Raw genomic sequence first — 72,089 nt, forward strand, 5'->3', positions numbered from 1 at the left:
GGTGCAGCTAACAGCGTACAAGCCAGAGTAAAACTTATCTATCCTCAGGCATATTATATCCATTGTTACGCACATCAGTTTAATCTAGTCTTGCAGAAAGCTTCATCCATTAATAGTTCTGTCAGGATTTTCTTTTCAAATCTTTCCGGCTTTCCTGCATTTTTTTCCAGATACTCTTTGAGAATGAAAGTGCTTGACGATATTGTTCAACAGCGACTTCCGAGGCTTGCTCAAACGCACTGGATGTTCAATATCAGAACAGTAAATGCAATATATGAAAATAAGGAGGCTCTAATAGAATGTTTGGATGAAATTTCACACATACAAAATACTGACCGCACTTTTAGAAGATGGAAATTTTTTATTTTGGTTAGAATTTTTTTATCGCATTATGCCTCATGCGGATATTTTGTTTACGATGTTGCAACAACGAAACATCGATGCCATTAAGGCCAAACATTGTTTAACATCATTCCAAACGATGGTGGAAACTATTAGAAATGTTAGTGTTGATTCCATGGAAGAAAGAATTCTAGAATCATCCCATGTTCCACTACGAAAAAGAAGAAGAGAGGAGCATCGAACTTTGGAGGCAAAGGAGGTTTGCGATGCCATCATCTCTCACATAAATGACCGCTTTGCCTTCACTAACCACTTGGTTTCATCTAGGTTAGTGGATGTCAACTTGTTTCTTTCATTTTTAAAATCATTTCCTGATAAAGAACTGGAAGACGCCGTCAGAACGTACCCGCCTCTAGTAAAGTCTCAACTTAGGACTGAGCTGGAAGTCCTTTATGGGAGAAGTGACTTTCACAATGCTGATGGAGCAGTAGCCATGCTACAAATTTTAATAGAAAATAATTTACATGAAGATACTTTCCATCAGCTGAGTGAATTGCTTATGATAATTGTCACAACACCGATGACCTCATCTGAACCAGAGAGGTGTTTTTCGACCCTGAAGAGGATTAAAACATTCCTCCGTAACACCATGACAGAAGACCGATTAAGTGCATTGGCTATGTTGGCAGTGGAAAAAAAACTTGTTAACAACATTAGAGACTTCAATAATAAAGTTATTGATAAGTTTGCATCCCTCAAAACTAGGCACATGGAGTTTCTCTACAAATAAATCCAGATCTTCAACACTATCTACAACAGCAGTGACGGTGAGTCCTATGAATTAATTTCACTCTACTATTGATCTATAAACTTGTACTTGCAATTTAGGGAAAGGAAATTGTACCAGAACATTGGAAGGAGTCCATAATCGTACCTATTTTTAAGAAGGGGGACAAGACTAACTGTAGTAACTTTCGAGGAATATCACTTTTGTTGACGTCATACAAAATTTTGTCGAATATCCTTATGAGAAGATTAACTCCATATGTAGATGAAATTATTGGGGATCATCAGTGTGGTTTTAGGCGTAATAGATCGAATATTGATCAGATTTTTTGTATTCGACAGATATTGGAGAAAAAATGGGAGTATAAGGGTACAGTACATCAGTTATTCATAGATTTCAAAAAGGCGTATGACTCGGTTAAGAGAGATTTTATATAATATTCTCATTGAATTTGGTATTCCCAAGAAACTAGTTCGATTAATTAAAATGTGTCTTAGTGAAACTTACAGCAGAGTCCGTATAGGCCAGTTTCTATCTGATGGTTTTCCAATTCACTACGGGCTAAAGCAGGGAGATGCATTATCACTTTTACTTTTTAACTTCGCTCTAGAATATGCCATTAGGAAAGTTCAGGATAATAGACAGGGTTTGGAGTTGAATGGGTTACATCAGCTTCTTGTCTATGCAGATGACGTGAATATGCTAGGGGAAAATCCACAAACGATTAGGGAAAACGCGGAAATTCTAGTTGAAGCAAGTAAAGCGATAGGGTTGGAAGTAAATCCCGAAAAGACTAAGTATATGATTATGTCTCGTGACCAGAATATTGTACGAAATGGAACTATAAAAATTGGATATTTATCTTTCGAAGAGTTGGAAAAAATTCAAATATCTTGGAGCAACAGTAACAAATATAAATGACATTCGGGAGGAAATTAAACGCAGAATAAATATGGGAAATGCATGTTATTATTCGGTTGAGAAGCTTTTGTCATCTAGTCTTCTGTCAAAAAATCTGAAAGTTAGAATTTATAAAACAGTTATATTACCGGTTCTTCTGTATGGTTGTGAAACTTGAACTCTCACTTTGAGAGACGAACAGAGATTAAGGGTGTTTGAGAATAAGGTTGTTAGGAAAATATTTGGGGCTAAGAGGGATGAAGTTACAGGAGAATGGAGAAAGTTACACAACGCAGAGCTGCACGCATTGTATTCTTCACCTGACATAATTAGGAACATAAAATCCAGACGTTTGAGATGGGCAGGACATGTAGCACGTATGGGCGAATCCAAAAATGCATATAGAGTGTTAGTTGGGAGGCCAGAGGGAAAAAGACCTTTGGGGAGGCCGAGACGTAGATGGGAGGATAATATTAAAATGGATTTGAGGAAGGTGGGATATGATGGTAGAGACTAGATTAATCTTGCTCAGGATAGGGACCAATGGTGGGCTTATGTGAGGGCGGCAATGAACCTCCGGATTCCTTAAAAGCCAGTAAGTAAGTAAGTATTGTTTAATGGTTTTAATTTTTGGTTTGATATGCGTAGATTTGGTGCATGCATATTAGAAAACGTTTATCTCTGACGCGTGACTCAGCTATACGACAATATATCAGTGTGTTTATTAGTCATATTTTTTGTGAACATCCATCCAAGAAAGGCACGGGCCGCCACTGGTCTTTGATATGATGTAACTATCCCCAAGCCTTGCATCAACTTCATCACAAAATTTGAATTTCATAAATAACTACATGAAAGAAATAAAGAGGAGGTTTGCATCAAACAGATCACAGTAGTAAAAAATAAATTGTGTACATTAAAACTCTGGGGAAAGGAGAAACAGAAAACTGTACTGACATCCATAATGTGGCTTTCAGAAATAAACGATCTTAATCATAAAGGAAGTACTAAAATTAATGTTCAGTCAAAATCTTCAAGCATGAAGTGTTATAAACACTCTCACATTTATTTAAATATTTGTGTATAATCAGAAATAACGACATATTTGCATTGTTTTAACATCTTTACAAACACACAAAGTACAAAATGAGATTCTGTAAAATAAAATATGACAAAGAATAAAGAATATAAACAGACGTTCTGTCCTGAGTATACAAACATTATTTCAAAAGACAAATTAATTACAAAAATGAAAGTTATAAAAGTACAAATATAATTAGAAAATGAAATACACCATACAGGCAGTTTTAGACATTTACATGGAAAAATGAATTGCACAAAAAAGATGCTCGCTCGCCATGGATATCTCATGTGTACATAATAAGCAAGAGAGACTAGTTCCTGAATTGCAAAATTTTACTTTCAAATATTGATCAGTAGCAATAAACTAACTACAAGTCACTTGAAAACTGGTTATTGAGTCTTTTACTACCTGAATTCTATTAATAAATTTCTCAAAACAAAAATTAACATGTAACTACTTCCATAGAGACAATATAAAATTATAAATTTAATTTTACTTTCTGAAACTTCTCATACACTATGATAAATTTTCATATCTACTATTCATTACGCCATAATGAAAATAAAATAGGCATCAATGTGATGAATTTAAAAAATATTGAATGAAGACAAGGAAAAATGGGACACAGAATTGAGTAATACCGAGGTGTTCAAGAGTCATCTTGCTTAATATTTGTCAATGGGTGGCCTGAAACTAGAAAGTAATTATTATATGCTACTGAAAGTTCCTTACGGAGAATGAAAAGCAGCAAAGCGACAAGAATCTCAGTAGCTAATAAGAACACATACACGAAAAATTAAAAAGTAATATATGGCATTTTAGTAATTCAATCTTCAGTCAAGTACCATATCTACAAACTCAAGTATGTCACTGAATAGTAGATAGTAGAAAATATTCATGCATGTGAGGACAGTTTGAGCGAAAATTATACAGTTTTGTCTGTTAATAATATTGAAACAGGTAATGTAACTAGAATGACTTTAAAATAAAAGTGTATCAATGTAACCTACAATCTCACATTCTTATGCAACAAATAAATTATTCACCAAACAAGTTACAAACTTGAATAAAAAACTCTGCATCACATTCGCATTCCTCTCCCACACATTTTAAAAAAGAACTAGAAATTATTTGCGTAAATATGCATCATACATTTTTTTTTTCACTCTTCCTACTCTCCCCAACCCTCAACCACGAGATCTAGAACGAAATTAATATTCGACTTTTAAAAACTCTATCAATCACAAATATGTCAGCTTGAAAATTCTGGTACCACAAACGTATACATAAATTTATATGAACACTAAGAAATCCCTATTTGGATATCATTTTAACAAAATACTGATTTTAAGATCAACTAAATTCAGCTACATTTATAATTTCCTTCTAATCTAATTCTAAATTATCATAATTGTTTTATTCATATTATTACAAGCTCACATTACTTTCTCCTCGTTTCCTCAATTTCTACTTCAATTTTCAATCCAAAAATTAATTTTTATTCACCCATAGTTCCTTAGTTAATTTTATTCAGTTTTAAGTTTGATTAAATTCAAATTTGGAGACAGGAACAAGACTAACAAACAGATGCTGGTGCCTGGCAATCTTCAATTTGAGGAAATATACTTCTTTATTCACAAATTTCATTGTATGGCTGACAGCTAACTCAGAATGCCTACAAATTAATTTTTCCGCGTCTAAGCATTGTACTGTTGTGAAGAGAGTCATTTAGTGAGTAAAGTGCTCGTATGTATGTATGTATGTATGTATGTATAATGAGCTGTAATTGTTTGGGAACAATTTCTTTTCCAATTCAATGAATTACTTTAAATTGTCACAATATTCATTCTGAAAAAGTAAACACCAAAGTGATCAACAGCTGTTTATTCGATTGTTTGGAAAACGAACTTATTTCTTAATGCTTGCCTGACAGTTTTAATACAAATGTGCTAAATTCAACCCCAGATAAAATGTACTGTCGTTTTCCATGAGCATCCTTGTTGCTTCAATGAGATGAGCAATACATAGTTTCAGAAATTAACTATGCACTGAAAACATAGTTTTACAGAAAGATGTGTTTTATGTTAAATTTTGAATGGTGAAACTGTCATTTTCTGGCAATAATTCAGATATAAATTCTTAAGATAGCTGTAATTATTTAAACAAAGTAGAGTATGAAAAAACTGCCTGTACCTTCCATCCTGTGGGCTCTTAATTATCCTGTCCATCGTGTACATTAATTAAAAGTATTTGCTTTGTCTTATCACACAGTGCTTAATATAAATGATTCAATTCTAATGTGAAATATAATGAACTGTAAGACAAAGCAGTACATGTCCAAATGTTGGGACAAGATATACAATAAAAATATGCGAACCCAATAGTAGAAAGAATTAAAATTGTATACAAGCCAATATGAAATATTAAAACAATCAACTTCCAGGATGTGCTATAATTGACAATGCAGATACTCCTAGTTATACGAGCTCCTGGTACAATTAACTTTGTTAATTTGAATACCTAACTTTAGGATTAATGATCTACATTCGTAATAATCCAGTCTTTACGAATGATTTTACCTTGTGTAAAAACTAAAGAAATTACCTCCTATCTATATTCATCTCTCATTTTTAGAGGTAATGTTACAAATCAAGAGTTTTTCTTCTTTTAAACTCTAAGCAAAGATCTGGAAGCACGATACCCAATACAGTTTCATGGCACTCTACACACATTACTCTGTGTAGATTCAGAAATTTGTATCATGAAAGAAAAATATCTAAACATGTATTCACATTCTAGTTATCCTCTAAGTCTTATCCAAATTTTAAGTGTCTTTGCACTGTGACAATAAATTATACAACCTACAAATTCTGTTCATACAGAACTGTTAGAAATGTATATATATATACATTTTAAAATTATAACACAATTATAAAAATCTCAATACTCTGAGGAGGAAAGACAGAGAGGGAGGGAAAGAGAGACAGAGAGTGGGGAAGAGAAGGGTGGAGAGAAAAAGGGGTTGGGATATTTTGAAGTTGACAAAGCATAATATTTAAAAGATAATCGTGAATGCATGTAAATATGCAATTAACAAAGCAAGTCTCATTAAAATATATGAAAGAATGACTTAATAGACAACTTGTGGGAACTGATGGAAATTTAGAATGCAACAGATTTGTGTTAGTTGTGTTCGAAATATTTTTTGGTTTTAAATTAAAATAGAATAATTGCACGTGTGTGAACTTTCTATTCTAGACAAATTCTTATTTACAAACACTTTATATAGAGCTGCAGAAAAATTCGACTGACAAACCTCGTGAGGTAACAAATGGGCTTAAAAAAATATGTTTTTAGCAATAAACTCGTGTCCGGAATTGTCACTCTTTGTTGGTGTGCAGCCTACTCTATACTTTCAAAGGAAATTTTAGCTTAACACTTAAGTGCAAAAGGAGAATTTCACGTAGGCTGAGAGATATGTATATTGCTTGTATATGCTGGAAGTAGTTGCAATGGCAGAGAGACATATTCTGTAAGCAGCACAATACCAGGAAGTTATATCCCATTATATTAACTTCGCAGGATTCAACACGTAAATATGACAAATTCTCCCTTTTCCAGTAAGGTAATAAACACACTATAGTTGCTTGTGTTTTTCTGAAACTGAACCAAAATCAATTTTCAGGCTAACTAGAGCAGTGCTAGTGAATTCAAAGTGTGCAAACACTGAGGTTCGAATTTGCTGTGGAATCATTCACATTTGAGCATTTGTCAAAGCAGCAGCTGCATCTGTTCTACCAGGAGAAAGTTCAGCATGTACCTGAAATACTTTATATAACAGAACCTACAATTACTTCCCCGTGGTCATTCTTTGAGTAACATAGCCTTTTTTAGTTGGGAGTGGCTTTTAAACAGTCGCAACTCAGACTTCTGAGCAGAACAGCATCTCCATGAGACTTTCACTCAAGAATTCTAGCAGCAATTTGAGATAAATATGTGGGAAGATAGTGTTGGTGATAGTCTGACAAGACCCTACATATAGCCATCATGTCTGAATGCACGAACAAATTTTATTTTTTACGTTCTCATTATATGAAATGTAAGACGTATTGTAATGCTATAAATAATCAATTTCGAGATTTTCGCAAAAATTCATGTTGTTGGCATCAATGACACCAAAAAAGTGTTTTTGGGTATGCTGTTTGTGTACAGAAATTTCTCCTATCTAGTGGACGGATTCTGTTCATATTCAGTAATTTCAAGCCAATTCATCCAAAAATGATGCATATGTAATATAACAGATTTTAGTAAAAAAAGAAATCCAAAACAAAATGGTGATGAACTCAAAACCTATCTTAAATATGCAAATCTAGTCTTTCAGGTGAAGCTCCCTGTAAAGCAGATTTGAATAATTTCAAGGGAAAAATTGTTCCGGGGCCGGGTATCGATCCTGGGACCTCTGGTTGAACGTACCAGTGCTCTTACCAACTGAGCTACCCGGGAACTCCACCCGACACCGTCTCAACTTTTCCCTTTATATCCACACAACTCACGTGGGCTGACGAAATGCCAGAGACCCACATCGAGTGCACACAATCTCTGTGTGACTTGGAATTGTGGTTTTCTGTTAACGTACACAGTGACGTATATATTATGCAAATCTAGTCTTTCAGGTGAAGCTCCCTGTAAAGCAGATTTGAATAATTTCAAGGGAAAAATTGTTCCAGGGCCAGGTATCGATCCCAGGACCTCTGGTTGAACGTACCAGCACTCTTACCAACTGAGCTACCCAGGAACTCCACCCGACACTGTCTCAACTTTTCCCTTTATATCCACACAACTCGAGTGGGCTGACGAAACACCAGAGACCCACATCGAGTGCACACAATCTCTGTGTGACTTGAAATTGTGGTTTTCTGTTAACGTACATAGTGACGTATAGACAGAGTGTAACAAAAGTTTCTGATACAGTAAAAATTTTAGTTTTTTTTTTTTTTTTTCAAATATTTGACGGTAAATATCACATTTTCAGCCAAAATTTTAATAAAGGATTTCATCACACTACAATCAAGTAGTTCCAACTCCTACACCATAAAATTTGGTCATGGTTCCTGAGAAAATGGAAACTAAACAAGAGAATAATTTTAACATGCTGTTACAGAAACTTTTGTTACACTCTGTATTACGCAAATCTAGTCTTTCAGCTGAAGCTCCCTGTAAAGCAGATTTGAATAATTTCAAGGGAAAAATTGTTCCAGGGCCGGGTTCCACGTGAGTTGTGTGGATATAAAGGGAAAAGTTGAGACGGTGTAGGGTGGAGTTCTCGGGTAGCTCAGTTGGTAAGAGTGCTGGTATGTTCAACCAGAGGTCCCGGGATCGATACCCGGCCCTGGAACAATTTTTCCCTTGAAATTATTCAAATCTGCTTTATAGGGAGCTTCACCTGAAAGACTAGATTTGCATAATATATACATCACTGTGTACGTTAACAGAAAACCACAATTCCAAGTCACACAGAGATTGTGTGCACTCGATGTGGGTCTCTGGCGTTTCGTCAGCCCACGCGAGTTGTGTGGATATAAAGGGAAAAGTTGAGATGGTGTCGGGTGGAGTTCCTGGGTAGCTCAGTTGGTAAGAGCGCTGGTACGTTCAACCAGAGGTCCCGGGATCGATACCCAGCCCCGGAACAATCTGTCTTAAATAATTTCTTTTTGCATAAGATGAAGAGATAATAAAATGAGCTGGGCAGTATCTTCAAAACCCCAAAGTTTTGAAGATATAAAATATTATATGAAGGACTATTTCAATGTCCCATGGAATATTTTTCTTTTTTTTACGTTTAGTTTTATAAAGTATGTGACATTTCTTTTTCTTTTGTTATCGAAGTTTATTTAAAGCACCTTAAGTTAGCTTTCACATTTGATTCATTACAATGTCTATAGCACGCATGTTACCTTCAGACCTAAATCACAAGTCTACTTAAGAAGGTATTGTGTCATCAATCTGAACACAGGTTTATTGTTGAAGATAATTTATTTTTAACCCATTTATTAGCCCACAAAATGTTTGTTTTCCTCTCTCTCTGTGCGTGTGGAGGGGGCCTCACACCTCACACGTGTTTCTATATGTATGTAGTCTTATATAAGGCGAAATTTGAATATCAGTTTGAAATAAAATATTCTCACTTTTCCATTTTATCTGGTTATGTTAGTCAATTATATATATACTAGTATGTTAAATTTTATAAGAATATCATCAAACAATACTTCAGTACATACCATTGATGGAAATGTAATATCATGGCAACAAGCATAGAATATAACACCTTATTTGAAATCCCTTTTGTATATAAAGTACTCTTTACTGTTGAAAGGTGCTAAAGTCTTAAAAGTTCTAATTCCATTGTTTTACAATGGATAGTAGCATAACTTAATGAGTAAAAGATGATTAATGAAAGAGAGAAATATTTACTAAAATCAAGTACTCACATATTCCTATTAAACTGTCATCATGCCTGATAATACAGTTAATAGTGTACAATTAAATTGTAATAATATCTTCAAAAAGAAAGAATTATAAAAATTAACGATACAAAACTGAAGTACTTCACTGATGTAAGACATGTTGTTTCAAGACTGAGTCTGCTCCAATTCTGCAATGTATTGCTCATAATGGAAGCCAGCATACATTTCGAAGTTCAAGTGAATCTGTAAGAAGAGAAGCATAAGCAAAAATTACAGAACTGCAATCTCTGACAAAGATAATTTTGAATATAATTGATTTATTCTATGTTCATCTCATGTAGTATAATGTATGTCTGAAGAGAAACTACTAGGATTACTTTAAAAGTAATGCACCATATTTTTCAAATCACAATTAATTATACAACACTATTATTCTAACAGTGTGTTGCTACATACCGTAGAAGTGGGTAAAGTCAATCAGTGGGTGTAAAATCGATCATTTGCGATTTTTATTGAAAATTATATATTTTCTCAGTTACTTGTTAAAATTTTGTTATGATGACTTCATTGCCTTACATTGTAAATGTAAGCGAGAGGGACAACAAAAAGCCTGCGTATGCCAACAATGGGAACACTGTGTAATTACCTTTGAAGTGAAAATGGTTATTTTCAACTTTTTCTCTTAAATGAAAACAAAGTCTTACAAACTCTAAACTATAGTTAGCAGTGAAAGGAGACAGGAAGTATACGTAAGTACTTTTCGCTGAGATTGTATCCTGAAATAATAGTTTTGCAGTTCGTGAATGTTACTATTGAAACTTATTATTTTAAGAAAACTTGTACCTTTGTAGGGTTAAGTCGATCATGCCATCAACCTATTCGAAACAGCTAGGACCAGCAGGAAGAATAAGTTGTTCACCGAAATACCTCCAACTAACACTTATAAACAGAAAAGTGTCATAGTATAGCTTATATTGATGGGATAGTGGGGAAAGAGGAAGACGAAATTATGGTGAATTTCTTGCGTAAGAGAAGCACTGCCAAAGGAACATATTTTGTAAACCCCTCTGTACCTGACTATGGGAACAATGTAGTTTCTAAAGTGACATGAGGAGGGGAAGATTTCAAATAACATCTGATATAAACCAAAGCAATGTTGAATTGCATTTTAGATTATAATTGAAGGGTGGTATTTCTATGTAAATTTTGAATTCTTAAATCTTTGTTTGTAGGTATGTGAAGCATTAAAATGTGTTTTTAAGTTTTATAAGTTGACAATCATAGTCACGATAGTACAGTGGAGACCTATAGGACTAATTGTATCAAATAGTATGATCACAGTAACAAAAGATACACTAACTTATATAGTGCTATAGGCATATATTGAAGATTATTATTGTTTTTACACCCCTTATAACAAATAAAATATATGTAATACACTTAATTTGTTTTTTAAAAACATAAACAGTGATCGACTTTACTCCGCAATATTTTAAAATCGATCGTAAACTAAAAATTCAATGGTGGTCGACTTTACCCTATTTAAGCAGGTAACTTCCATCACAAGTAAAATAAAAAAAAAACAGTTTTTTTTTATAGATTGTAATTCAATTCATGTTATGTCTCTTCACAAGTGAAGGATATGACGGCAAAATGCTATTTTCTGAGGAACTTCACTCCATTGCATAACCCCAATATCATTAAAAAATTGCAAAATTTTGATCGACTTTACCTTCTTCTACGGTACTTTGAGAATAAAATGTTTGTTTGTTTTCCTTTTTTCCCCATAACCCCCATTGTTTTCAAAAGCCTTAGACCGTCTTGTAATCAGGGAATGTATGCCAGCAAAGTAAAACTCTGGAGGCATGCTCCTGAACCATGGTTCAACAGCCATCTCAAAGGAGTTCCACGAAGGAAGTCTCTCAGTTTACCATACAGGTGATAATCTTCCACATTCTAGACTGGTTCTGTAAGGTGTTTGTGGCAACACGTTTCACACAAGTTTTGTGATTGACTACTTGTGTGCTGACAGACAGGGTTTGTACACTGTCATGCACCAACAGGCTTCCTTCTACCAATGTCGTCGAACATAATGCATCTGAGAAACAAGTTGTTTCATGGTTCTCACGTATGTGTCACATTTAATGGCAGTCCCTTTCGACAAGATGTCCATGACTAACAATCATGAGTCACAGAAAATAATTTGTATAACTTTCCCCGCAGAGTCCGCAGACTTAGCTCTATGGTAGTGTGTCTGCCTTCAGAATAGCCAGACCGGGTTCGATTCCCAGCAGGGTAAAAAATTTTCATGTAAAATTTCTACCTTGGAACTAGGAGAGATAGCAGTGCACAATTTCACTAGGCTGTGTAAACAAAATTTTTAACACATACAATGAAAATGTCAGTGTTTCTCCCCAATGTAAAGATAAATGTGGTAGAAAAAGAAAAACGAAGAAAAATGTCTCTTTTGCTAAGAAAATCGAAAGATAATTGAAGGCTAACTACAGTGGGTCTCAAAGAACGTTCCCGGTGTTTCTGTCAGCTGACTAGCACCATGTCCCTCCTGCTACTGCCACTGCTTGCATTTACAAACTCACAGTGTCTTGCCAGATTAAGGCCCGATTGTATAAACCATTTAATCTTAGATCAGAGGTTAAATTGATCCTTGTTTCAGCTGAACTTGGAATTTTGTGTTGTATAAAGTCTAATCTGAGATTAATTTGTCTCAAACTAAAGTCAACTTTGACTGAAGAAATTTCTCCGATTAAGTTAGATGATCCAAGTTCAGTTATTTCTTTTCTGTTTGAAATATACGAGTGACAGATTGTGCAAATAAAATATCCATTATTATTAATATTAATAGATATGATAGGTACATTTATATATATTTCTTTCAATTTCTTGCCTCAATATACAAACAATCTTATATATAAGGCTCTATCGTGTTCAGCAGTATCAAATAACATAACCTATAATTATATTATGTTTATAACAACCATTAATTATTAATGGATATGATAGGTAAATTCATAAATTTTCAATTTACTGTATTACTAAACGAAAATTGTCGTTTTATAAAGCTTTATTATGTTTAGCTGTATCAAACACCATAACATGTTAACAACTTGGAGAACAGTCAACCTTCTTCTTATTGTCCGCCATTATTTACATTGCACAAAAAACCAGTGTCTCCAACAGAGTATACGGAAAGTCGCCAAAAAGTAGTTGTAAAGTCGCTAGATTTCTCATTATCAACAAAGAAAGATTAAATGTTGTCACTATGGGGTGCTAAAAGGTCACTAAATCCCTATTTAAGCAATATAAAAGTTAAAAGAAATTGTTGTTGAAAAAGAGTTAAAGTCGCTAGATTGGCAACACTGAACAAACCTGTATAACATGGTCCGCCCATCACGTATTTCACCTGTTTATGCGATGTTGCCAGATCCTTTTCACGTGAACTTAGATTGCATTTGAACCAAGGTAATTTGATCGCAGAAAAGTTTTATACAATAGAAGAAGTGTCTGAACTCGGTTCACTTTTCGATCTACGATCAAAGTTGATCTTTAGTCAGGGAGTTTTATACAATTGGGCCTAAAACTTATGTACTATGTTATATTAATACCATTCAGTATTCACTCTCCTCAGAGTAGCTGCTGGAAGTGTTGCCCATCTTGTGTAATACATAATTCACGTGACATCAATCACAGAACCTTTTTCATTCAGTCTATTTACTAAATTTAGTATTACTTTTCTATGCAGAACTGGGGGCTAGGAAATATATGCCTGAAGTTTTCCAATGTTCTGCCACATTTCTCTTTCCATGTGAGATTCTGTGTCTACTTTCGTAACAAAGCATTTTTGATACCAACACACAACGTGTAAAGTATGAAATAAAAAAAAAAATATAATAATTTCTTTTCTCAAATATTTTACTTTAACATTTCCAAGTGCAGTAAGAAATTAAAATGTTGTTAGAAAATCACAGGCATAGGCAACACAATATGAATTAATAAAACTTCAATTTTTCTGCTAATATTTCAATGAATAAAATATTATTAATGACAAATCATTACAATGAAAAACTATTTTATATATATTTTATACACTCTATATTTCAAACTAGCAGTACCCGTGCGCTCCGCTGCACACGTTAGAAATAAATATAAAGTAATTACATAATTAAAATAGGACATTTGATCCAGGGAATATTCGTGTTTGATAGAAGGATAAATCGTTTAATATGTTACTTAATTAAAATTATATTTAAATAGTTAAAATGGAATCATTTTGGTCCAGAGAGCACTCATTTGGTGCAATGACAATTCATTTAACATGTTTCTTAATTTTTATTACATGCATCCATAGTTCAATGAACATTGACATCATTTACATTTAATGTGTATACTTTATTTTACTTGTTACATGTTTCCATTGAATTATGGTAATAACTTAATTTTAACTCTTGTTTTTTGCATTGCATTTAATGCATATGTATTTTATGTATTTTAACTCGATTCAATTGAGCATAGTTAAAATTTGGATTATAAAATAATGAAATGCTAAGCTAACATATTATTACTGCATACTAAATCAATACACTCTCGTTGTTCGTTAATTCTCTGAGATAAACATTACTTTAAGAAATACAGGAAACGAATATACAGAATAGCCTATCAAGTTTTCTGTGCATAAGAAGCTATTTTAATCTTACCTGTCCTCAATTCACTCAGAAGTTACTGTAATAACATTATAGCATTATGTCCATACAGAGAAACTACACTTTCCAATGGTGAAATAATAATTAATTATACAAATCGATTAATTTAGTTTCCGATATTGCTTCATACAAACACAGAAACATTTTCTGTAGGCTATGATTCATAGCTTTCGATTGTTGTTGACCAAGGCCCCTTATAGACGAAGTCGTTTGTTTATTTCATTACACGGCCTTGGATGGCAGTTATTTTAATTTTAAAACTCATTTATCTCATTAAATATCAGTCCTATCAAAATTTTTCAAAGAATAAAACTTATTGGAAATGATTTTTAAAGAAATTTTTGTTATATAACATTTTTCATAAAAATCAATAATAAGCGAGATATTTCGATTTATTTAATTCAGGCCCCCTTATAACCCCCTTTTAAATAATGTATTTTGAATGCCATATAGCCTATAATCTAAGTTACAACGAACTTAATTTATATACCAATTTTCATCGAAATCCGTTCAGCCATTATCGCGTGAAAAGGTAACAAACATACAGACAGACATATAAACAAAAATTTCAAAAAAGCCAGTTTCGGTTTCAGGGTGGTTAATTATATATGTTAGGACCAATTATTTTTGGAAAATCGAAAATTACTAGAAAAATTTCGGCTACAGATGAAAACGCATCTTACCGCACTGTCTTCCAGCATGTTCTCGAGTATGTGTGTGATTTCTTGGAATGTAGGTCTTTCATCTAGATCCAACTGCCAACATTGGAGCATCAGTTGGTATAGATCATCATCAACAAATTGCAGTTGAGGAAGACGTTGCCCTCGCATCACCCGACTAGCCACCTCAGATGTAACTATGTCTGCATATGGTGTCCCACCTAACAGAATACACAACATATATTCCATCAGTATCTTTATAAAGTTGAAACCAAACAGAAATTACATATTTTAATGTGATAATGTGCAGATATAATGAGTCAAATTTGAGGTATTCCAATACACAAGCATTTTAGTTTACAGGACTATTTCGTTTATATGACGTCATTCCATTTTCCACCAATGAAGTGTAATGAAATTTTGAATTCCAACCAATCACAGTCAGACTTTGCAATAATTTTTGCAGCTAGATTTATCGCTCTCAATTTATCGCATGGTCTTATCTTTTGTTTAGTCGTTGTCGCCAACTGTTTCCCCATGAATTGATGATCATTAATACATTAAGATGCAACTACACGCTTAAACTTTTCTTTCAACTTTAAAGCAATGAATGCAAGATTGATATTTAATATTAATTAATATATTTATGCAGTGAAGACGACGTTCAAAACGGCGCACCATGCAGACACAAAATCTTCATGTATCTTAATTGAACGTACCTTTTAAACTTCAATCTTTCAATATTCTTCCCAGATTGCATGCATACGCGATTGGAATATTGAACTGTGTAGATGCAGCTTTAGTTCCATTACATACTACAGCGAGAATGCGTTTGTCGAGCTATAAAAAAATGCTTTCATGTAGCACTGATTGTAATGGTCGAAATAAGACACAGCTGACATTGGTCCTGCTCCCACAGGTAACATAACCTATAAGTAGCCTATAAAATTTGTATTTTGTGAATGAAATGGAACAATTAATAGAAAGTCAGATGTTCAAATTTATGTAACATCATCGCATAACAAACCCAATGACCTTGCATAGTAATAATAAGGTCTTTTCATGAAACTGCCTTTCGTATGACGAAATAAAATTCGTGTTTTAATTAGGCCTATCTATACAGAGATAGCTTCACTGTGTAGTAACATGTCTCGCTGTGAATACACAAGCATTGGTATATAGCTGTCCCCACTGTCACTGTTAAATTAAATTATGATTTCAGCAGATAATGAAAATATATTTATGTTATAATAATAGGAGAAAAGTGCAGTACATGTAATTAACATTGTTAAACCTGTATTTCGCAATTGGCATTACTGAATAATAACATCGAATTTCTTTATTGCAGTAATCGATATTCATCTACGAGTATTTCAACTTCACAATGTCTGAATAGGTTAAGTATTCGTTAATAAACAATTATTAACATTTTGTGATCGAATTTTAGGGATATATTATTTACATTTTTATTTTATTCACGAAATAGTCCTAATAGATGCCACTCGAGGTCTGAATTTCCCAGATAAATCTCAGACCTCTCATGACATTACTACAGATAAAATATTCTGATTAAAAAAGTCTATAGTGAAAACTAAAAATCTTCAAATCTTCAACATTGAACATTAAGATGTAAGATGTAATTTTTTTTTGTTTTGGAGAAGGAAAATCTAACGTCAATTTCATTTAGTATATAAATGAAGATAATATCATTTCGGCAATCTTTCTGCCTCAACTGATTGATTCCTGAAATGATTACATTAGATGCGTTTACAACCTGACAAATCTGTTTCATTTTCTAAACAAATCATTATATTATTTCTACAAAGACGTTCACAGTCAGTCTCATCTTGTTATTTCTCAGGAAAAACTTATCGAGTGTTGGCCAACAGCGGTACTTTCATGTTCGTAAACACGAAAATAATATTTGAAATGCTATATTACTTATTATCTACATGCTTTTCTCCACGAAATCTCCTAGTCCCACACACTTCTGCACACAATGGAAAAGATTCTAGAATATGTTTGCACTTCAATCGTATTAGCCATGCCCCGAATGCCCTTCAGTCCCAACTTTGTATCATGTAAGGATATCTATGTGAAGATTTGTGCGACAGAAATGAAGAGCTGGGAATTACTATCTCGACTTGGTTGAAATACTCATTTGGGAATTGTTGAGGTTATGCAGTAAAATAAAATTATTAAAATTTCTGAGTTCAAACAAAACCTGTACACTTGGAAGCACTATTTTTTTCAAACAATGCTAGTGTTACGTAATCTTGCTAGATAATTTGATAGTACTGATGTGGAAATCAATTCTTTCCAATGAATTATATTAAACTGATTTAGCAGAGTAAGTCAATTCCCTCTGTGATGTTCCTGAGGCAAATGGATATGACCTGGGGCCTGTTTCTCAAAAATACTAGTTTAGTAGTTCACTAGTTACTAGTTACCAGAGTATATTTCACCAGCTCTAGTAGATTCTGTTTCTCAAACTATTTCACCAGTCTAGTAACTTGTGACAATTTTTCACTAGTCACATGATCTCTTTCACTAGTCAGCTGATTGAGTTCATTTGTTTATAGTCATTGGTAGGTATTGTTATTTGAGTTTAGAAGGCTACGTTGTTTGTGCTTTGGTTCTTACTTCTCTCTTTTCTTGAAATTCCATCAATTGAAAGCAAATTAACTATACTCAATATGATTAATGAATCAAAGGATATATCATTCGGTGCTTTTTCAAGCATAATAACAAAAAATGATAAAGTAAACGAATGGACAAAAAAAATTGTAATATGTGAGGCTATGGAACTGATACCTCAGAACAAAGATTATGCATACGTTAGGGACATTTACTGGCCCAACATTAAGAAAGCAACTTTGACGAGTACCAATTCAAGTTCACAGTACCATAATATGAACACATTATGCAGCTAGTGGGTCTACTGGTGACATGAATGCCACTTATGACTTGAAAAATTCGCTGATTTCTTTTTTTTCAGTTTTACGTTTGATCTATTCATAAATTAGTGTCGTTTTGTATTTAATTTGTAGGCTAAAGTTGACAATGTCAGAAGAACTGGCAGTGGAGGAGGAAAGCCAACAAAAATTACTGCAGTTGATGAATTGGTATCAGATTATTAGGAAAAAAATTCTGCATGTGTTGCTGATCTAGGGCAGAAAAACCAGATGGCATTGGAAAATAATCAACATCCCGATTTGTAGAGCAATTTGTATTTGAAGCTTTGCTGATAATGCATGACTTCTATTTGTTTGTCTTGTTATGGCAGGTCCCACTATATTTAACAACTCTCAAAGCTTTTCAGCACTTTATTTAAACCATTGATTATATTTAAACAATGCTCCCGTAAAGGAATAATAATTGTTCCTTCTCGATATAGTTTTAGCTCTTCTCACAACAACTCCTTTACTACTTCAATCGGAATCACTAAACCACATATTAAAAAAATAACTACAATATTTTGTTTTGATTATCTGACAAAGATTGCCACTGGTAACTGATAATATAGAAATCACCAGTCTTTAGAGTCTTGTAGGAATATTCCTGTTGAATACTAGTATAATCAACTAGATTAGCATTTTGAGAAACAGAATCTCTTAGGAACTGGTGAAATCGACCAATATTACTAGTCTGTGAACTGGTAACTACTACTTCACCCTTGTAGTTTCTAGAAACACAGACTTGTAAAACAAACTATTATTACTACTGTACAGACTAGTATTACTAGTCCATGAGTTTTGAGAAACAGGCCCCTGGAGTGAATCATTTATAATTGCCAATAACAGGAGAATATATCCTTTATTATCTGATGAAACAAAATTCAACGCACTGTACTAGGTGACCATTTTGTATGTGGAACTTAAACAGCAGCGCTTCAGTTGTGTGTTGTGACTCTGCGAGAAAGAGAAAGGCATAGTCTAGTGGATAGCCCAGTGATTTTATTACAAGTAATAATGTTTCCGAGAAACAATTTCTTTGCTATTTATATTTCGTTACGTAAACTCATTACAAATACAGAGATTATTATAGCCCTTACAGAGAAAAAGTACACTGAAATTGAACTCTTATCACTCACTATTTTAACCTGATGGAAATCTGTGCAGAATTCCTTGCAGGTATAATAGAGATTTTATGGAGCACTTGATAGTAAACCTTTTTGATCCAAAGTGATATGAGCGTTACAATACACCAGTAGTATAATAAAACTCCTTCCTTTTATTTCCGATTCTCTAAAATTTTAATTAAAATGTTCACCTACATGTAAAAAATGGGTTTATCCTTGACAATTCCATTTTATCCTGTTAAGCTGGATTTGGGTGTAGATGTTGTAGCTTCTGGTGTCAAGACTGAAATATTTTGCAATGGGAAATGTTCGAGTAATTTCCCCCTTTTCATGAAAATTCGGAGACGAAAAATCGAAGAGGGGAAATTACATGAAGACTATAACATAGCAAGAAAAATCTGCTCATAAATAACATCAAACAATTCATGCACTAATCAAATCAAGCTATAGATAAATATGAGGGCTAATCAAGAAACACCGAGTCTGATATTTTTTCGCACTTCACTTCGTTTGGGTATACAGTAGCGTGCAAATTAATCCGAACACGATATATTTTTACATTTTCTGTCATTGTTGGCCTCACAGCTGCTCATACCGCTTTAATTGACATCTGTAGTACGTGTAATTCCATTGTTGAAGGTCTGTCATTATTTTTTTTATAATATGTGACATTTTGCCTGTCGTTTTGTACTTATAAGCATTTCAGTTGTGTTGAAGACTTAATACTGCAATCCTGTGTACATTCTGTTGTATTCACAAATAGATACAACTCCACGAAAACGGTCTAAAATTATAACATTTGCAGAGCATTCTTCTATGACAGAGGCAAATTGCTGCAGAATGTCACATCGGTTTGGCTACTGTTAATTCGATCATAAAACGATACAAGGAGACTGGATCCATCACACCCCAGAGAAAAGGAAACTGTGGCCGGAAAAGGAAGACTTCACCTGCAGATGATCATTTAATTATCAGGAAAAGTAAATTAAATCCTAGACTAACTGCTGTCGACTTAACCCACGAGTTAATGGCTACCACTGGGGCGAATATTCACGTCACAACAGTGCGGTGTAGGCTTTTGAAAGCTGGACGAAGGGCTCGTAAACCTATTAAGAAGCAACTGCTAACCACTGTTATGTGCAAAAAACGCTTAATGTGGGCAAAATTGCATCAACACTGGACAGTGAATGACTGGAACAATGTACTTTTTTCCGATGAGTCTCATTTCGAGGTCCACGGCCACCGTGTTTCTTACGTACGGAAAGGATCCGAAAAAGTAACAGCAGCTCATCTCCAACAAGCACCCAAATACCCCCCCCCCTAAAGTAATGTTTTGGGGTTGTTTTACACATGAAGGGCCTGGAGCATTAATACCTATCAAGGGAATGATGAATTCTGACAAATATATTCACTTATTGGAAACCAGAATCGTACCCCAGCTGCAAAAATCATTTCCGGATGGCAGAGGTGTGTTCCAACAAGACCTGGCACCATGCCATACGTCTCGAAAAACTACAGAATTCTTCAACAAGAAGAATATTCAGGTACTCCCCTGGCCAGGCAACTCACCCGACATCAACCCCATTGAGAACTTGTGGTCAATTTGCAAAAGAAGAATGCAAAAAATGGATTGTTCTACAAAGGAAAAGATGATTTCTGCCCTCATTGGTGTATGGTTTCGCGATGAATATTTGTGGGAAATTAGTGGAATCCATGCCAAATCGTCTCAGAACTGTTATTAGGAACAAGGGAGGCCACACAGATTACTGAGGTATGTCTTAGACCCTTTTTTATCCCGTTTGAGTGTTTTTGCATAAGTAATTACGTTGTTCGGATTAATTTGCATGCTACTGTATATCGAGTTCATGGCCATTTTATATTCTTGATTTCAAATAAAGACCTATTAGTTTTTACTACAATTTAATGTGCATCATTCCTGGATAAAATGACTTCCAGAAATTAAATATGAACAAAATTCATTCAATAGTTTACAGAAACTACTAAAGAGACAGACAGAATGCTCAAAACCACCTTTTCCGTTTCAATTATAATGAAATCATGTATCTTAGCAAAATGCTAGAAATTAAGTTTCTGCAGCATCAATACTTTCTATTTAAACTCCATACAATAAGAAAATAAAAAAAATCTCGAAATAAATTTTTTTACAATATCACAATTTTTTCTCTTTTTAAGTCCGTAAAATGAGGAAATGAAAAAATCTGAGAACAGTAGTAGGTATAGCTCACCAAGGGCACTTATCTCCCACAAAACACAGCCGAAAGACCACACATCACTCTTGCTCACAGGAGGTCGACCTCGGAAAATCTCCTGTGCTGTCCACCTGGTGTAGTCAGGATTCTAAAACAGAAGTGTGTCCACATACAACTTACAGCCAACATGATCGTAAAATGAAGTACTAAAGGCAAAATAATTTACCTCTCTGTGGTTAACATAGCGTGAGATTCCACAGCCTGTAACTTTGGGTACCACCCCATCTGCCATTAAAACATTTCTAGCTGCCAGTTGTGTATGAATAATTTTCTTGGTGGTTAAATAGTCCATTGCCCTGGCAATACCAACTGCAACTTCTAAAACATGACTCTCAGCAAGCGAGCATACGCGTCGTCTCGAATGGACAGATGTCTGGACGGAAAAAGGAGTAACAGAATGTTCCAAGGAACGACTTTCTAAGAGTACATCTTTCAAACTAGCAGGGTGATGTTCAACAACAACAAACAGTGTGTCAGGATTTTCACATGTTCCCACTAGACTTATTATGTTCGTATGCATGCCAACTCGTATCAAAGTCCCCAGATCTTGCAACATAGATCTCTTCTCTTCTGGTGGTAATTCCCCATCTGCAATTGTATGAATGGCAACTGGAACTGGAAAACCCTTTTGCTGAACTGTTCCTCTCATCACATTTCCATATTGTCCACGACCTAACACTTCTGACTTCACATCCAAAAAGTTACGAGGTATATTCCACACTTGTCGCTTCAAGTTTTCATAATGGTTCACTCTTTCATCTTCCTCTTCTGGTATGAAGCCATTATGAATATAACCATTTGGTTCCTGCAAGAGAAATGAAATTAATACGAAATATAACCAACAAGCAAGATATAAATGTCACATATTCCAGTTAGAACTCACGACTTCTATCATTGGTCCTTGCAAAGAAAGCTCCTGATGATCTGGATTGCGTCTCCTCCTACCCAAGTGTCTGCGAAGCATGCAGTAAGCAACCACAGATAAAAGCAAAAGGGATCCAAATACAAAAATAGCTACAGACAGTCCGATCACTAATCCAGATACTCCCACAGTTGCCACTGGAAGTAAATAAAAAATAAACATTACTCCCAATGTTACATCAACAGAAAAATTATTTTCAACACTACAACAAATTGTATAGATCTTTACATAGGAAATTCTAAATGAAGAAACAATCTTTTCTTTCAATGCTGTATGTAATGACGTATATTAACGATTATGATGAGGTTGAAGCACCCATTAGGTCGAATTCTGTTTACTCCATATGGTAGGATCACATGAGTACGGAAGTGTAGGCAAGGTGGATGAAGATGAAAGTGGTAATGACGACATGAGTTGAGGGAAAATGCTGGAAAAAACTCTTAACCAAGATTATTTGATCCCAGGTCTTTTAGTTTCACAGTCAGGCATGCTGGCCACTACTCCAAAGCAATAGATGAAAGTATTTTAACCCAAAAAAAAAAAAAAAAAAAAAAAAAAGAAAAGAAAAGCTGGAGCACATAGAATATCATATGTGGAATGTATGCAAAACAATAGTGGAACAATGTTTAGCAACATCTTTGTGTGCACAATTGTCACGTGTCAGTTGATAAATGACATAGAAAGAATAAGCTTTTAGGATGTGGAGAAGAAATGTTCGGTTACCCAGAAGAGAAAATTCTGTAAAGTTTTAGCCTACGTATTTTTGTAATCAGCCATTTAACGACGTTAAATCAACTTTGATGTTATGTAATATTGGTGAAATTAGTGTTAGCAAAATGGTATTTTGGCAAACTGAGACCGAGGCTTTTCTATGGATTACATGACATTTATTTGCATTACAACTGAGGGAACCCTCGGGGGGGGGGGGGGAGGACTTGGACAATTAGTCCAAGCAGAATTCGATCCCATGCCTTAGATCAAAAGACCAGCTACTCACTAGAGAGTCCTAGTAGTCATTTATGTGATATTACATCGTGTTCAGTTCTTGTTTGGTCAACTGTCTACAGACAGGTATGAACCTCACAAGTGATACCAACACGGCACCACTTATGAGGCAACTAGGCCAGGAGGTAATGGGGTAGGGTGGCCAGTTTCTTTCCCCCTTCATTGCATACATCACCAATTAGCTACATAGTACACTGATCAGAATTCAGATGCATACAAACAATTTGTTCTTCCTCTAACACATATTGTCAAGTGAGATATACTGCCTGATAATAGATGTACATATCAGCCAGAACCTCAATCAGAGTAATGTTCAGTTGAGATAACGAATTTGACATGAAGTAAATTAAGAATATAAAATATGTGACACTTTCAACCGCCATCACTGTGACAAGGCCACTTATTCCAAAAAGTAGAGTAGTCAAGAGTGCATATACAGTTTGTTTCCATGCTGAGATGAGAAAGCAATACCGATGAAGATGAGAATGAAGCAGACAATGACGTAAGTCATATAACTTACTGGTTTTGAGTAAATGTCTATTGTTGACATTTGTTTAGAGTTAGCAATAACTATTTTACAAATATCGACTCTCACAAGTATTAACATTGTAACTCACTCTCTTCCATTTTTCAGGAGAAGCAAATGAAGTTTTAAAATTATCATGTAAATCAGTGTATACAGATAGTAACAATAAGATTTTACATTCGATTGGGAAGGTTTAGAGCTACAATGATAGTACTGGAAGAAAAAGAAACATTTTAAGACTATATTAACTAGCATAACTCAAAACCATAAAAAATTGAGTTACAATGTTAGTATTTGGGAGGGTCGATATGTGCATGTTTGCTAGTTTAAAGTTTTTCCTAGCATAGAGAGCAAATAATTTGGAAACAGATTATGAAATTTTCGTAAAATTTTCATAGCTATATTTTTATTGCATATAATATTGGTGTATAATGTTAATTTGTGGGGTGGGATGTCAGTAAACTAAATATCATTCACACAATATCGAACACACTTGCACATTAAGAGCTGTTTTAATTCACATACAATAATATTAAAGACACCTTCACGTGAAGAGCTGTTGTTAACGCACTATAAGCTAAACATACACTGATTAACAAAGCTGACGTCGTGTGTACCATGACTTTGAGTGAGGAGATAACAGACCAAGAATTCCGGGAGTTGGGTCAATCGGGGAGTTGGGGCAATTGGCAACAGTTGCTCCTTGCGTGTGTGGGGCTCTCCAATACCTGACTGGGATTCTCTATATAAATGAACAATAATTAAAGTAATTAATAATTTCTTTGGAAGTGTCCTGAAACAAGTTTTACCTGCACTTTTAATATTTTTCTGACGTGAGGAAGAGGGGTACAGGTGGACAACAGTTAACATTGTATGGGCAATAAATCACCGGAAGTGGGGTGATTCTTGAATGGGTTGCCACAATGTTCAAATTTTTTCATATAACAATTTGAAGATTCTAAAAATTGCGAATTTGTTAGTAATTCATTTCCATCATTTAATTTCTTTGAAGAACTGCTTGCTTTCGGTCACCTGATACTCAGTAAAGATAAAAGCCAATTAAAAATTTGGACTGATCAGTTACCTATCATAAGAAGACAGTAATGACAGAATGCTCAGAGATAAACTAGAAAGGAGAAGTAAATAGAACATTTAAGTTCTATGCCCGTGTGCACCATTCTCGATTAAAATTTGACAATGGTTAAGTTGGCACTTAACCATCTTCAACACCAATTTGCGGAGTATCAATCTCGATCAAAGTTAAACAAGCGAGTTAATGACGGTCAAATTTGATCACGGCTGTGGGACCGATTATCTTGAATTGAACATGGTCAAGTCGAGAAAACCAAAATGGCAGCACGATTTGACGTACTTGATGGAATTGAAGATGAAATGATGTATCTTGAACACGCAAATCACTGCGGAAATAACAGAATTGGTGTTATTGTAGAAAGAGTAAGTTTGTAGATGAATAATAAAAATGTTTTTTTTTTTTTCCTCAAAATAGACTAATGTTTTATATATGTTTCTACTTTGGAAGATCGGGACTTTACTTGAGGACAAAATATTATTTAGGCCTAACTGTCCAAATTTTGTTAACATAATAATAAAGTAGTTATTCTATCCCGGTAATAATATAGTAAAACTAAATAACCATTTTGTAGAATGCAAGATTATCACTTATTAGCTATAGATTTGCCGTTTGAAACTATTAGGACCTACATGACATTTTGGACAATTAGGCTATTTACGCTTGAATTAAAAGAAATTGCACAGATATCTTCCTTTCCCTCTTATTCCAAAATTCCAACCTTATGAACACAAAATAAATGGATACATTTCAGAACAAGGATACTTTCCTTTCCCTCTTACTCCAAAATTCCAACCTTGTGCATACAAAATAAATTGGCACTAAAAACTTCCTTTTCGTATGCATGATAATGTGTATTCGACATACACAGACGAATTGCAGTTTTTTTTTTTTTTAATTATTGTTAGCGAGGTATCCGTATACTGAAATTTTCCCAAATAAATTATTGGCATTGAAATGTGTCTCTTCGTAAGCAAGATGATGAGCATTGGACAAACACATATAAATCTGGTCTTTTTAGTAGCCTATTTCAAGATAATTGTCAGTGAGGAATCCGTATACTGAAATTTTCCCAATTATTATCAATAATATGAAATAACCATTGTATAAATTACATTACAAATTATGTGGACTTATGTAAACACGTATAACTCATGTTGAATTGTGAGGTTAAATCCAACCAGGTAGCCTGCTTTTTCTTAGAGAACATCCGTCAGTACTTTTATTCTCCAATGTGGATGCAGAATTGCTGACGAGTTCTAAAAGAATTCCCACTTCGAACTGTGAGAAGTTCGGTGCTCTTTTCTTTTTTTTTTTCCATGATTATTGAAACTTGTTATTTGAAAACTACGAGGATGTTTGAAACAGTCCGACAAACAAAAACGAAGCGATTATTGACAGAGTGCGTTCGTTCGCTGTTTTATACGCGGTAACCTAGCGCTCAGATGATTATTCTCAAGCGAGCGTACCATCAGCTGACATTACTGAGTTGATCGAGGGAAAATGTTGGTGCACCGCACCTGTAACTTGATCATTGTCAAGAATTAACCATGTTTCCGTGATTGCTGATAAATGGGCTATATGATCGAGAATGGTGCACACGGGCACTAGTTGGTTATGGCCTGACAAAGCAGATTCATTCTAATTCAAATTCGGACTTCATGCTCATTGAATCATTGGAGTAGCACTCACTTTCAACACTAACAATAGTAGAGGTCCAGTGTAAAAAGTTTAAAGAAATTAATTTTCCACTTAGTAGCCTTACCTGAAATATTGTCCACAACACTCAAAATCACACTCAACTTAGCGTATGTTGCTTTGGTAACATTTCTCCAACTGCTCACTACTCCTACAGTAACATGAACTGTAGAATCCGGATGCAATGGAGGATTGTTGTACTTTCTGTAAGTGCGTCCATCGCCAACAACAAATACATCTTTGAGAGTCTAAAAAACAAAAAGTAGAAAAGAAAGGTCAACAAATCAAATTTAAAGGAATAATATCAGCATGTCCCTCTGTTTGAATGCAGCTTACCTCAGGTGGCAGTTCAGCAGCAATATAATACTGAAGTCCTTCTTTGTTTGCTTCTTCATATGATTTTAGCATATCCGGGCTGAATGCAACAAGACCTCCTCCATATATTACAACTATATGGTATGCTGAAATTGGACCATTTTCATTACTTGCTTCCTGCAGTTCAATAACCATCTGAGTTTTCTTTCGTTCTTTAATCCTAGGTAAAGCCGGCTCTTCTGGTTCTGGAACATTTATAGAAACAAAAATATGAAATACATAATTCTAACCTTAAAATACGCATATGTTTATGACTTAGCCTTAGTTCCACCGAATCAAGTCCATAAGTGTTTCCCAATTATTGTTCACTTCAGTGCATCTATTGATCATATTTTGTTAGCACATGTGGCAGTACAACTTGGCAAATTTAATTCATTTTATGAATAATAGTGAATGGAGAAATGGTGGCGTAATGTCATGGAAATCGCATAACCCAAAGTACATAATTTTTCTCTATCTTCAGCTTTAAAATTTCAAGTTGAGTCACTGGTGTGAAAAACCAATATTCTTAGTGATTCAGCTAATAGTGTGCTTTCTTAACATGTACAGGTAATGGGTGGGTTTAAGGAAAAAAACAGATTCAGAAACAAGCACTGTGAGAAAAATAAATATTTGGTGTTGAATTTGAATGAATAAATTATTAAATCAGCATATGAATATCTTCTTGTAAATTAACTGCTGGCTCAGGGACTAGATAGCTCAACTGTCTCCCCGATGTCGCACCTGAACATGTGTTCGAATTCCAACTGATCTGATTATTTGGTTGATTTTTTTTTTTTCAACAATTTTTACTGTAAGTCAAATTGTTCCCAACCAAATTCCCGAATCCATATTTCCGAACAAAAAATCCCGAAGGCCTCTTTTATGGAATGGACTTTTCCCGAATTGGTTATCCCGAACCAATATTCTCGAATCTAGTTTCCTGAATGGACATTTTCCAGAATCAGTTAATATCCTGAATCTACTTTGTATTATTTATTAAGACATGGGTACTGGTATGTAGGCCTAAGCTTCTATAGCAGTATACTATACAGTCTTCTCAAATACATCAATTCAATACAGGAGATTTAGGCCACCATGGTGGTCTAGTGACTACAGTGCTGGACTTACAATCTTGTGGACCTTAGTTCGATTCCTGGCATAACTCCAATATATAACTTGTGTCGGGCAAGCCCGTGTTCCAAAGAACACATGGAGGGTTTTCTCCAGGAGCTCTGGTCCCCTGTAGCATCCCAACTAATCTCCATCACCATCTCTTTGCTGGTGTAGCAAAGACCAGCCTCCTACAATGCATTCTTGGCAACGACTCTGTCAATAAATTAGTCTACACAACTGGCTTCATATGAGTGAAGGATGAACAGTCAAGTACCCACCATTGATATAAAAAAGCAGGAGATTTTGTAAGGTTGGAAGAATAGCTTAAATTTCACCATCAAATTAGTAGTACAATGAAACCTGTTCAAGAAGGAAGTGACATGGTCCTAATTTTTTTTTTCCATTGTGGGCAGGTTTCCGTATTATTCAAGTGTGAAGTTCAAATTGAATATTTTATCATTTGTATAAATGAAAAACAAAATGGCATGCCACAAACTGCAAGAAGTACAAGATGTTCTGTTTGACACTGCTCACATTAAATCAGCTTTCTGTCGCTTATTTCGTTGGTGAATCATCTTGATGAAAATCTCACTTTCTGTATAAATGTTAAAACTCACTCACTAAACACTATTACCTAATCACACTAAATTTAATATGTAATATTATAGACAAAAATGTAAGAATGAACAGAGAAAGAGAGAGAGAGTGAGAGAAAGTGTATATATGTGTAAGACCTAGGCCCAATTGTATAAAACTCCCTGACTAAAGATCAACTTTGATCGAAGATCGAAAAGTGAACCGAGTTCAGACACTTCTTCAATTGTATAAAACTTTTCTGCGATCATATTACCTTGGTTCAAATGCAATCTAAGTTCACGTGAAAAGGATATGGCAACATCGCATACGTGATGCGCGGACCATGTTATACAGGTTTGTTCAGTGTTGCCAATCTAGCGACTTTAACTCTTTTTCAACAACAATTTCTTTTAACTTTTATACTGCTTAAATAGGGATTTAGTGACCTTTTTAGCACCCCATAGTGACAAAATTTAATCTTTCTTTGTTGATAATGAGAAATCTAGCGACTTTACAACTACTTTTTGGCGACTTTCCGTATTACACTCTGTTGGAGACACTGGTTTGTTTGTGCAATGTAAATAATGGCGGACAATAAGAAGAAGGTTGACTGTTCTCCAAGTTGTTATCATGTTATGGTGTTTGATACAGCTAAACATAATAAAGCTTTATAAAACGACAATTTTCGTTTAGTAATACAGTTAATTGAACATTTATGAATGTACCTATCATATCCATTAATAATTAACGGTTGTTATAAACGTAATATAATTATAGGTTATGTTATTTGATACTGCTGAACATGATAGAGCCTTATAAAATATAAGAATGTTTGTGTATTAAGGCAAGAAATTGAAAGAAATATATATAAATGTACCTAACATATCTATTAATATTAATAATAATGGATATTTTATTTGCACAATCTGTCACTCGTATATTTCAAACAGAAAAGAAATAACTGAACTTGGATCATCTAACTTAATCGGAGAAATTTCTTCAGTCAAAGTTGACTTTAGTTTGAGACAAATTAATCTCAGATTAGACTTTATACAACACAAAATTCCAAGTTCAGCTGAAACAGGGATCAATTTAACCTCTGATCTAAGATTAAATGGTTTATACAATCGGGCCTTAGTATATGAAAATTAAATTGTAGTTTAAATTGTATGAGGATTAATTTTCTTTTACCTCCTATCTCTGTCCATATTGTATCTGATATGTTCACTCCAATTCCATGGTCAGATTTCGTAGCCACTGATATATTGTACTCTGTTCCAGGATGAAGGAATGGCAATTCAGTTTTTAAAGTAGCATTGGGATATGTCCACGAACGCATAGACTCCAAATGGTAGGATTTGGAAGATGTAGATATAGCAGTGGCCACGACAATATAGTCGGTGAACACATCATTGAGAGCTATTGGTGGACTCCATACTGCCTGTACACTGGTGTTGGTTGCATTGAAGAGCTCCAATGACGCTGGTGGACCAGGAACTATGCAAATGAACAAAACATTATCATTAATGTTATTCAGCATCTTTCTTGTCAAACTCATTATATCAATAATGAAAATGTTTAATATAACTTATTAAATATGTGATTGCATAAAAAGAATAAAGATTCTGTGATGCGTCTCAAATTTCTTCAAAAGAAGACAATCTATTTGTCACAGTATTTAATATAAATAAACCAAATCTACATGTTCACTTTGCTTAAAATTTTTACACTAGTTTATGTTAAGAGATACTTAATCGCAAACAATGACTGACGTTGGAGCTACTTATAGTAAGGTGGATGCAGATTTTATTAGTCCACTTTCAACGACCATATCACGAAATATCAAGGATGGAGCAAACAAAATTCGTACTGAAGTTATTTCTAAATTAAAAGAATCAAGAGAAAAATCGTAATTTTCTTTTAAAATTAATAATTTTTCCATTTTGAATCTTGCGTACACTACTTCTAACACTTGAATATAAGTAATTGATTAACTAGCGGACTTACTCGTGTTAATTATGTAAGTTCGTGCGACTTACAGCTGTTTCGGTGCTTTATCACCATCCTCAGAGCACACATAAGATCGCAGCTTCATTCAGAAAGCAGAAATACAACATAGCATACAGAACAGAAAACACACTACACAGACATCTCAACACACAAAAAACACAAACAAATAAATACGACCACACAGGTGTATACAAACTCACATGTAATAATTGCGACAAGTTCTACATTGGACAGACAGGCAGATCATTACGAAAGCTCTACAAAGAACACATTAAAGCAATAACCAGAGGACACAATACATCTACATACGCCGATCACATAACCAATGCTAACCATACATACAATAACATAAATGCGGACATGGAAATCCTACACATATAACCCAAGAACCAAAAACTCAACACACTAGAACAATACGAAATATACAAACACACTAAAACACATCCCGATCAAATTCTCAACACACACACACACACGCACGCACGCACGCACGCGCGCACACACACACACACACACACTCTCTGTCTCTCTCTCTATTTGACTCCACCTTTCAACAATCAAACGCACCCACATAACAAGCAGAGAAGTTCGAGATGACGCAGAGATCTAGTAGGCTCTGAGGATGGTGATGAAGCACCGAAACAGCTGTAAGCCGCACAAACTTACATAATTAACACGAGTAAGTCCGCTAGTTAATCAATTACTAATAATTTTTGTTCAATCTTATCTATAATTTTCTCCTTGGTTTCTTTAATGTATTTATTTTTGTCCTGTAACATTACGAATAAAACTGTTACAAAATATTTTAACTGTTTTGTTCAACTAGATGATAGACACGAACATATTTTTTTATCTTTTTAGTGTTGCTTACACGTTATATTTATATTCTTATAGACAACATAGTTCGTTAATTTTTTTTATTTTACCGATTTATTAATTTATTATTATTATTATTTAAATACTTTATTGTAATTTTTATTGAATCTGATAGCTTGTATATCTTGTAGGTTCACTAAACAGCTAATAGAGCATCAACATTTTCATAGCACACACTCCAAACACATCAAGTGAGGACAGTTTTCAGTCTATGATACCCTTCAAATGACCGAGATGATTGGTTAACAGTGATGCTTCATTGAGAGTTTTACTTTCTGTGGGGTCAGAATATGCAGCAGCCAACCTGCTGGGTATGGTGCAGACCAACTGACCGCACATATATCATGACTTTTGGTCGGTTGTTTGGATTAGAATGCAGATCTCTACTCTACATTGAAGTCTTCCAAGAAGCAAATCGTATTTTGTTTATAAGGCATACTTATCTCTAACCAGTAAAAAATAAAGTATTCCACCACTTCCAGATCTACACTTACAAGGAGAGGACACGCTCTGTATACCACCGAATTAAATAAGATTTTGTGACATGAAAGTACAAGACGTACTGTTTAAAGTCATACCTGGTATAGGTGGCCAATGACCCCTCGTTTTGGAAATATAGGCTATTGTTTGTGACATACTTCTGTTAGGTGCCTAATAGGGAAGCATTAGACTCTGTAACGGCGTAGCTCATATGGTTGGATGCTGAGTTGTCATCCAGGCAACCTGAGATCGAATCCTAATGTCTTCTTATTTTTTAAAGCTTGATATTATTATTATTATTATTATTATTATTATTATTATTATTATTATTATTATTATTAAATTCACTTTCAGTTGTCAGCTCCTATATTCAAAGCCATGTTGAAATATGCGTGGTATGCATCAAAATTAATAAACGAAGGAGAAGTATTTGTGAATGTGAATGTGAATGATATGTTTCGCAGTAGAAGTGCGGAAAAATGTGTGTGACTGTGGACAACCTTCTTTCATTTGCTGTGCATGGTGCAGGAAATATGTATGTTTTGTGTGTTGAAATATTTCATTGTTTATCCTTTACAATACAATGTTAGTTAATTAGTAATTTGTTTAAAACATGAAGTGTTCAATACATTGAGAAATATGGTATATGTAAATAGATAACTGTGATCACAATATTCATCATTATTAAAAGAAAAAAATATAGGACCAGTTAAGATTCGAACTTAGGTTGCCTGGATAACAACTCAGCATCCAACCAGATGGGCTACGCTGTTACACAGGCTAATGCTTCCCTATTGAGCACCTAACGGAAGTATGTCACAAACAATAGCCAATATATCCAAAACGAGAGGTCATTGGCCACCCATACCAGGTATGACTTTAAACAGTACACCTTGTACTTTCATCTCAAACAATCTTATTTCATTTGGTGATATACAGAGCGTGTCCTCTCCTTGTTAGTTGACAATGTTACACCACTGCTAGTCAGAAAGTTAAATGAACTCATGGTACAGTTAGTTGATTTGAAAGGTAAGGTCCATTACATTAAGCCAAAATCTTTATTCTCAATATGTTCTCACAGATCCGAACATAATAATATAAAATTATAAACTTAGTAACTCAAAGGCTTTAAGTTTATGTCTGCATAAAAGTAAACAATTCAACAAGTAAGAAGTCAGAAGTGATGTGGTAATGGGAAACCGAAGGTAAAGTTGAAAAACAGGACAAACTTATTATCAAATCACATAATTCACTAAAGCAATAGAATTAGTTTAGTTGGGACTTCAATAATTCAAGATACTTGATAGATATTATGGAATAAAATGAGCGGGTTTTCTAAATCAGGGTGTCTACCGAAAATATGAAACAAAAATAGTTACTTCTCATTTACCACAAATTAATAATTACTCATAACCACAATGAAAGAACATTATCACATTTTCGTCAACGGACTAGTTTCTTGAGTTCTATGATCTTCAATTCAATGGACTTCACTTCCTCAGCTTTTTCTTGCAGTAACATATTTTTGCAACTGCAGCTGTTTCAGTCTCATCTTAGCCATCTTTGCTATGATTAAATAAGGATTTAAAATGTGAAGCAGAAAAAATGCATAATTCGACATCTACGATCATTCGAGTTTTTTAATTTGTTACTTTTCGTTATGTTCATTACCAATTGCTTAAGTTAGTTATAAGCCTATTTTGTTCACTTTCGTTACCAGTAGATATACTGTAAATCTACTCCACATTGCCATCTACATGTCCCTTTATTCAATTACAGTAAAACTTCTTTTATACCTTTCTCACACACATTTTTCCCAATTATACGTCTTTTCTGAAGTCTCAACAAAATTCTTATACTTTATATGTTAATTTCATTTGGTTATACGTTTTTCGTCTATGCTTTTTTATACGTATACGAACGTATTTTAACCTCTAGAAGATACGAAACGCCATTTATATGTTCTAAATCAATTTCGTTCAAAATTAACCGTGAAACTATAATAACGCGAAAATACAGCATGTGTTCGTTGCTAAGATGAAGCCTACTTTAAAACTCATGGAAATTCCAAGCTGCCTACGCTTGTCTCCAATAATCTTCTGTCCTTTAATAACACTGTTACAGCTTTAGAAACAGTGCAATATTTTGTAACACACCATGATATAACTGAAAAAATTACGGAAGAGTTATCAGAATTTTGAAACATGGTTTATGCCTTCGGAACAAGCAGTACAAAATAACAGACTATTTTTTTTATTTATTTATTTTTTTTTTTTATGAAATGATCATGTGTTATCAAATGGAGATTACATAGGAAGACCAAGGTAAGTCAATGTTATAAATGATATAATATAATATAATATAATATTCTTTTATTAATTCAGTCTAATTGACATATTACAAATATAAAAGTCAATGACACTTACCCATGTGAGTGATCATTGTGTACTATACAAATATAAATTTTCTTTTTAAGTAGGTTATTTTACGACGCTGTATCAACAACTCAGGTTATTTAGCGTCTGAATGAAATGAAGGTGATAATGCCAGTGAAATGAGTCCAGGGTCCAGCATCGATAGTTACCCAGCATTTGCTCACATTGGGTTGAGGGAAAACCCCGGAAAAAACCTCAACCAGGTAACTTGCCCCAACTGGGAATCGAACCCGGACCACCTGATTTCGCGGCCAGATGTGCTAGCCGTTACTCCACAGGTGTGGACACAAATATAAAAACTAAAATTAAAATTAAAAATTAAGCTACAAATACAAAAATTAAAAATTAAGCAAACGTTTTCGCCCTTCAGGCATCACCAGACATTTTTACATACAATGTCTTGCACATTTTCTCTCATACTGTGGAACACAATGATCACTCACATGGGTAAGTGTCATTGACTTTTATATTTGTAATATGTCAATTAGACTGAATTAATAAAACAATATTATATTATATTATATCATATTATATTTACTATCTGAACATTTCAACATGCTTTCTAAGACAATGTTATAAAGTTTTGTGGATTGGAGTTTGACAAGTAATATATCATCTTCACCTTACTCAGATGCTAAATAACCACAGCAATTGATAAACCATCATAAAATAAACCAATAATAATAATAATAATAATAATAATAATAATAATAATAATAATAATAATCATGACGCACGATTTCTTGTTATAGATTTCATTAATTTCATAACAATTCATGTTCCTTTATTTTTCCACGAATGATATTACAGTTTATAGTATATCTTCTAGAACTATAATAATATACAGAGTGAGCAATAAGTATGTTTGGAAAATGCGTGAGCGCGCTCCTGGACAAAACACAAGAACAATTTTACTGAAAATGCTTAGTTTCTGGAAAAATGAACAATTCCAAGAGCGATGGATTGGACGCAGTGGCCCAGTGTAATATATTACCAGCAGGTAGGATTTTCTACAAATAGTCTTACATTCTTCAAGAATGTGTTATAAATTTGAGTACTGTATTACAGACTCAAAGACGGCTTAACTGTGAAGTTATAAATTTCTCTTATGAAAATTTTACTAAAGTGACGTAACTCTTCCTCTCCATATAGTCCTCAAAAGCTATTTTAATAACATTTCCGTTATACATTTTTCTTACTTATGCGCATTTTTTCCTTCAGACACCCATAAAAAAGTATAAACGTAGTTTCACATTTACCTGTCTATACACTTGTGAAACTATTGCACCTATGTACTCACAAACATATTCTCAGTCTCATTTTTGTTTCATATACTTACCAATTTGTCCAGTGTCCAGAACAGCATTAGGGCAGAATTTGGATTCATTTCCTTTACATGATTCTGGGCATTCTGCAATACTGTATCCACTGTAAGAACTTCCACAATAGCATGTCTGCACATCCTTTATAAAAGCGTACCTGTAATTAGAAAAATGGTGCAGTCGTCATTCCTGTCTGACAAAAATGGCGGGAAAAGAAATGTATCCACCCAATAATACCGATAATAATAATAATAATAATAATAATAATAATAATAACAACAACAACAACGAATATATGTCATTATCTAGTGTAATATGTAGCTAGTAGATGTATGCAACGGAGGAGGAAAGGAACTGGCCACCCTACACCGTATTTTAATTTATTTATAGATGATGTTGAAAATGCTTACCATTTTCTTGAATACACAAATTCACTCGCTTTAATTTATTTTCGAGAACTTTAATTAAGGTTTCTCTCGTCACAGAGTTTATGTAATTACTGATTGCTGTTTTCAATTCACCAATTGTTTTGGGATTGTCCCTACAGATCGATGATTTAGCAGCTTCTCAAAGAAAATAATTGGAAGGGGTTAGATCAGGGGATCACAGTCACCATAGTTCTTGAGAAATTATTCTCTCCCCAAAAATTGAATTTAATAGTCGCATTGATTGATGCGACATATGAGCCGTGGCATTGTCTTGTTGAAAAAATGCAGTGTTCAACTCAATTTCGTTTAATAGCTGCCCAATGAAAGGAAATAAAATATCTCAACACTAAACATTAGAATTAACTGTAGTGTTGAAAAAAATTGGCCCAATAATTCGTAAACAAAAGATCGTGCACCATACACCAATTTTCTCCATATGTAACAGAGATTCATAAATTGCACTGGGATTTTCAGAGGACCATATTCGGGTATTTTGTGTATTGACACGACCTGCTAGATGGAACCAGGTTTCATCAGTAAAAAATGTCCTATCTAACACATCAGTTCCATGGCGCATAATAAACCTCTGGAACCATTCAGAATAATGTAGCTTTTTCTCGTAGTCTGTAGGTTGTAATTTGTTGGGCCAATTCGCTTATTGATTTCGTGGGGCTTTTTAGTATTGTATCTGAAATATATACTGTTAAGATGGTTGGTCTACCACTCCTCGCAACATCATGCACTGACCCTGTCTCTCGAAATTTCTTTATTAAACCAAGCAGAGTATCAAGATGCGGCAGTCTTGAATTGGGAAAGTTCTCGGCGAACTTTTGTTGCACTCTTACTGTGTAATTGCCATATTCTGCAAAAATATTTTTCACTAAAAACACACGTTCCTCAATAGAAAACATTTTGATTCACTGAACAATCACCAACTGCAAGAATACGAGCACAACTACACACTCCAAATTTTAACAGGGCTAGCTGCTGCCTTCTGCCAATGTGGAAGGAAGGATGGAAGAAATACCAATCTTCTCGTGGGTGGTGAGCAGCATCAGGGCAGCAAAATGACTTCTGGATGGCACTGTATAATTATAACGAGATTTCATTTGTTCTTAACGCTATGACAATATCAAGGCTAGAAAGGAGATTCTTAAAAAGGTTTGAGGGAGGAAAAAATATTTCTTTCTAAAAAAAAAAAAAAATTATGATTGTGATTCAAATCTATAATAATAATAAATCTGTAGCCAAAATTTTTCTGGTAATTTTCGATTTTCCAAAAAGAATTGGTGTTAACATGTATAATTAACCATCCTGAAACAGAAAATCGCTTTTTTGAAATTTTTGTTTGTATGTCTGTCTGTCTGGATATTTGTTACCTTTTCACGCGATAATGGCTGAACCGATTTATATGAAAATTGGAATATAAATTAAGTTCGTTGTAACTTAGATTTTAGGCTATATGGCATTCAAAATACTTTATTTAAAAGGGGGGTTATAAGGGGGCCTGAATTAAATAAATCGAAATATCTCGCTTGTTATTGATTTTCATGAAAAATATTACATAACAAAAGTTTCTTTAAAAATATTTTCCGATATTCTACGTATACAAAATTTTGATAGGACTGATATTTAATGAGATAAATGAGTTTTAAAATTACAATAACAAAGCCATTTAAGGTGCTGTACTGAAATAAAAACAAATGACTTCGTTTATAAGGGGCCTTGGACAACAAAAATCGAAAGCTTTTAAAGATAGCCTAAGAGAATGTTTCTGTGTTTGTATGAAGTAATATCGGAAGCTAATTAATTGTTTAATTATTATTTCACCATTGGAAAGTGTACTTTCTCTAGATGGACATAATTCTACAATGTTATTACAGTAACTTCTGAAACATATTGCAAGTAATATGAAGTATACACATTAAAACTAAATGATATGTCAATCTTCATTAAACTATGGTTGCATGTAATAACAATTAAGAAACATGTTAAAGGAATTGTCATTGCACCAAATGATTGCTCTCTGGACCAAAATGACCGCATTTTAATTATTTAAATATAATTTAAATTAAGTAACATATTAAACGATTTATCCTTCTATCAAACACGAATGTTCCCTGGATCAAATGTCCTATTTTAATTATGTAATTACTTTATATTTATTTCTGACAGGTGCAGTGGAGCGCACGGGTACGGCTAGTAATAAATACTTAAAATATCTCCGTGATTATATTTTGAAATTTAGCAACCGTACTTATGAAGTAATATTAACTTTTACTTTTAATACAGTCAAATACAGGGTTTTCATTTAAGAGAGCTACTACTCTATTCACCATTTGCACAGTTCTACTAATGGCTTATTTTGGCATCCCATGTTGCCCTCGTCTTCGTCCATATTTTGTTTTATTTAATAAACATAAGAATAACAATCAAATTTACTTCAATAAAAACTGTATTCTCGTATAGCCTACTTCATCTTGTTATGCAGAAACTCACCTGAAATAATGTTGCAAACAAATCTCTTTACATTCTTCAGATGTCAGTGATCCACGTTCACTTGTGAAAACATAGGGAAGACTACTGTAATTGTAATGATCTTTGAAACAACCAAGACCGGCAGGCTCCACGCCATTTTCACGTCTTGTTCGCACTCTTCCAAAGGCTGGGTATAAAGCGGTCCAAGTCAAAAGTAGAATGCTTAAAATATGGAAGGATGACAGAAATGCCATCATGTAATCTGAAACAAACAACCAATCTCAATCAATCAAGAGGCATACAAAAACAAATGTAATAGTAGGCCTATTTAAATGCATATTACCAACAAAATAATTGCTTGATTCCAGGAACAAACATTAAAGACGAAGTTTATAAGGATAATCTCACACAAATTGCATATAAATCACTAGTTCGTCCAGTAATGGAATATGGTGCTGCATGTTGGGATCCTTACAGATTAGAACATATTAAGACACTGGAAAAGATTCAAAAACGGGCTCTCAAGTGTTGTCGTAATAATACACCATTAAAATGGGACACACTCACAGACCGGAGAACGCGAATTCGATTATGCGCAATGTTCAAAACATACAGAGGTGAGCCTGCCTGGAGAGAAATAAAAAGGAACGACCACTCATATAAATTGAGGGAAAGAAGACAAGAGGATGGACACTGGAAAGTTTTCTTTTCTCAATCGTACTATCAGGGACTGGAATGCTTTACCTGCACACTTACTAAAGGCTTTACCAATAACCAAAAATGTATTTAAAAATAGGCTTAAGGACTTAATAGACGGTAGTATATTATACACACTACTTAAAGGGTGTAATTGATATCTTGTTATTTGAAGTGTTCTATCAGTGAGGAAGTGTGTTGTGTCAATGAAGTCTATTGTGTAAGTGTTGGTGTCAGTGAAGTGGCTGTGCAAAGTATTTGAACAGTGAAATGGTTAGAAGTGTTAGTAAAATCAGGTAGAATCAGTGCAGTGAGTGAGTTGACAGCGAAATAAGTGTAGTGCTGAAAGGTATTTGTGCAGGTATGAACCTGTCACACTCATGGGTCTTAGTTCGAACTTAGGGTTAAGATACAAATTAGATTTACTTTAAATGTTATTTTAAGTGACCATGCTTTATTTAATTTAGGATGCTCCTTGTTATTATTATTATTATTATTATTATTATTATTATTATTATTAATTGTTTTTTATTAGTTGTGTTTATTATTGTCATTATTGAGTGTAATTAGTTACCACTGCCACCGGGTATACACCCATTTGCAGTGTGAATAAATACATACATACATACAATACAGGAGCTAAAAGAAAATACCAGTCAAGAAATTGCTTTAATCACATATGGTGAATTTATGCATATTAATGGGAATTTTATATGCTGATGTCATGAATGTGTCACTTCTGAGGGCTATCATTTTCAACAATTCTTGTAACACAGGTTAGTGCTCTTTATTATGCTTTCAGTAAAACAGACTGACTGCTACTACAGTAAGATTAGATGGGGATGCTCGAGTTTTGTCCAGAGCCAGCCTGGCTATGGCCAACTTTGGACTAAAACTCGAGCATCCCCAACTATCCTCACTGTATTAGCAGCGATATTGGCTTCCTTTTCCCACTTACAACGTGAGGTATAGCTCTGGCACAGAATGAAGTCTGATGACCCCAAATGCTACTGACTACTCTGTAGCTTTATTATTTATGGAGATAGAACACTGTCTCATATTTACTCAGACTGGCTCTTTTATCCCATTTTAAGGATAAAAAGGAAATAGTTCTGACTTTATTTTAGTTAAGATGTTTTGTAAGAGCAAAATTATTCAGAAATCATATTCAGCATGAGTTCTATAAAACCATTTTCCCCCCGTTTACCGTAATTTTTAATAATTCTTCTTAGTGTAAGGAAAAAAGATTATGTTTTGTTTCACTTTTATCTATCCTGACTAAACAAACAGGCCTACAAACAACTGTCTGAGATATATTGCAGAATAGTAGATAAGCATGTGGATGGATGGCATGAAGGATTGCTTTTACCATTTTATCACATTAGATAGCCTATTGTGGAAATGTTAATTATGGTTATTTTTGTTCCATCACTATTGTTTTCAGTCTATTATCTAATTCAGCATTTATTTACTGAATTTTTCATCAATAAAGTTTAGTGACATCACGGATAATTGTAAGGTTTTTGTAATGGCTGTTGCAGAGTTGTTCAGAAGAGTCTTGGAAACACTATCGGATAAGACCAAAATAGGCCTAATTAGTCATAATGATGGCACCAAGAAGATGATGATGATGATGATGATGATGATGATGATGATGATGATGGCAATGAGGCCAGAAAGAATTTCCCTAATTCTATTTTATGAGAAATGCGTAAAGTTTTTCACATACATTTGTTTATCAACGAAAACTAAGAAATGTTCACTAAATATATTTCCATTCTTAATCAAATGTTTCAATAATTACAGTATTAGGCTATAATAAGCAAGGTAAATGTATTTTAAAAGTAACTGGTTCTCCAAGGCCTTCTGAATATCACTGCAGCAGACGTATTATCTGGAGATTACGTGAAGAGCCGTATAGGCCAAAAGGATACGAAACTTAGGGAAACAGTAGCTGAAACAACGTTCAACTTATATCAGTGCATCTTCATCTCTTTAATCTAAAATGAAGGCAATGTAATGATATAGGTAAAAATATTATGTAGCCTAGTCCTAGTCACTTTTTGCTTTTATCACGATTATTACTAATAACATAAAAACTCAATATCTGTTGCTGCTACCAGTTCCTTTACAATCACTGGTAATGTGCATTCGACACTACGTAAAATAACACAGAAGAAGCAGATATTAAGTTCATATCAAGACCAGAAAAAATGTTACAGATATGTTATATTTTTGATATGACGATTAATTAAATAAATAGCTAATGTAGGCCTAGTTCAAATATGTCATTTGTATACTGTAAATACTATCAAACAAATATTGCTCCTCATTTTTAAAAACTTACGATTTATTTTACTCCCTCGTAAAATAAGGAAAAGCATGATTACTAAATTGATGCATAATGATTTAGTTTTTAGACTCCGGTCACATCCGATTTTACTCTACAACAAAGTAAAGAGTGACACGTAGAAAAACATCCGACTTTTCTATAGCACGCGACACTTAAACTTTCAACTTGCATTGCATTTTTCTAAGATCTACTGTGCGGGAATCTGACAGGTTAAGTTAGGCATTTCGTATGCCTTACATGTATAAATCTGTAATAAGTTTGGTTAGATTAGTTCAGGCTTTTATTATGCCTTGCATATAGGAACCTGTGACAGTTTAGATTAGGTTAGGTTATGTAGTTTAGGCTTTTGATATGCTGTGCATGTATTAAGCGACGATAAATGTGCGTTTCGCATTCATTTTGAAGTGTTCTACCTCTTCATTTCACGTGTTAAATAATGACTTTTAGGTTATCTACACCAATAATTCTTTTAAATTTTTAGCTATTTTTAATATATGTTTTCAAGTCAACTGGCGTTCTATATGAATTTTTCACATTCCAAACTGCCTTCACCCTGAAGAATAGACCATTTTTCCACTTTTTTTTTTTGGTAAAAAGGAACCTCCAGTGGCGCGTGCTATAGAAAATCCGGGACCAAACATTCTACTAGCACTAAATAATACCAAATCATAACATTAAAAAAATTGTAACGCAAGTTTAGTGTGATATAGGCCCCTACGTATATGCCTTCGTATTTAATATCTTAAGAATTAAAACTACAATTATAAGTCGTATATTCAATTTCGGTACTTCACAACAGTAGCACTACCAAATGTAGACCTAAATGTTAAACCAAGCTTTTTTTTTTTTTACAGGTTATAGCATCTCTCATCCTCAATATTACTGTATTCGTGACAACTTTACAATACAAACCTCTTAAGCATATGGATGTTACTGTGCGTTAACAGAGAATAAGTAATCAATGTTTAATTGCTGTCTTTCTATTCTTTAAGAATTGTAAAATATACCACACAACGGATTCTTAGATCATGACTCATGGACATGATGAATACATACCTGAGACACGCCTTTAAAAACTCAAATCTTAATAACACTCAGAGATCATGAAACAAAACTAATAAATAATCTTATGTCGTGAAACCTCCGCGAGTGTAATATATTTGGTACAACAGTACACAACAAATGTTATATTTTCTTGGTTCCGCATACCAATCAAACTTTGTAAACAAATACCGCAACCGCCATTTGTACAAGCATCAAACCTCATTTCCGCTTCTTGTATCAGATTGGCCAACTATAATAATTAATTCCCCGTTGTGCGTTTTTTGTAATTTTAGTTTTATGAGCAAAATGTACAAAATAGTCTGACACTAATATTTATAAATAAAAATACGAAATTCAATTAGGCCTATATCCCTTTATTATTTATGCAGTAAATTAAAATATACTCTAAACAGTCCTGCCATGGTAATTTTTCTCTTAGCCATACGCCCCGCCGCTTGTTTTCTCCCATGAAATATATTTTACTCTCCTCTATCTCTCCAACTATCATTTAATGATTTTGTTAATATTAAAGAAGAAGTAAAGAAATTGTTTTACTTTACATTTTAATTGTACAACAAGCTTGATTTAAAGAATACACCATGTAGCCCCACCATAGATGCATACTTGTCTCAATGAATCTTTGAGTGTGTATTTGCAGCACTTCTTGTTTTTCAACCACTATTTTATATAATTCTGGATTTCAGTGCTGCAGAGGTGGACAATTTTTGTTTATGAACATCAAACAAAATACATTAAGTAGGTACAGCAAGAGATGATCTAAAATCTGTACAGATCTCCGAGTACAAAATTAGGCACTCTGTACAGACAATTTTTTTTTCTTTTCCCCATACGATGTATGGCCCCGTATGGCCTCCATGACAGCACTAGCTCTAAATCATTATAATCACAAAAAACATTTCTGCGATTTATGTCATTGTTGCCAATACTTAGGAGTACAGTTTTGTCATAATATGTGATCCAACGAGCACTCTTCTGTGCTCGTTGATGTAATCAGCAACGATTACTTCTATTGGTGATCAGGGGTCTCTGTACTGTTTGCAGATGATGTTGCTATAATAATTTCTCAACATGAACATGCTTTCATCCTTGGTCAACAAATTCAAACTGCCTTTAATGTAATATAAAAATGGTGACAACAGTGGAAACTAGCCTTTAATCCTTTAAACTCTTTAAAGTGTCAAGTCAAAATGTTTGCATTACGAAAATTTTCCGAGGATCCACAGCTTTCGTTAAACAATACTGTTATATACCTTACCTCTCTCATAATCAGTAAAATATCTAGGTATACACTTAGATACTAAAGTGAAACACCATATTGAACAAACATTAAAGAAAGCCAAACAACATTCTGGTCAAGTACGATCCTTCATTAACAGAAGATAACTGTACAGACAGGCAGAAATTCTACTGCTCAAGACATTAATCAGACCTATGATCACATATGAAGGGTACAAAGAAAAAATGATCAAAGTTACAATTCTCATAAGAGTGATACCATCTAACTCAGTATAGGCCTATTACTACAAAATTTATGTGTTTTTGTTATAAAAACTGGTAAAGGAGAATTGGCAACACAGATACAGTCATCCTTTCTTACTTTTTCATTAAAAATTAATCATAGTGCTTCCATTCTTGGTGTGCGCATGATATCATACTTTCATACCCAATAACTGATAACGCAGGGCATATGTGTTATAATATGTGACTGGTGTCTGTATGAACAATATTTTAACAAGTAAATTACCTTGCCATCATTAGCCAACCCTGTTCGTAACAGTAGGTCTATGCCTCATTTGGTCATTATTCCTCGTACTGGATCCTCTTGTTGACTCTTGTTAATATTGGAAGGAGAATGTTTCTATAAAAAAAAAATACAAGGAAAAAGCTATGTGTTAAATGGCTAGATCTATACATAGCTAGATGTGGTAAAGATATACATTAATAAGTTGATTGATCCTGTTTTAGCCAAAGAAGGATGCATGCACTAAGTGACATTTAAAATGTTGATTTCTTTCCATTCGAAACAAATTTAAAGTATTTAAATATGTGCAGCCAATATTAATAGGTGCTCACAACGAACTTTCCAAGCATATGGAGTGAAGTGCAGTATTCTGCTTTAGGTAGCCTACATCAATTCAAGGAAGCTGATAGTGAAGAAAAGAGTCCGGGCGAGAAAATCTGTGCTGCCAGAGTGATAAACATTTCTCGTACTGTACTGTATGAAACAACTGAAGTTTAATGCACGTGAAATCCAAATCTCGCAGCTAAATTTCAACAGAACTATTATGAAGCACGTTGTAGCTTTGCTTGTCTTAAAGATAGCATAATAACAGCTGGGGGGGGGGGGACTGCTTCTGAAATGTGTAACAAGCTTTGCACATATTCAAATATCGAATGGACACGAAGGAAACACATATTGAAATTCGTTAATGTGGAGTACATTCTATTAAGTTCTTTTATGTTCGGAATAAGTATGATAAGACTTTCTTGTGTTAATCAAGATGTATTCTTTTATGTACCGGTATTGACATTACATTATTGTAGGATATCTATGCCCATGTCTACAAAAACAAACTTTGAATTGTGTTGGATCATTCTCTAACCGTCTGTACGATATTCAATTTTCTATTTCTCTAGCCTACTAGAAATACTTATACTTTATTCTTTGCTTATGTAATTTTTAGTTTATGTAAGGGTAGATTTTAGGATTAAATAAACACTACCATAGGCAGATGAGTAGGTTAACATCCTATCCAATAATTAGCCTATATAATGGAGCGAGATGGATCGTGTCGAATGACGTAATGAAGGCAGGGGAAATGGGATGAGAAATAATAATTAAAACGTACGCAATCACACGCCCTTGCAAGTGGATTTGAGGCTTAGAGGAAGTATCTAAGCCTATTGACCACTTGTCTCAGTCCGCTTTTCACCCTTCCATTGAAGAAACTTTTTAGAGTTTTGTAGGGGAAATGCCGAAAACTGAAGTAACCTAATAGCTACCACAAGGCAGAAAGAACCGTGTCGAAACCCCCAAGGCACATTAAACAGAGAATGGAGCGAGACAGACATTGTGGAAAACCGTGATGCACGAAGTTCATCTTACACTTCTGTTTCCATAGTACTAGTGACATCGGTGTAAATCTTTTAAGTCAAAACGTTATAATTTTTCTCTCCTTGTAGATTGAATATAGATATTTCACGGCAAAAATTATAATTAACAAGTGGACGTTCTTCATTTTACACTTTTAAAAATATTTATTCTTCAGTTTTCACAGTAATCTTGTGTCATTTTGTGGTGATTTTATATTTTGCGTAGCTACTTCGTAATTTGTTCTATAATTTTATTTAACAATGTTGTATTAAGTACTAGATTATTTAGCGTATGTGGAATTGATGATAGCGAGATGGTATTTGACGCGATTAGGTCGAGAATTTTTAATTACCTGACATTCGCCTTATAGTTGGGGAAAAATCTCGGAAAAATCAACCCAAACGGGAGTCGAAATCACATCCGTGCGCAATTTCGAAACAAATACAATTTTCTGCGCATGTTTTTTGAGAAGACATTTGCAGCGAAGTAGGTTATATGCCAGTAGAGCTGCGTTCCGACTACATCTAATAAACTGCAATGTTATGCAACAAATACGCAAATGTTTTAGAACTAATGCAGAAATACACGGAGAGCTTATGTTAAAACATAATTTCATGTGTCTGCAAAATACGTATAACTGACTAGATTTAGAATGTAGAGTTCCTTTATTCTAGCATGTTAATAAATTGGGAAAATACAAACTACCACGTGTTTTTAATTTATTCTTGTATGCAGTCTGCAAACAGTGCTGTAAGGGTCGACTAGTGCGCAGCTGCTGAATTACGAAATATTCGTAGTGAGTTTATTGCAACTTTTACGTACTATCTATAATTTTTAAAGAGATTAAGTCTAAATTTTATCGAATGAACAATGTTTTCTGTACATTTCGCGTAACGATAAAACTAAATAATTGACAATTTTGAAGGATATAATAGTTTTGGATCATGCAACATTCTTTGTTCCACCCGCTCGCCACGATGAGGCACAGGATACAGAGCATAAACAATAAGCTGTTAAACCTAAGCAGGTGGCACACCCGTATAAATAAACTATACCTTGACCAAAACTACTTCCGACTTGACAGCTTACAGAGAAGGGGGAGCAGTGTTGTCATGTTGCCCATCTTTCGTGTAAGCGAGCGCGCTGCCTATAGAGTGCAGTAATGAACGGCTGACATGAACACATACATTTCTAACCAATTTGTTGAACACTAGGCATTAAAATTGGTGTACATTATTATTTTTATTGGTTTATTATTATTATTATTGTTATTATTATTATTATTATTATTAGTAGTAGTAGTAGTGGTATTCTTCAATGTAATACCGTTAGAAAAGCGTCGAAAGGATTGTAAACTGTAAAAACAGGTTTAAATTTAATACAAAGCCTTTACTTTTATGAGTGTCGGTATTCTTCAATGCAATGTTGTTAGAAAGACGTTGAAAAACTAGTAAACTAAAAAATATTTATGATTAAAATCTCCACGGCCTTTTTCTTTTCCAATATCGATAACAGTGCTCTTATTAATTTTAACACAAGCAGCAGTTCTAATTACGACTTGCGCCAAAGGTAAAAGAGGCTTGACTCTTTAACGCGGGACCTTGTACAATATTCTTTGTTCTCCGCCTGCCTTTCCTTCCTTCCGACATTGCACAAGTCTCCTGTTTAGAAACTCTCGCAGAAACTAGAAAACGCACACTAGCCACACACTCCACCAATGACAACGAAGATAATACGTGTAATATAATTTAAACACAATAATTATCGATACACTAAAACAATAATACAACTAAATAATATTTTTAATTCACACAAAGCACGCGTTAACCAGCCAACTCAGTCATTCCGGGCACTGCATTCACCGCTAGGCCGTGGTATTCACGTGCAGCTTGTAAACATAGACACGGCAACACCGTCCCGTTACCATGGTTACACGTCTCTCGTGATTGGGTGTAACATGCTAAAGGCGCCATTTGTCAGGTCGGAAGTTGTTTTGGACAGACCATAGTCAATAATATTTCTTTCCAATTACAATGGTTAGCCTAGAAAAATAGTTTCGAAAGCACTGCATTTTTAAGAGTGAATAACAGAAGATGATTGAGAAACTCATCTCAGCACGGTATATGAAACAATAGCTCTTAGAATCGTCAATATTGAACAGCTCATATAATTGAGTAAGAATAAGGCTGGCCGTCCACTGGAACCGAATTCGGCCGAATAACAACTCGGCCGTTTACGGTCGTACACGACCGAATGATCCCACAACAAGAGAATTCATTGGCGCGCGTCCATTACACTCGTCCTATTCGGCCGTTTGCGGCCGAAGACAGCCGAATGCCGATTCGATCCAATTCAGATGGGATTTTCCGGTCTCATTCGGCCGAACAGGGCAACATGTGATGACTGTTTCCATAAATTTCGCCATGAACGCCGAAAAATTAATTAGTTCTTCTGTGTTTCTTTTTTTTTTTTTTTCGTTAAACAAGTGAAATAAAATTTTTAAGGCTTAACAAATTATTATTCATGTACTACTTACCTTAAGATCACTGACAAACGTTTCTCAGGTGGTACAACTTCTCTGAAATTTGACCATTTTGAGATTGATTGACGAATTACATTTAAAATATAGCTATTGAACTGTATCAACATTCATCAGACAGTAATCGAAAAACATAGCACTATGCTCTAGAGGCTTATTGTGTAGGCGTAGATGATGAAAATTACCCAGGCGACACCTTTCTCTAAGCATCGGATATACCCTATATTTTCGTCATTCCTTAAAAGCCATTTGTATGTATGTATGTATGTATGTATGTATGCATGTACAGTATGTATGTATGCATGTATGCATGCATGTATGTAATTTTTTAGTTGATTATTTAATGACGCTGTATCAACTACGAGGTTATTTAGCGTCGATGAGATTGGTGATAGCGAGATGGTATTTGGCGAGATAAGCCGAGGATTCGCCATAGATTATCTGGCATTCAAGTTACGGTTGGGGAAAGCCTCGGAAAAGCCCAACCAGGTAATCAGCCCAAGCGGTGCCAGTGGACGGCTAGGCTAAGTTACTTGAAATTATGACAAGCAGGGTTTGGTGGTTTTTCTATTCATAAATATTCTGATATGCATAATAATGAGGAGAAGAAGTATATCGCAAGGGCAGTGCTTTATCAAGAATGCTCTCCGAGAATGGTTTCCTGAACGTTCAACGTTTGTTGCTGTTCCCAACAGTTTAAGATCAAGATGCACTCGGTGATATGATCTATATAATACTGAACATCTAAGACAAAAGAAATTTTATTAGACTATAACTGAGGTGCGAGGTAGAATACAAATTTGTAAGTTAAAAACATTTTTCAATGGCTTATGGTGCACCGCCTACATAAGTTTGGCAGCTTGTAGTTTATCGTTTAAACTCTGCAGAGCGGGACCTGAAAAGAAAAGAAACAAAAGAAAAAATAATGAAAAAAATATGAAAACAAATGAAAGAGTATACTAAACATTCAACTGCCTGTGATACATACCTTGAACTCTACCATCTTCATATACTTTCTTTTTCTTCTTCTCAAACTAAAATCGCTATCTATTACGCGTTTTTGTAAACTACCGTACGTTGCAATTTGAAAAGAAAGTAAAAGTTAAATACTGATTGTGCAAAGTAAGCTTTCAGAAATAACTCCCTGTAAAGTTAATTTGAATAATTTCGAGGGAAAAATTGTTCCGGGGCCGGGTATCGAACCCGGGACCTTTGGTTAAACGTACCAACGCTCTCCCACTGAGCTACCCGGGAACTCTACCCGACACCGATCCAATTTTTCCCTCTATATCCACAGACCTCAAAGTGGGCTGACAACAGTCAAGCAACCAACATTTGAGTGCACACTAACTCTGTGTGACTTTAAATTGTGGTTTTCTGTTACGTACAGTGACGTGAGGTCTGTGGATATAGAGGGAAAAATTGGATCGGTGTCGGGTAGAGTTCCCGGATAGCTCAGTGGGAGAGCGTTGGTACGTTTAACCAAAGGTCCCGGGTTCGATACCCGGCCGCGGAACAATTTTTCCCTCGAAATTATTCAAATTAACTTTACAGGGAGTTATTCCTGAAAGCTTAATTTGCATAATACACGTCACTGTACGTAACAGAAAACCACAATTTAAAGTCACACAGAGTTAGTGTGCACTCAAATGTTGGTTGCTTGACTGTTGTCAGCCCACTTTGAGGTCTGTGGATATAGAGGGAAAAATTGGATCGGTGTCGGGTAGAGTTCCCGGGTAGCTCAGTGGGAGAGCGTTGGTGCGTTTAACCAAAGGTCCCGGGTTCGATACCCGGCCCCGGAACAATTTTTCCCTCGAAATTATTTAAATACTGATTGTTTATATAAAAAAAAAACAAAACGTTAGTAATACAAATGTGTCAGAACTCTATGAAGCCTATCTGTCTCTAAAATAAATTACCAACATGTATAATTTAGTTAGCGTGATATTATACCAATCCTGTTCCTATCTGACAAGTTTACTGCCTCTATTTACTAATCCTAAGTGTCCTGAGAGAGCTTGCCAAAAGGAATTTATAAACTATGCTCTCTCCATCACGCATTGTTTAGGCCTATACTGAGAAACCAGTGTTATCACGTGGAGGAAAGACACAAACATATGAAAAACTACAGACACATTCATTGAACACTAATGTACTTAACCTGTTCCTGTGGAGAAAAAAAGCAAACATATGCAAAACTACAAACTTCACATATGTAAACACTAATGTACTTAACTTGTTCCTGTGAAGAGAAAACATAAACACATACAACACTATATTCACATGCACTTAACATTAATGTGTTTAACCTGTTCCTGTGGAGAAAAATACATGAGTACAAAAGAAAAATATTCTACACTTAACATTTACCATATAATTATAACCTAGACCTGTAAAAGAAAAGAAAATACACAAAAATTCTAAGTGTGCTAACATGGAACAAAATCTTTATCACTGGCCTTTATCCAGTCCGATGGCTTCAAGTCTTCACTTCATTATACTCCAGTAATCCTCAGGAATATATCCATTAATCCAAATGTTAGGCACAATATTCACTTACACACGCGACGCGGACGATTATCATTCACGCCTGCCTGTTTCATCTAAATAGCGTACTTTTTTCTTTCACCTATTGACAGCCTTGTTTCATATACCTAACTTGCTCTTTCTTCACTTATTAATACACTTTTATTTTTTTCTCATTAATCTAACTTTTTTTTCCCATTCTAGACTAACACGATTGCCTATCTCGTCTACCTAACATGCCTGCCTATTTCGACTAACACGCCTGCCTGTTTCGACCTATAAGCCTGTCTATTTTGACTAACACGCCTATTTTGAAGCCTATTTCGAATAATACGCCTATTTCGACTACCACGACTATCTGTTTTGAATAACACTCCTGCACATTTCGACTAACACACTTGCCTATTTAGACTAAAACGCCTGCCAATTTTTACTAACATGCCTGTCTAATTCGACCAACACGCTGACATGCCTGCCTATTTTGATTAACACGCCTGTCTGTTTCGACCTATAACCCTGTCTATTTTGACTAACACGCCTGCCTATTTCGATTAACATGCCTGCCTATTTCGACCTATAAGCCTATCTATTTTGTCTAACACGACTGCCTATTTCGACCTACATGCTTGCCTATTTCGACCAACATTCTGACACGCCTGCCTATTTTGATTAACACGCCTCCTTGTTTCAACCTATAAGCCTGTCTATTTTGACTAACACGCCTGCCTATTTCGACTTACACGCCTATTTCGACTAACATGACTATCATCTATTTTGAATAAAACTCCTGAATATTTTGATTAACACACCTGCCTATTTAAACTAAAACGCCTGCCAATTTTGACTAACATGCCTGCCTATTTCGACCAACACGCTGAAACCCTTGTCTATTTTAATTAACACGCCTGCCTGTTTTGATAACACGCCTGTCTGTCTTTCTTGCCTGCTCCAAATCACACGTGTGTATGTACGTGTTAACTAACTGGAGTTTTTCAACTAATATGCCCACCTGTCCAAGCTATCTAACAATGCTAATATTGTAATTAACACCCTTGGCTATCTGAGTTTTAAGTAACATTCCTCGCTTCTTGTAATGTGTAAATTTTCTGTCTCTCCTAGCTATCTGGTGACCATATTTCAATTCCAAGTTTCACAAGAGAGAAATTGTTTAATTTATAATTCATACAAAGGAATATTAAAGACGAAAGGAGTAAAATTAATAAAATCACGATTATCTCGTAAGGAGCAGCATTTCATAATTCATAATGACAGATATCTCCTTCCTGAAAGGATACTTATTAGCATAGTGAGTAACCTGTCTTCCAAATGATAGCTGCCATTCTTAATATAATAATAATAATAATAATATTAATAATAAATTGGGGTATACTATAAGTAGTAACATGAGCTGCTGCAACTAAGGAAGAAACTAGTAACGTGCTTCGTGTATACTGTGGCATTGTAATGAGCAGAAACATGAACATTACGAAGTGAAGAGAAGAGACTAGAAGCATTTGAATGGAGCGTGTGAAATGAAGAGACAGAATAAGGAATGAAGCTGTGCTAGAAAGAGTGGGTGAAGAAAGAATAATGCTAAACTGATCAGGAGGAGAAAAAGAAGTTAGCTGGGTCACTAAGAAGAAACTGTCTACTGAAGGATGCACTGGAAGGAATGGTGAACTGGAGAGAAGTTCGGGGCAGAAGAAATCAGAGGATAGATAACATTAAGGTATATGGGTCGTCTGCGGAGACTAAGAAGAAGGCGGAAGATAGGAGAATGCTAGGTTTGCAGTCCTGTCCTTGAGTAGAAAGCTATGAATGAATGAAGTGAATGAATGAATGGATAATAATAATAATAATAATAATAATAATAATAATAATAATAATTTGAAAGCTATTGAATCCTGAACGAATTAATTTAATGAAGAGGCGGTCTAGATTGATAGAATTTTATACAGACTATTACACTTTTACTACGTCACACTACTTTTGACCAATAAAACGGTACGAAAGGACGTCTTTCAACCAATCATGGCTGCTTATCGCACAATTCTATCGCGTCCCTAGCATTTGTTTAATTTTATCGCGTCCCTAGCATTTGTTTATTTTTATCACTACTCTAGCATTTGTTTCTTTGTTTGCCAACATTTCAAACTGCACTGGTCTGGACGTCAAAAAAACAGAAAATTACAAACCACTCCAGTCGATGCACAGCAGTTTCAAATATGACTCGCATTGGCATTCAAGAACAAGAATTAATAAATATCACTGGTCATATATGAAGTTCACCATTCGGAAATCCTGAATAAGTTGAGGAATACACCATGTACATCAACGAGTTCACTTATTTTACGCACATGTACAACATAACATCAACTGAACCACTAACCACTAAAACATTCAAATTTGAAAATTGTACTTTCAATAATTGTTTCTTTTAAAATTATTCAGGTTTATTTTTTATTTCATCATCGTTAATTAAAACGTTTCTTGTTTATTTCATCATCCCTAATTAAAACTTTTCTAACACTTGTTTATATTATTTACGTTATGTTTGTTATAGCTTCTGCTATATGATATTATGGATAGTAACGTATCAGAGATTGTTTAATACTAAGATTTATTGAAAATCATCTGTCAAGTGACGTTAATTACTGAGATCCGGATGATTGAAGTGGAATGCAAATGTTTTAATAAAAATGAAACTGAATCAACAAAGCCTTCTTGACTAGTAACCGTCCACAGAGTTCAATGAAGATTCCATAGTTGGCACAGCTGATAACAAGAAAACATAATCATAAAACACTACTGCCATCCAGCGTAATGTTGAGATGGTACAATAATACATTTGAAGACAGTTGTATTTTCGTAAGCCAATTGATATTTTATTGTATTGGAGTACTTTCTTACTTCTAATCTTTATATACTTTTTTCTAATCGTGTAATAGTCAATTAAATCCCACTCGAGTTTTGATTTTCTCTAGATAAATCAAAACCTCTTGTGAGATTACTGTTGATAAAAATATTTAAATATAAAAATAGAAGTAGAATGAAATAATACATATAAGGAAAACTGAGGATGTAATAATGTTTAATAAATTCAAGGACTGAATTAGCAGTGCACGGTTATATGAAGTAGCACAATACCGTGTAAAATATATGATTGTGTACGTGCTTATTTTGTAAAACTCAAGGCTGAATGACCAATATTATACTTACAAGTTAGTACTTGATATTGTTTAATTTCGCAACAAATTAATTCCATTAGCAAAAATTACTGAAATTTAATATTTTCTTACATTACGGCGAAGAAAATGAAATGGGAATCAAGTGAAATAAATTTGAAAGAGTTCGTAACAGATGGACATAAATGTTGCTTTTAATTGACAGAATCGAATAACTACATAATTATCCATAAATTTTCATGATGTATTTATCAGTATGAGATATATCATATCTTGTAGGAACAAGGCAACATAAACCCAATAAATCTCAAATGATGATCACAGAAGATATAATTATAGACTACAAGATTATGACGAAATAAATGAAGAAGCTAATAACAATAACGAAATGAAGATGGGGAAGAGGATAACGAAAAAGAAGTGAAGGAGAAGAGTTTGGTGCATTGATGATTCTGTTTATGTTTAAATGAGAAATAATGTGCGATAGGCAGTTTTGAATTAAAATTGTTTTATTTAACGACGCTCGCAACTGCCGAGGTTATATCAGCGTCGCCGGTGTGCCGGAACAAGAGCTCTTTTACATGCGAGTAAATCTACTGACATGAGTCTGTCGCATTTAAGCACAATTAAATGCCATCGATATGGGCCGGGATCGAACCCGCATCCTTGGGCACAGAAGGCTAGCACTCTGCCGACTGCGCCATCCAGGCCGATGACAGTTTTGAAATAATTCGTAAGTATTGATCGGATATGTTAATTCTAATTAAAACATTGTGAAAATGCAAATTTTACATCATTTTTCTTTATGTTGTTTGTGTTTTTAAGGAAGTCTGTAATATAACCATCGAGGAAGTCGTAAACGAAGATCACAAAATAAACAGCCTGCAAGATTACAGAAATAAAAACGAAGAAAAATTACGAAAAAATTACAATTACGAAATAGACAACAAAGATTACTAAAAGCAATAAGAAAATATGTTGATGGGAGGATAAAGAAAAGGAAGAGAAAAAGATTCTGATGCAGTGATGGTTTTTCTGATGGTGTTTGAAACAATTATATCAATAACAGAATGGAATAGTTTGTGTCCATTATATTTAACGTAAGGAGTAACTTGGAAGCAGTTATAAATTTTTTATGGTGCATTTATTATGTCACGCTTACAATCGTTTTATGGAGTGAACATTATTGCTAAATAAAATAATTATTAATTGGGATACAAAATACTACGGGAAATATTAATCCGAACGTTGGTAACAGAGGAACGTGAATGAAACAGATCATAATATTATGTTAGTTGATAGGATGTGCCGGCCATGCAAAGAAAATTACGAAAGACGAGAGAAACTACAATAAACCCACACCAGAAAGGAAGAAGAAATGTTAGTTGTTAGTAAATAATAGGTGGATAATCTGTTCAATGCACGTTCGTATTACCAAGAAACATTTTCAGATATGCTAAAAATAATAAAGTTAATGAATGGATAATTTAATTTATAAAAGAACTAAATGCAGTAATTTCGAAATAAAATCCGGTGAATTAATGCAATGGGACACAGTTCTAATCCAATAAGTGATCTTTTAAGAGAAAATGCTGGAGATGACTTACATAAGGTATTATTTATTACACGTATGAGTAAACTGAACATTCCTGTTTAAATATCTTGCCTAATGCACCAATATAAAGTTCTTCTTCTTCTTCTTCTTCTTCACTTCACGGTATAGGCAAAATGCCTGTTCCGTCCTCACAGCATATCTCTCCATCTCTTCTTTGGTCGTTCCACGTCCCTCCTTCCAATCGGTCGGTATTGATACAGTAATTTTGGTAGTCTCGAATTGCTCATCCTATCTATGTGATATAACCAATTATTACGGTAGCTTTCAATTTGTTCGTTTATAGAAATTGTCTGCAATTCTGTTCTATTTTCTTCATTTTTAACTTTGTCCATTAGTGTGCAACCTTTGGTTCTCCTTAGAAAATACATTTCTGCACTTTGAATTTTTCTTTTTGTACTGTTCGAACTTACCCAGACTTCACTTCCATATAATAACGTTGGGACTGCCATTGTTTTGTAAAATTTCATTCTAGTTTCTTTTCTTGTTTTATTTCTTAATGTCTTATGGATGGTGCTGCATATCATCTTAAATCTGGACAGTTTAGTGTCTATGTCTTTTAAATTTCCTGAGTAGACACTCATTTCGCAACCTAAATATTTATAATTGGACACCTGCTCCAAGGGTTGTTCATCAATTATAATTTTTGATCTTACTTGCATTTTTCCCAAGAAGGCCATTATTTTAGTCTTACTTTTCGAGATTTTAAAGTTATAGTTCTTCGCTATCTGATTTAATATATGGAGAGAGTATTGTAAGTAATATAAAGTTAAGTAACAATATTTTTACTTTAAATGATGGCTTGTCTCTTAGTTTAGATAAATTTAAATGGTTATTCATTTGGCACAATTATACTGTTTTTTCATTAGATTTCATGTTTCTAGATACATGACGTTTTATCGTCGGTATGACTAGAAAGTATGGGCAACCTCATGTGAGGTACTGATCGAAATATGACATTGAAGATTGAGTGTTTGAAGGTGCCCTCCATGTAATCGAATTTTTCGAAAAATCAACATTAAACATTTCTTGAAAGATTATCAAAGAAAAGTATATGCTTACTCAGGGCAACAAACCAGAAATTGTTAATGAGCTATATGAAGACTGTATTCTCATATAAAATATAGATAGGTTTTTAACACCAGAATATGAAAAATCAGGCTCCGGATATTAAATATGACAGCTTAAAGAAAAACATGTCGTAAATATTCACATTATAGCTAATCACCATATGGATGTGAGATCTTTGCAGATTGAAAAAAAAAACTATGAATATTACAGGGATAAGCACTTGATGATGATGATGATGATGATTATGATGATGATGATGATGACGACTACGGCGAAGACTGTGACAATGATTATGGTACATTGTAGTACGTAGGCAATAATTTAAGATTATTTTAAAATAGGCAAAGACGCTGATAACACTGCATACTTTACCTCTTTTATTTTATTTTAGTAGGTTATTTTACGACGCTTTATCAACAGCTTAGGTTATTTAGCGTCTGAATGAGATGAAGGTGATAATGCCGGTGAAATGAGTCCGGGGTCCAGCACCGAAAGTTACCCAGCATTTGCTCATATTGGGTTGAGGGAAAACCCCGGAAAAAACCTCAACCAGGTAACTTGCCCCGACCGGGAATCGAACCCGGGCCACCTGGTTTCGCGGCCAGACGCGCTGACCGTTACTCCACAGGTGTGGACTTTTACCTCTTCACTAGGAACCTCCTGGAAGGTCAAATCATCTCGCACAATTAAAAACGATAGGGTTAGCAGCAATAATGAAACTAACGAAGATGAAATTAATCCCAAAGATATTTAGCTTTACATATGATAGTAAGGAAAAGTGACAGAATATGTAAATTTCTGTGGAAGTTATATATCAAGTAACAAAAATTCATATTCTCCTAAAGCCTAATTTTTATGAAGTCTGCTCACAAACACGACCTCAGAATTTACAGTTATGTAATTTCAGTTTACTTGAAACCATTAATATTTTTTTCAAGAATTCTCATGTTTCTTAATGTATTTTCAAATAAATGCTATACACGATGCAATAGAAATCAACGAAATGTATCTACAAAACACACAATATTGAAACACGCCTCTTCTATCTTAATAATTCATTTATTAAATAATAACTAGGCATATGGCGACAAAATTTAATCTTTACATAGTTATCCCTAGACACAGTAGCATGAGTTTAAGGCACCCACCTTTTCAAACAAACCGCTTTAGTAGCAGTAGGGATATCAATCTTACATGCTTACCGAAAACTCTAAAAATAGCTCTTAAAATTTAATTACAGTGCGCTATTGAGAAAATATAGTACCACAAAGTAATGTACGCTACATTTAAAAGCTAATTCCTATCATACGATGACAATATATGTACAATAACCATATTTCTGGTGAAGAAACACCTAATATTCTTGGAGTTTAGCAGTCGGAAAAATTTTCTTAGTTGACATGTTTAATTGTTTATAACTCCAAGTATTACATGTAATGATTAGGCTACTCATAATCCAAACTTATTTATCTGCTGAAAAAGATGACTAAGCAACAGGTGTTGTTAACTGTAGTTAAAGATTAATGAAAGAGATAGCTAATTTGTAACAAAATTAATTACAGAAAGAGCTAATCTTTGCGAACAAGAAAAAATAGTTAAACTGAAGTTAACATTCATGGTGAATTTACTTCTATACGTTCCTCAGACGCGCTTATCTTACTTCATTAAACTATTTGCACAGTTATGTGACAAAGCCAGTTCGAAACATAATATGAAAATATGCAATATACGTTTCGGAATATTATCGACTTTTACACTCACCGTGAGACTTTCAAAGTATAGGTTAAAATGTTCAATTCGAGACGATCCTTAGGTCGTTTTTTTGTGTTAAGAACGAGTGTTTCCTCTGAACCAAAAAATGGTAGGCTACTATAAACCTGTGAATAAAAAAAAAGAGTATTTTCCTAATAGACGAGCATTTCTTCTGGATAAAAAATAAATAGAAGTGGAGTAAAAATTAGTATTGTATTGTAGACCAAAATAATAAAAAATGGAGTAATTTCCCTCGATATAATTAGGAGCATTACACACCCGAAACTAATAATCGTAGTTACTTTAGAGGAAAAAGGACATTAATTCGCCTCCTTAGTTAACGGTGAGATCACCAAAGTGTGACCACTAATGACTTTTAATATTCATAACAAATTAAATAAATGCAATATATTCATAATCTTACCTAATTTTCTTGACAGACAGACAGGACACGTTTCGAATTAAAAACAAAAGTCCGACGAAATAGACACGTATTATTGGCGCAACAAACTATGCTGAAAGGGCTACGAACTATTTCCTAAAACTTAAAAAATATTAATATTTTGCAAAGAAGATTTAGGTATTAAACACAATGTATTATACATAATTGCTTGCAGATACTGATAGATTATAAAAAAGTGACTAATTAATAAATGAGCATACATAGTGGATTACTATAATTTGTTGGCTTTATCTTCAAGAAAAAATTCGAACATGGAGGATGGCGTATCGCGTACTGTGCGATTTGATGTTAAATAAGAATTATATTCGATTTTAATAAGTGCTCTTAGAATAGGCTGTGAGAGTTACTGGAAATTAACTAAATTGTTATTTAGACAAGAATAATTCGCGAAAATGGCACTATGTAATATAAATTGCCAACGAAAATCAAAATAACTTTAATTAACTGGCACAGCAATGGAATTCACAAAGTAACAAGACTCGGAAACTAATTTTTAAATAGCTGATTTCGAACGAATGGTATTTCCATATCACAAATACAGTTTTCCAAAATACAATTACAAAACAATTATAATTAGCGTTACGTACAATTTTAGAACTTTAACAGAAATCCACTCATAGCTACTTGATATTATGCAGTTTGGTGCGAATCGAACGTACCTATGTATGATAGGCTATATTCAGAAAATAATTATGGTTACAATGTGATTTTATGTATAATTATATCACAATGAATTTTTGCTAATTAATAACGACAATTTTTACCTTATCTAAAAATCCGAAGACACACAGGCATCGGGTATTATAAAACACAACTCCGCTCTAACAAACTCAACAACGAAATGGCCGAGAACGAAATAAAAAATAATACGAATTAAATAGCAGTGCAACGGGGTTCACTGAGTGACGCGCAAGGGAATCTGAATCTAATTTGCAATAGTTAATTCCGAAGTTATATTTTCATACTAAAATTAAGCCTACTGTTCTATAAAATACAATTTTACAAAACAATTATAATTATTGGCGTTAGGTACAAGTTTTAGAAATTTGACAGTTATTTATACACGCCCAACTACTTCATATTATGGTAATAGGTGAATTACACAGTTTGGCGCGATCAAAATCAACGTACGTAAGTTATACTATATTCATAAAATAATTATTATTCTCACGATGTGATTATTACAAAGAATTTATAGTTAATTAATAACAGTAATGTACAACAATTTCTAAATTTGTACCTTATCTAAATTACTGAAGATAGGCAGGTCTCGGGTGCTATACAAAATCACAACCACTCTCCAACGAATTCATGGACGAACTGGCCGTGGAAGAGACAGGGACCTTAAAAATATTGATATTACTTACCGGTTTAATTAATACAACTATTGCGTTTTTAAGATACGACGTACGATTTTTCAAAAGACAAAGGACATAAAAATGAATATAGTTCTTGTTATTATTACATAAAAAGGCAGATAAGTTTGTAACTAATTGTAGCAGCGGATTGATACAGTGTCACATACGGTTAATACATTTTTTATAACAATGTTGATGAAATACATTTTTCCAATCTACAGCTGACGCCATTTTGAAAAGATAATAGCCGTTATTCCTATGAAATTGCATAAATTGTTAAATATAACAAGTGAAGCTGTATACAATTATATTAAATTCATTATTTAAAAAAATAAAATTTGCATTTAAATATTGTGTACCAATTGTGTAATTTATTTCACTGCGTACTCTCACAATCGAAGCTGTCTCTGATGTGTGATCCTTCTCTGCGTACTGAAGCAGTATTAGAGTGTACACCTCCTTACAAACATTTTTTGTTTAAATTAAACGTGATATTGGCAAACAAAAGGTGAGCTTATTTATTATTGGTAAGGGACTGGCCATCCTACCCATTATCTCTTGGCTTAGTTGCCCCATGAGTGATGCATTATTGGTGTTCCTTGTGAGGTTCTAACCAGTCTTCGGATTGGTGGCTAGACACAAACACATAGGCTATAGGCCTATTACTAGTATTATTATTATTATTATCATTATCATTAATGTAATATGAAAAGGGATTTTTTTCTATCTGTAACATTGAATTATAATTAATGAACTACTAAGTACTTACTAATTAACTGAGTCTATGTAACTAACTACTAATTATCGAAATAACTGAGAAATAAACTACTAACTGTTTTGAATAGAACTAAGTACTAAGTAGGCCTATATATTGCATTTTATAGCATGTCGATATACCTTCTGTTTTATTTGGTAGGCCTCTAGGGATTTAACCAGTGGCGCAACAACGTAATTTGTTTGGGGGTAAGAATTTTCTCGTGTGCAATTTTCGTGAACATTCTTAACGTTTGTAATGGGGGGGGATTAACTATGCTATACTAGTCTATCGACTAGCTTAAAACTATAGATTTTGTGAACTTATGTAAGGCAGCAAGGAATAATATAATATTATCCTCATTAACAAATTTATTTACTTTTTATTAGTTATATTTGTTATTTTAAAATATATTTATTGATATACAAGTATATCAACTGAAAACGTGATATTTTAGGAGAATAAAAACTGTACTATTTACACCTCTGAATATTTAGAGGGTAGGCCCTAAATCTTATCCCCTTCAACCTGTAATTTGTGATAGATGAAACGGAGGATTCGACATGAAATTAACTGACATCCGTCTTAGATCTACAGTTGTAGGAAACCCTCGGATTATCAGCCCAAGCGAGATTCAAACTCACGCCCTAGCGTAGCCTTTGATCACGAGACCAGTTCGTTGCCCGTGAGCTACGACGATGAGAGTGTCCCTGTTAAAAAAAATAGTGACGTACTGTTTATTGCTAACAGTGTTCCAAAAGTTTTAACGTACACTGATTTTTATATATTTGCTGGACTGGCCTTTTGAAATGTATTACTGGCCATATGTACTAGAAAAAGTGTGGGTCGTCAAACTCAGGTGCCTGGTATTTTTACTCTACATGGTACATTAATTTAATTTTTTGGTCATTCACTGAATAAAATTTTCCTGTCCAGATGGTGCACAGAGAAGTAAGTAACTTGAGATGATTGTGGCCACACTTGCTGGACATAGCCATGTCCTTCTCACGGATGCAGAAAATTATAAAGTGGACAAAACTGAAGATTTCAGGTTGCTAGGAGTGAAAACTGAAAAGTATGCGGTGTTAATCTCGATTTCAGACGAAAGCAATTGTCAGGATCACATTGCAATGCCTGGACGTTCGGCGTTCGAACACCGACGTCGGATATCCTGCCTGAGATTTACACAGTCTTCATATCCACCACGTAAATTATTGGATAGCAATTTTCGAACTCGCAATCCCACACTGTTCTGTTAAAATTGAGAGTGGATTAGTTCTGTTATTGTGAAAGTTACAGAAGTCGACAGCTGTTCTAAAAATAACACTTTTAATTTACAAACGTTATACACATTTGTTGACATAACACCGCAGTGATAGACAAAGGCAACAGAGAAGCACAAACTCGGGTAAATCCTGTCCAGCTGCTTAACTGTCACAATTTTATTATATTATGATATGATGAAACTCTTACCGGGTTTCCTTGCTGAGAAGTCAAGTTAAATACTAATTACGGCTGGGTTGTGTATTGATTGTGGTAGGGATGATATGATGGTGTATGATGATAATGATGATGATATCTTCGATTATATTCTCATTTCCATACCAGGAAAACCAACGTACTTATTCGGTAGATACAAGATTACGAGATACGACCTCTGAACAATTAGACTACAATTTTCTTAAGTTCAAATTCAAATTTCGTCGGTTTATCCACCCTTGAGAAATCCACTTACATTCTATCACCCGTAATGGCGTAATAATTCGTATGTTGTTCAATAATAACTGGAAAGTTATTAGCTCAATAGAAAGACAACAGTGAGAAATCCACTTACATTCTATAACCCGTAATGGCGTAACAATTCGTATGTTCTTCAATAAAAACTGGAAAGTTATAAACTCAATAGAAAGACAACAGTGAGAAATCTACTTACATTCTATCACCCGTAATGGAGTAATAATTCGTATATTCTTCAATAAAAACTGGAAAGTTATAAACTCAATAGAAAGACAACAGTGAGAAATCTACTTACATTCTATCACACGTAATGGCGTAATAATTCGTATGTTGTTGAATAATAACTGGAAAGTTATAAACTCAATAGAAAGACAACAGTTTACAGACATAACACTTTTGAACAGACAACTCCACCAAATGCAGTGACAGCTGACACAGAATATACTTGCCCATTGGTCAGCGCACGCACGCACACACTCATGCACGTGTATATTGTAGAACGCCAGCTGACCGTGAGAAAATCTGCGAGAATTGGAGCTTTGAAGGTACATATAGGAATTAACAGAGTTCTGTGTGTGACACTATTCTGTCCATATGTTTACAGGCCTACCTAACTTTCCTTCTGCGAATTTAATTTTTCTACCTAATTATCAGTCTACTTTCTTAGAAGGGAACTCGGTAGGTAATAAGTATATTCATTCATTCATTCATTCATTCATAGTGTTCTGCACAAGGGCAGGTTCTTCATTGCAAATCCAGCATTCCTCAGTCTTTCCCATTTTCTGTCTTCCTCTTAGTCTCCGCAAATGATCGATATATCTTAATGTTGTCTATCATCTGATATCTTCTTCTGCCTCGAACTTTTCTCCTGCTCACCATTCCTTCCACTGCATCCTTCAGTAGGCAGTTTCTTATCAGCCAGTGACCCAGCCAATTTCCTTTCCTCTTCCTGATCAGTTTCAGCATTATTCTTTCTTCACCCACTCTTTCCAACACAGCTTCATTTCTTATTCTGTCTGTCAATTTCACACGCTTCATTCTTCTTCATATCCACATTTCAAGTGATACTAGTCGCTTTCTATTCATCGTAATATCTATGTTTCTGCCTCATAAAATGCTACACTCCAAACAAAGCACTTCACTAGCCTCCTTTGTTCTTTTTCCAGAGGTACGTAGAAGGTGGTCCTTTTTCTATTAAAAGCTTCCTTTGCCATTGCTATCCTCTTTTTGACTTCCTGGCAGCAGTTCATGTTACTGCTTATAGTACAACCCAAGTATTTGAAGCTGTAAACTTGCTCTACTGCCTCATTTAGAATTAGCAAGTTTACCTTCTTTACTTTTCTTCCTATGACCATGGTCTTCGTCTTATTTGCATTTATTTCCATCCCATACTGCTCACCGCTATCATTTAGCTCCAGTAGCACATCCCTTAGTATCATCTCCTCTTCTGTTAACAACGCCATATCATCAGCAAATCTTACGCACTTTATCCTTCTTCCTCATACGATCACTCCTCTCATGTTCTTCCACTAAATGCAGTAGGTACAGATGATTAAAAATTACATTTTGGGTTTCTGGTCATAAAAATATTCCTAACTTTTTCTAGATTAATGGTATGTGGTTTGTAATTGCAAATATTTTAAACCCTAAAACTGTCTTTGCAACAGGCCGCAACTCCAATTCCAATGCCAAATAAATTTTCAAAAAAAATTTTTACTTAATATTTATAGAAACTTTGTGTCTCCTTTTCTCATAAAGAGTCAAAACTACAATTTTTTTAATATTCACACATAACCCAAGTAGATATACTATAGTAGGCCTACGTATGTGGATAAGCTTTCAGTAATATAATGCAAATAGTTGTCTAGATATATTATAATACAGGCCTAAATATTAAAGTTTTTTATTCTTCACTTGGCGGATATTATTTTGACGAGGAACATCTGTATTCGAGGTACAAGAGAAGAAAATTTATTATTGTGACATGAAAGGTTTCATTCGATGTTACTCGTGGTGAATGAATGAATGAATGAATGAATGAATGAATGAATGAATGAATGAATGAATGATTGGGAGAATAGACATTAAAAGGTATGCGAAAGCACGTCTTAGCAAGAAGTTCGGGGCTCAGAAAAACTGAATATGGGAGCTCCAAACCTGTTGACCACTTGTCTTATTACTAGTTTAGCTGTTAAACACTTATGAAATTACTTCTTAGGTATCCTAAAACTTCCAAACAATGCAATTCCTCGTAAATTGCAAAATAAAAGACATAAAAGTTAGGAATGAACTATGTGGTAATCATCAATATTTATCATTTGCTTGTTTATCATATTTATTGCTTTTGGCACCTAAATACTTATTGTTCATAAACATCAACAGCAGACAACACTGCATCACAGTCTAGTATATACAGTCGCGAAGCTCAATACGTAGTAAATATGCAAACATTACGTAGTTGCTCACCACTAGGATCGCTAATATCGCCTCATTACAGGCAATGCAAAATAGTACCGTCACAGTCTATTGTTTCTAGCACCCTCAAAACTCAATCTTCGTGACTGTGTATAGTAGACTGTGACTATATCATGCAGTAAGCGCTATCTCTTAACTGAAGGTGCAGACTACAGCACCATATTTACACGCTCGTTTATTTGTGCAAAGTGATTTACGTAACACAGCTCTAAAGCGGAGACAGACGAGAAATAAATTCCGTATGCGTTGAATAGATGGCTCTACAATCAATATAATAGGGTATCCACCACAGTCTAATACTTACAGTCACGAAACTTCAACACTTTTTCTGCCAACATTTGCGACACTAGCGCCCAAGCGGCAGGCAAGGCACTGGTCATAGTCTCGTTCAGCCAGCACGTGCTTTAAAGGGATGCGAGATGTTATAATAACGTTTTAATCATGCATCGGGATAAAGGCAATGTGTGCAATGACGAAAATTGCAGTAACAACAAGTTTAAATCTCCGAATTTGTCGTTCTTCAGATTCCCTCAGTCATAACCAATAATCCACGTTGTAGGTAGCCTACGTATTGTGTTCTGTAAAACATTTATTACTTATCAGTTACCTACTTGTATGTCAGGAAGGAGAGTTTAAATAAAAACAAAGTAAATACCTGTTACAGTATATTATTTTTTTTTTGCAGAAATCATATGTGTAAATGTGTAACCATTCCGATTTTGGATAATGTATTAATGCAAGTAATTCCATAATTTTTGTATTCGTGTTTTTTTCTTTATATTTTTCAAAAGTTGAACGTTATATTGCATTCAAGTAGGGATCATGGTGTTAATTTTTCAAGAATTTATGGAGTATTGTAATCCTTTTGCAAAATATTCACTTCTTGAATAAATCCAGACTGTGTCGATAAATTTCTGATATGTTGGTGTAGATTCATGTGGCAGACGTATTAAGTTCTCAAGAGCCTTTTTAAATTTAATATAAAAAAGCAATCTTTTCTGTAATAATTTGCATGACTGTTATTGGTGTTGATTTAACATTCCCAGTGATTATTTGAGCTGTTCAGAGCGGAAGTGGTGTAAGTCAAAATTAGGTAACGAGGTTTAAAGTAAATATTCTGTAAAATACAGCGCAAAGTAGCAATTAATATATCCTTCGTGCTATTCACTGACTACTAATAGTTTAAATAAATTCAATATTAACCGCTACTTTGCGCTGTATTTTAAAGAATGTTTACTTTAACCCTCATTACCCATTTTGACTTACACCACTTCTGCTCTGAAAATAAAATTAGGCCTACATTTTCTGAGTTAATTGAAGTCACAATTTTTTCTACAAAATTGTGTGTTCATTTATTAGTTCTCACCTACGTCATATTAACAGTAAGGGCATGCAAATTACGTATTATATAAGTAGGATAAGTTAAAATTAACCTTATGTGTGAAAACTGGAAATGTAATGTAAAATGCGGTAAACTTGCCATAAACATTTAAACCATAATATCAGCACTATTTGTCACTCAAAATAATAAAGGAAATACCGGCTCTTAAGAAATGAAAAATAATTAACTTCATAAATCAATGTCTGTCATATTAAGGTTTAAATCTTCCTTTTTTTTATTTTCAAGTTTACCTCAGCGGCCGAGTTTACCCCAATTTGCGGTATGGAAAATGATTAATTTCTCAGAAAATAGGGAGAGGAGTTCACCACGCAATGTACTCTACGAGATACGCCCTACAATTTTAACTCTTCTCACAGGAAATATAGAGTTCCAATGATTCATAAATATATTTAGGAATGAATTTAATTAACCATCCACGTACGAACAATTATATTATTTCAAACCATGATTCAGTTGTAAGGAGCAGAAATAATTACGTTTATTCCCAGCTTTTCAAACTTGTAGATTAACTGCGTGTGAAATTCTTCTAGGATTCTAAAGTAAAATTAATTAATAAGAATCATATACACTTACTGTATAGAATAAAAATATAAAACAAATTACGCAAAACCCGTTTTCTGATGTGTTATCATATGTCGACAGTAAGCCTCGGAATAGGACTGATTCTCTGGCACGACCGGTTGTTCTATATGGCTGTGAAACTTGGACTCTCACTCTGAGAGAGGAACATAGGTTAAGGGTGTTTGAGAATAAGGTGCTTAGGAAAATATTTGGGGCTAAGCGGGATGAAGTTACAGGAGAATGGAGAAAGTTACACAACACAGAACTGCACGCATTGTATTCTTCACCTGACATAATTAGGAACTTGAAATCCAGACGTTTGAGATGGGCAGGGCATGTAGCACGTATGGGCGAATCCAGAAATGCATATAGAGTGTTAGTTGGGAGACCGGAGGGAAAAAGACCTTTAGGGAGGCCGAGACGTAGATGGGAGGATAATATTAAAATGGATTTGAGGGAGGTGGGGTATGATGATAGAGACTGGATTAATCTTGCACAGGATAGGGACCGCTGGAGGGCTTATGTGAGGGCGGCAATGAACCTTCGGGTTCCTTAAAAGCCATTTGTAAGTAAGTAAGTAAGTAAGTTATCATATGTCGTGTGCACACTGTTAACTTGCCTGCCGCTAGAGGGCTACTGTCGCGCCAGCTGTCAAATGTTGGCATATTTTATACGTATGAGTTGCGTGACTATAAGTATTAGACTGTGGTATCCACGGACTCTGTATAATATAGCCGGTAATTTGTCATGTATAGCGCAATCGCTTTACGACTTTTACAAAGAAAAACTATACTGCAAGAGATTGCCTAGGCCTAATCGTTGAAACCAAGGCTACCACATAATAAGCTGATATATAATCATTTTTTCGACGAGTCGGTTAAGTTGAGAGAGGAATGATAAACTGTAAGTTACGCGAGTGTGCGTGCTTTAAAAGAGGTATTGGGTACTCAGACAAATTTTGAAGCGAAAAAGGATGAAAGAGGGATGTTGCCTATTCGGTTAAAAGTGACATGGAATGGGTGGAAGAGATCGATTGCAACATCATCTGGAAATATGCGAACATGGAATAATTTCTTGCGCCTGTCTAGAGGCAGGATTCGTGCTCCGAGATTGCACTCGGTCGTTGGTTGATTAGTTGAGTATTTTCCGAGGTTTTCTCAAATTATAAGGCGAATGTAATGTAATCTCACTGCGAATCTTCAGACTCATATCGCTATGTTCACTTACATCTAAGCCAAATAACCTTGCAGTTGATGCATTATCGTCAAATAACCGATTTAAAAATACAGGGCGAGTCTAACCAAAGGGACCGCCACTCCTGACTCTCGGCACGTACGTCTGGAAAGCTGATCGCCAGCTCTCTAAAGGCTGGTTCACAATAAATCGGGAACGGAAACGACAACAAGAACGGAAACGGAAATATTGTTAAAATAAATGTATTAAAATGTGAGCATTCACAATTAACCATTGTGAATACTCACATTTAAATACATTTATTTTAACATTATTTTCGTTCTCGTTCCCGTTGTCGTTTCAGTTCGCGGTTTATTGTGTACTAGCCTTTACTGTCTCACGGCATTAAAGTCTGGCAAGTGTTCTTTCACGTAACTACGGTGGTCGCGAAGGAAGATTACACTTCTGACGTCTCTAGTAAAGCACGTGGAAGTTACAGAGCCAGAGCGCAATATCGCAGCCAACAGCATTCCCCCTTCCCTCACCCGATGGCGGTCAACTAGATGGCGGGCAGGCAGATAAGCGCGGATGGAAAGTTGACAGAAATTATATCTACGTAGTAATGTCATTTCCAATTCTTATGTGGCGCCAGAAAGACGAGTGAAACATTATTTATTTTTTAGAGTTGAAAACAAAATTTCCATTTTTTAATAGTTTTTTCGTTATTTTCACCGATTCATAGCCTTAATATGATCTGAAAGTGAATTTCAGAAAAATTGATTCTCATTCTATCTGCTAGCTGTTTATTACGCGACCTAGAACTCTTGAGTGGCAGAGCTCATCCTACCCCATCACTGAGGTTCTACGGCAACCAGCCGAAAGGGAATATGAAAGTGTGATGGCTGTCACCTAACCAAACCAACGAAAAAAGAAGTTACTAGATATGCGGACGGCCGAACGACACGGCTTCTCTCCATAATGAAAAGAGCATCTTACAAGCTAAACACTCTTAATTGAACGTCCATAGTTTTGCCAGCAATGAGCTAAGGACAATCCATATTATGCAAGCAAAGGGCTGATAATGGACACAAACAGGGGCGGCTCGTCCATAAGAGCTGCGGAGCTGCAGCACTCCCTGCTTTGACAGGAAAATAAAAATAATATTTATTTTAATTTGTAGAAGAATTGTTACAGCTTTTATTGGTAAATTGCTTTATATTTCATCTGGCCGGGAATATGTATATTATCTTATGCATTATCTTTTTGCGTGTCGACTGTACTGGAATTGAAACTGCATTCAAAGTTGTCCTGGGATCTTCAGGGTGGGACAGATCACAGAGAGTGCCTCTTGCTTGATCAGAGGGCTGAGAGGTGAAGGGAAGCAGAGGGGGGAAACTGCCGCTGTTTAAATCCCATATTTCGCTGCAGTGGCTAGCAGAGCCAGGCCACAACGGAAGATCTTTCCTCCCCTCCCACACCGCTATTGTAATGTTACGTCAAATGGATTCTCTATTCCCTTGAAAATTAATGACAAAATTTTTATTTTCTCTTCACATACTTATTGTTGTAGAATCTTATCGAGTTAATATAACGAAATTAATATTCTATTTTGCCTTATTATTACGTATATATCCAGTCTCCAGCAGAACCTAATATTTGCCTTAACTCAAAATGATTGCACGAGTATAATCCTTTTGATATAGCACGTAAAATACGAAAGAGAATTATTTTCCAGTTTTAGAAAATTGTTGACCTTCAGTATATCTGAGTGTTCCTTTGGTGTGACGTTTTAGTACCGTAACTTAACCAGTGCAAATGTGCAAGCATGAGTGTGTGTGAATTACAGAACATTAATTTTATTTTTCTCAACTTTCCCTTGCGGAGAAAATTTATGAAATGAAGTGAAATTAAAGGGCTGTTCGTTACCCGACTTAAATCTTACTCAAGCTTCATCCAGTCGAAATAGTGCATATATACAGGATGTTTAAAAATACGGGGCATAATTTCAGGTAAGTATTTCCTACATGTAGACAATCAAAATAGTTCATTACAACATGTGTCCGGAAATGTTTTATTTCCGAGTTATGGCCTTTACAACATTGAAATTCACCGGAACGTTTTTCTTTCCGCAGGTCGTTGCCGTCAAAGGAGACATTAAGAGGGCACTCTGACAGTTCATTCCGAGGCGAAGGTTACATTCAGTGTTGTGTAGGCGTTAGACTGTGCAACATGTATTCAAATCAAGAGCTGGCAGAGATACACTTCATGTACGGTAAGGCGGACGGCAATGCTGCGCTGGCTCGTCGTTTGTACCAGGAGAGGAACCCACAGCGACAATGTCCAGATTGGAAGACATTTGTACGTCTCCATTACCGTCTGTGCAAGTATGGAAAATTTAACTCTCCTGGTTTGGGAAGGGGACGACCAAGGTCTACAACTCCAGAAGTACAGGAGGAGATTCTGGAGGCTGTGAACATGACTCCTTCTATCAGCACACGAAGGGTAGCGTTGCAAGTCAATGTTCCTCATACGACTGTCTGGGGACTGTTGAAAGAGTATCAATTGTATCCTTATCATTTGCAATGTGTACAGGCCCTGTCACCAGCAGATTACCCTGCACGAGTTAGGTTCTGTCAGTGGTGCTTGCAGCAGTGTGGTGTAAATCCCAACTTTCCTGCCTTAGTATTATTTACAGATGAAGCACAGTTCACACGAGATGGCATAACAAATTTCCACAATCAGCATGTATGGGCGTATGAAAACCCACGTGCAACTGTTCCATCTCATCACCAGGTGCGGTTCTCCCTCAACATGTGGGCCGGTATCATTGGTGATCGAATAGTTGGACCCCATGTACTTGTAAACAGACTTACGGGGCAGGCGTACACAAACTTCCTGGAAAACACCATACCTCATGTTTTAGAAGACCCTCAACTCCACTGATCAATCGTCAACACATTCACTTCTTGCATGATGGCGCTCCTGCACACTTCAGTCGTACGGCTGGCCGGTACTTGGATCGAAGGTTTCCTGATCGATGGATAGGTAGAGGTGGCCCAATTGCTTGGCCTCCACGCTCACCTGATCTGAACCCTCTCGATTTCTACTTGTGGGGCCATTTAAAATCATTGGTTTATTCGTCTCCGGTGCCTGATTTGGAATCCCTTCGGAATCGAATTGTGGCATGTTCTGAGGACATACGCAATACTCCTGGAGTTTGGGATCGTGTTCGCAGGTCAATGAGACATCGATGTGAGGTCTGTATTCAAGCAGGAGGTGGACATTTTGAACATCTGTAATGACAACGACCTGCGGAAAGAAAAAAAACGTTCCGGTGAATTTCAATGTTCTGAAGGCCATAACTCGGAAATGAAGCATTTCCGGACACATGTTGTAATGAACTATTTTGATTGTCTACATGTGGGAAATACATATCTGAAATTATGCCCCGTATTTTTTATACACCCTGTATAAGGAAGTATAACAATGAAATTTACGCTGAGCATTTGTGGTTGCCTCCTCTTCGGTGGTGATACTGCATAGACTAGGAGTGGTGTGACAGATTTAGGACATTTGCCCCTAAAAATTAAAAAGCACGAATCTTCGCAGTCTCGCCTGAAAAATGTTGTTTCATTGGCTATGTTAGGCAAAA

The 72,089-nt window shown here is 34.7% G+C and overlaps 1 protein-coding gene across 2 annotated transcripts; it reads right to left on the bottom strand.

Annotated features, from left to right (window-relative positions):
• Nucleotides 1-8,686: 8,686 nt before the first annotated feature.
• Wsck (tyrosine-protein kinase Wsck) lies at nt 8,687-42,931 on the bottom strand. Of its 2 annotated transcripts, none has more exons than XM_069837088.1 (11): nt 42,727-42,931; nt 38,643-38,883; nt 35,733-35,872; nt 29,784-30,089; nt 26,883-27,106; nt 26,614-26,794; nt 22,189-22,364; nt 21,472-22,110; nt 21,282-21,393; nt 14,979-15,175; nt 8,687-9,820 (listed from the first exon to the last, which is right to left on the bottom strand). In XM_069837088.1, the coding sequence occupies exons 2-11, from the start codon at nt 38,876-38,878 to the stop codon at nt 9,743-9,745; spliced, it is 2,289 nt and encodes a 762-aa protein (XP_069693189.1). In that variant the 5' UTR covers nt 38,879-38,883; nt 42,727-42,931; the 3' UTR covers nt 8,687-9,742. The 2 variants fall into 2 exon arrangements, with proteins under 2 accessions (XP_069693189.1, XP_069693188.1); XM_069837087.1 differs by lacking the exon at nt 42,727-42,931 and adding an exon at nt 42,583-42,705 and having other exon boundaries at nt 9,607-9,820.
• Between the last annotated feature and the right edge of the window lie 29,158 nt (nt 42,932-72,089).

Source organism: Periplaneta americana, chromosome 10 (genome assembly GCF_040183065.1).
Source record: "Periplaneta americana isolate PAMFEO1 chromosome 10, P.americana_PAMFEO1_priV1, whole genome shotgun sequence".
Taxonomy (NCBI): domain Eukaryota; kingdom Metazoa; phylum Arthropoda; class Insecta; order Blattodea; family Blattidae; genus Periplaneta; species Periplaneta americana.

What these genes read in the sequence shown, in the direction of transcription:
- Wsck (XM_069837088.1), bottom strand. Translation starts at nt 38,878, where the DNA reads ATGATGGCATTTCTGTCATCCTTCCATATTTTAAGCATTCTACTTTTG. An exon ending in TGTTTGCAACATTATTTCAG is followed by an intron (nt 35,873 to 38,642) that starts GTGAGTTTCTGC and finishes TTCTAATTACAG; the next exon opens with GTACGCTTTTATAAAGGATG. An exon ending in CTGCTGAACTGCCACCTGAG is followed by an intron (nt 26,795 to 26,882) that starts GTAAGCTGCATT and finishes TTTGTTTTTTAG; the next exon opens with ACTCTCAAAGATGTATTTGT.